The sequence below is a fragment of the Rhipicephalus sanguineus genome, chromosome 3 (assembly GCF_013339695.2).
Source record: "Rhipicephalus sanguineus isolate Rsan-2018 chromosome 3, BIME_Rsan_1.4, whole genome shotgun sequence".
Classification (NCBI taxonomy): Eukaryota; Metazoa; Arthropoda; class Arachnida; order Ixodida; family Ixodidae; genus Rhipicephalus; species Rhipicephalus sanguineus.
In genome coordinates, this window is record NC_051178.1 from 21508698 (window position 1) to 21580786 (window position 72089).

Sequence of the window (72089 nt, forward strand, 5' to 3'; positions counted from 1 at the left end):
CGTGAAATAAACTGGCACAAGGAGACGCACGGACAAGCGTCTTCCTTGTGCCAGTTTATTTCGCGCAGTTCTTTGTAGTCATGGATTACCAACTTGCCCAGCGATCAATTCTTCAATATTATCCTTTACGTGCAGCCCCCTTCCGTGGCAGTTACCACGGCACACCATCTGTCAGACATTGTGCCACATGAAGGGTATTTGCATATAGTACTAGATTTGTCCTTCACTAAATGTTGAGACCTGAAATGTATTTGTTATTTTTCTGGTACCATTTCAAAACATGACCTTTCCCTTGCAGTGTTGAGACATATATTTGCAATAAGTTAGTCAGGCATCGAGTCCAAATCCATCACTGTGCCAGCCTGGCACTTAATTATGTATGCATGGGTCCCTTATTTCCATTCTCTGCTTCAAGCCCTTCCCTTCACCCATTACTGTAGAACTGTGGCATTTAGGTGTTCCATCTGGCACCGCTAATTGTTGTTACATTTTGTGCCATTTCTTCGAGTACCCATGCCAGTATTTAGTGCACTAAGTGAATGAAGGAACATGTTATGCTGCTGCGCAGCTGCATACTGAGCAGAACAATGAGATGTAGAGCCATGAGAGAAAATATAGAGAATATTGTCACGCTACAACGCAAACACAAGAGAGTGAGAAGTTCTACAAGAGTAGGAGGACAGCTTGTTGACACAAAAAAAAAAATAGCAGGCACAAACATGTCTAGCAAGACTGAAACTTGGGCTAGTTGATTGTCCTTCATGATGAACCAGCAGCACAACCACACACAGAGGAAAGGTACACGAAACACAGCACTGTGTTATGTGCCTTCTTTCCTATGTCCGTGTGTGGTTGCACTGCCGGTTCATCATGGACAAACATGATGTCTTCGGCAAAATCCCAAAGACCCACTAGACATTGATGTTCATTGATGTCCCCATTGTCTTTCTCACGTGCAGAGCACACGCATCACTACATATACAATAGGATGCATTGAAAAGGCTCTTCACCTATATGCTCTCTTGTTGGAGTAATAGGGCATTGTGTGAACAAAATAATGAATGTAAAAATAAAATCACCCTAAAATACATGCCATATTCTTTATTGCTCAATTCTCAACCTCCACGTGTTCCACTTCAGCACCTGTGCACATAAAGGCCCCCTAAAGGATCTCGGCAGTAGTTTCTCTGAAGTGGTTTCCAAAGCTGCTATTGGATTAGATTAAGCCAATTGAATCTCATGAACTTATCCTTTCAAAACAAATAAGGGGGCAGTCCACTTGTTATTTTCTAGCAAGCTACCTTAGCAATTTGGCTTTGAACGTGTGCACTTTCCTTGCAATTGTGTCCCAAACAATATTAACTACAAGACACATCATTCTACACTCTTAAAAGAAAAGGTAGTGCTACTTACTAACTATGAGGTAGTAAATTGCTGTCACAACATTCACTACCTAAGTAGTAACTGCAGGTAGTAAACGGCAAGGTAGTAAAGTTACTACCATGTCATTTACTACCTGCAGCTATTACATACCAAAGGTAGTAACAGAAAGTTAGTAAATTTACTACCATGACAGTTACTAGTTCCTGTTACTACTTATTGGAAGGTAGTAAGCTAAGCTAGTAACATTACTACCATGACGGTTATTACTTAGTTACTAAATGCAGGAAAATAGTATTTGTAAGTTAGCAAATTTCCACCGTGAATGTTAGCTATTTGCAGCAACAATTGATGAAAATTTGCTACATCATTTGGTAACGTCAGTCAACTTCATGAACTAGAAAAATTGCATCTTACTTAATACAAGGAGCATGCATCAGCTAATCTCGCAGAAGTATATCCCTTATGAAAAAAATTAATGTATTTCAATAAAGAGACGAATGTCTTTAGACATCAGAATCATTAGACTGTCTTTTGCCAGTCTAATGCGCTTTCTCATGCACACCTAATGAGGGTCTACAAGGAATTGGCTGCTGTTAGTGTGTAGAATTCTGATGTATGAGTTTCAGCGTATTGCAGCCTTATGCCTGCAACAGCATGTTTGCTGCACACAGGTCACTAAATCTTTTTGTGGTTAACAATACGAAAGTGTGTAGGCTTTAGAGGATTGTAACAAAAATATCAGCAGAACATTTCCAGCAGTGACTATATCAACAGCATTCTTTACATGTAAGAGTATTTTGAAGCCAATAAGTAATCTTGTAGGCCTATGATGCAGGCATTTGGAAACAAGCTCTACATTGTCAATTTATTTAGTTTCAATGGGACAATAAATGGGGCTAGTTGATTCAATTCCCATGAAAGTGCAGTTTTATAATCACAAACAAACCAATAAGATGATACGAGAAGTTTCCAGGAGTAAGTGCTTTTTTTATTTAATTTCTCGACGCGGCACTGACGATAGGCTCTCCTGTGCTGCACTGTTGTGGTGGTACAGTTGCTGTACTTGAAACCTGCAAGAGAGAGTGTGAAAATGTAGTTTGGCATTGAAGCGAACAGCTTAGCGCAACACATCAACAGATGCTGCAATTTATGATTGATGACTTTCTGTTTCGAAATAGTGATATCATTTTTACCATTTTACTTGAATAATCCACGTGTATTCAATGCCCAACCCCATAGCCTTGGCTTAATGCTGCTTTGATCAAAAACATAAGAAAACAAACCGCTATACAGCACTTCTGAGGGCTGTGGTGTCATAGATAGGCCAGCTATCATATACAGGCCAATTAGCTCGGTCAGCTTCTTTGATGTAACGATGCATAACAGCATCCTTTCGCTACTCAAATGGTACTCCATGCATGACTCCTGGATGACTCCAGGAATAGGCTATTCTGCCATGAGAAACGCCCTCATCCGATCATGCCCTCAGTGGACGGAAACAAGTTTTACGATTCAAGTGGAACGCTCGAGGAGCGCGGGGTTCCCTAGTGCTCTTTTGAGCTCCCTAGCTGAAAAGATGCTCGTCACTCTTAGAACGACCAGAAATAACAGGCCAAACAAGCACACTCGCTCTCCCTTGGCTGACGTTCCCTACATTCACGGTTTCTCTAATAGGTTGAAGAAGACTGCAGGCAGAGTAGGCATAAGAGTTTTGTGCTCCATCCCAAACCATCTGGCCTCCCTATGCAGGCTAGTTAACAGGGATGAAACACTATCCTTTTGCTGTGACAAGAAGCACAGAAATCATTTCATTGAATGCGTGAAGAACGTCGTTTATGACATTCCATTATCATGCGGAAAATCATATGTAGGACAAACCGGACGATGCATAAATTACAAAATGCGTGAACATGCCAAATCTTTAAAAGCAACAACAGGCAGGAACCTGGCATTGTACATTATGCGGCTGCTCCCCATTGCTTGACAATGTGCAAGTTCTCACGAAATATCGGGAGTAATGTGCTCACAAAATTTGTGAGGCGCACATAATTCACAAAAGGGGAGCAGCTTGCGTTAGCGCGCTATCACTAGCACTATTTGACGAAGAAATTAGCTGCCATGAGCCTCAATTGTGATCACTAAGCTTGTTGTCACATGCTTTTGTTTTCTTGTTTTGTTTTCTGTTTTATTGTTAGTGGTTGCAGTTTTCTAGCCTTGCTGTCACTTGCTTAAAAACCTTTTTTTTTTTCAGACCCTGGTTCTTCGTTTTTGTTGATTTATGAATGTCAGACTTTTAGCGGTTTTAATCAGTTTGGTAATGACCACCATGTCATTGTTCTTTTTTGCCATTATTTGCTCGTGTTTATGTTTTAATGAAATCGGCTTCTGCCGCATCTTGTAAACCCTATCCAAACTGCTAGTAATGCCGGGCGGCCGAGTCACTTGATAGCATTTGTGCCATTTTTCGATTTTTGCTCGCCTGCCTACAGATTCTCAGACTTTCCAATAAGGAAAGTAGTTGATAGTCAGCTCTGTGCCCTGTATGTTCTTCGTCCCGTTGTCTGCGCTCTTTTGCCACAAAGAAGAATCCACATTCAAGTGCGTCGTTACTTGTTAAACATCTTGACAGGATAGCACAGCTACTCAAGAAAAGAGCTCATAGCAGTGCTGAACTCACGACTAACTTTTCTAGAAATCACGCAGATACTTAAGATATCACCTGAACCCAAGCGTTTTCACAGAGATAACATCATTTACAATGGTCGATTCCACGAAAGATAAAAAAAAGGTGTATACTTGATGTTTCCGATTTTCCTGATAATTTTGTATGTTGTGCACATATGACTGCACAGCACGAAATCGCAATTTGTTTTAACATAAAAATTTTTTTCAACACAGGAAAATTCGACGAGCGTCGCCGGTTGACGACGACCATCTTACGAAGAGTGCGTTTTCGTAAATTCGCAACCATGCTGGCAGCTACTGAAGCCATACATTACAAATATCTTTCTATTTAGCATAAGTAGAAGTGAAGAAGAAATAGCTCTTATAATTTCATGGACTTCTGAGCAAATTATGCATTTTTAAAAATTCACGAAAAACGCTGCGTTAGTGAAAATTAGTCAAATTTGGGACGCTATGGTTACTTCTGTGAACATCTTAGTTTGTTCATATTTGCTGTATGAATAGGCCTTTATGTGACTAATGAACCGCTGCATTTGTATTTCTCTAATAATTTTCAAAGTAGTAAATTTTCATGTATTATTTGTATGGTCGCCCATTTGATGTCGTCACCGATCACCATGCACTATGCTGGCTGTCATCATTGAAGGATCCCTCGGGCCGTCTCGCCCGCTGGGCACTTCGCCTGCAAGACTACGACATGCGCGTGCTGTACCGCAACGGACGCCAGCATGCTGACGCCGACGCCCTCTCGCGCTCCCCCTTGCCCGACGCCAATGCCTCCTGCTCAGTATCTCACATTGCTGTTTCTTCCATCGACGTTCACACCATCACTACCGAGCAGCGCAAGGATAAATGGATCACCTCGCTGATAGACTTGCTCACTGATCCGTCGGCAACACCAACCACTCGCCCGTTGCGTCGTCAAGCCCACAATTTCGCCATTCGTGACAACCTACTGCACCGACGCAATTACAACGCCAAGGGCCGCCAGTGGCTACTTGTGATACCCCGAAGTCTGCGTGCTGAAATATGCGAGTCCTTCCACTCTGATCCGCAATGCGCGCACTCTGGGGTATCCAAAACTTACCACCGCATTCGACAACGATACTTCTGGCGAGGGATGTACCGTTACGTGCAGAAGTTCGTCCGCTCCTGCCTCGATTGCCAACACCGAAAACCTTCAACGCACGTGTCACCAGTCGGTCTACAACCATTACCTTGCCCTAACCATCCGTTTGGGCGCGTGGGCATCGATTTGTATGGACCACTTCCTCTGACCTCGGCTGGTAACCGTTGGGCCATCATCGCCGTTGACCATCTAACGCGATCTGCCGAAACCGCTGCCCTCACAGCGGCTACAGCGTGCGATGTTGCCTCCTTCCTGCTACACCGATTCATGCTGCGTCACGGTCCACCCTGGAAGCTTCTCAGCGATCGAGGCCGTGTCTTCTTGTCGGAAGTCGTCGAAGCCATTCTCAAAGAGTGCCATGCTGTTCACCGCAAAACCACTGCTTACAACCCGCAGACGAATGGCCTAACCGAACACTTTAACCACACGCTCGGCGACATGCTCTCAATGTATGTCGCCGCCGATCACACAAATTGGGATGCCATTCTGCCCTTCGTCACCTACGCCTATAATACCGCCCCTCAGAGCACTACTTGTTTTTCACCCTTCTTCCTGTTGTACGGAAGGCACCCGTCGCACACCATTGACACGATACTACCCTACAAGCCGGATCCATCTGAGTGTGCGCCTATTTCTAACACAGCCAGGCTTGCTGAAGAGTGTCGCGAGCTTGCAAGAGAGAGAGAGTGAAACTTTATTCAAGGGAAAGGGGAAAGGGGGATCTTGGAGCTTCTATGGCTGGGGCCCTACGTCCAGGGCTCCACTGGCCTTAGCTGCCCGCCGGACGTGATCCAGGAGCGCTAGCTGCACTCCCGGGTCCGAGCTTGCAAAGACCTTTACAACGCACGAACAAGAGCGGCAGAAGAGCCTTCGCGGTGGCACCACCACTTCTGAATCCACGTTAGTCGCCGGAGCGCTCGTATGGCTCTCGGTCCCTACCACTGCAACTGGCCTCTCTTCAAAACTACTGCCGAAATACGAAGGCCCCTACCAGGTCATCGAGCGCACATCACCGGTCAACTACCTGATCGAACCAATCGAACCAGCTTTGGACATGCGCCGTCGAGGGCGCGACATAGTCAACGTGGAGCGCCTCAAGGCCTACTAACCCACTGATAGTGACGAGCTGTTAGGTCGCCGGACGGCTCCCTTTTAACCATTAAGTTTATTGCAGAGAGTAGTGAAGACAGGACAAGAAGGGACACAGATAGGCGCTATCTTTTAAGTGTTTTTTGGACTCAGATCACACATATTTATAATTTAAAAAGAAAAACTTCAACATGCGCAGGCACAGCTGCGTCCAGGAAAAATAGTTATTTCTTTGACAAGAAGTGTAATGACACACTAACGCAATCTCGGCCAAGATTATGAATACTTGCTGACTCAATAATCAATGTAGTATAGTTTCTTTACTGTTTGGCAAACAGGCAATCGCTGCGTTTCTTTACATTGTTGCAATGTTCCCTGAATCTTTCCATGAGATGTTGCCCCATTTGCCCTCTATAATGCTTACCCCATGATAGGAGTATCTGATAAACGGTACCTTATATGCAGGGCACGTAACGTGTCCTGTGATTCTTATTGCAGCCAAGCCTCTCCTCTGAGTATCTGGGTTGCTGCTTTTCCATAGTTTAGCATGCTTATTTGAGGCCATGAACATTATGCTGATGATCCCGAGCACCAACCGTTTTTATATTGTTGAATATTCCGTGCAGATATGGCATCGTGGCAAACATTTTTCGGCCATCAAGATTTGGCTTTTTTTTTTTGGCTTGGCAACTGGAAGGTGGTTTTCTGGGTAGGGCATATGCAAACGATACAGCAAGGTGAACAGGATATCCTGCTTGTGTCAGGGGAGTTCTTTGGAAATTAAGGCTTGTCCACAAGTAATAGGAACAGAAATTTTACTGCGTTAGCGAGCCACAGTGGCATAGGCAGAAATTCATTTCGGGGAAGAGGGCGAGTGGGGGCATGGGCCCGATCTCCTACCCCCTCGCTACGCCACTGTCCAAGCAGTGTCAGACAATGCACCTTTCTACCATTATTGAGTAGGAGAAACTAAGATGCAGCAATGGCTTGTTTCCCATCAGTTCGTATAACTAGCTCATGCACTTTTTATGCAAATGAAATTGTACATTCAGGAACCTGATATGGTACACTCCTTGCCCGGATGCTCGTGGGTAAGCACCAGTGGGTGTTAGTAATCATGTGCCAGTGTTAATATGTTAGTGGCTTCAGATTCGAAAGAACCTTTGTGGTATTTAATAAAGAAAGACACAGTCATCCTCATATCTAAAACATTTAAAAACTTATGTGTGTCATGAGTGTGCATATTCAAATGGACTTCGTTGAATAACCAAATGCCAAGTGAATTTGCGCCAAAAGAAGAAGTCGCCAGACAGTGCGAATTAGAAGCCGCCCCCGTGAGCGGGCCCCCCGTATCTTACAGCAGAACGTGAAGTTGCCCCCTGCGCGGGCCCCACGGTCCCGGCGCCGCGCAAAGTTCAATGTAAACACCGTGCGCACCGGCGCGGTAGGAGGAAAGGCTCCTCTCCCACAATTGACCCCAAGGAATCTCGGGAGAGGGATTTCGACGAAGACGACCTAGAGCTCGGGGCAGTCGAACCTTGGCTTGGGCGAAAGGAAGACGTACGCGACTCGAGCTGGACAGAACCAACATCGGCTACGCTCCGGTCCCTGGTTCTAAGTCGTTCCCTCGGCTATGCTACGAGGGCTCCAGCTAGTTTCAAGTGCAACACCGGACGCCAACTGCCACCAAAGAAGTAAATTCGGACTTTATTGTCTTTTACGTGCAGAAGCTAAATTAGTTTGTGATTTGGACTCTTACTTAGCGATGTTGAATATCGAATAAGCCATTAGCTATGTAATATTGATGACAGTACCTTCTGTGTGTATTCTATTTTTTATGTATATTCGAAAAGTAAATAGCCGAAGCGAAAAGTGTACATGTGCATCCCTCTGGTTTCCTTCACTTTACTGACGGTGACGACAATTTGGCGAGCCTGCCAGGATACAATCTAACCAGTCACTTTGTCTTTACGTGAATGTCGGTACGCTTGCGCTCGTACTGAAACCAGAGCGATGGACTTGGAAAAGTTGATCATGATGTCTGGGAATTTAGGGCTAAGCAAAGAAGAGATGCTTAAGCTATTCGCAATGCCCATAGACTGTCGCGCCGCCAAGCGGAATTCAGGAGCGTCCTCTCGAGGAGGGTTAGTAAACGACAAAATGGCTGCACTACGCAGTCGCTCCCTTGTTCGGCTGTGCTAGCCTAAGTGTTAACGCGTTGGCAAGGAAGGAACACTACGACTTGGCATGTTCCCTGCATCAATGAACAAACCGGGCCCTCCGTAACACGAGAAATCTGATTCGTTCTTGCGAGGCGCGAAGTTTTCGTGAAAATACGTGGCGACTCGCACTTTCAATGCTAGCCCACAGCGTACGCATACTATCTGTTTCGCGAGGCTTTCTGTAGCCACGTAGGTTAGTTAAATGTTATCGTCTGACATATTCAGTTGAAGCTCACCCTGTTTTACTAGTATATAGCATTGGTCAGTGTTTCTTGTAGTGCATGAATCCCATCACACTGTACGCGGGAGGTCGCGCCGGCTCGCGATGTGCTCTTGTAAAACTGAGCGATCTCAAGTTGTCGATACAATAAAATATGCCTCAATCCTTTGTCAGCAAAGCGCTGTTACTAATCGTGCGAGCGACGTTTCAATCATTCGAGGACGCGTCTGCTCCACGCCTTTCGTGGAGCGAACGCTTTCCACGCCGTCCTTCGCCAGTGTGTTGGCGTGTTGGTTTCATAGCGAGCGCTGCGCCGCTTGTTTTTGTACGTTTGTTGATAGGTGGCAGCACACTGCAAGCGATTTGCTCGTTGACCGATCTGAGAGCGAAATCGGCGAAATGTTCTCCGCGCCCAGACGTCTCTGTAATTGTAAACGTGGTGACGCGGAGTGGTCGAAGTAGTTCGGCGGAGGAAATTCTTCAGATTGCTTTCAGCAGTGATGTTGAAAGAAACCATCTTGACGACGAGGATTTTTCACTGGACGTAGAAGACTGTGAAGGCACCGAGAGTGACAGCGACGGTGAACGATCAGCTGCTAACTCACGAGGAGCGAGTTGCACTTCACGTCCTCTCGTGCGTTAATGTTCTTTCACGCTCGTAAGTCACTTTGATTGTATTTAATGTATAATATCATTGAGCGAGAGCAAAATAAAAGCATAGTTCCTCTTGTGCATTGCATGTATCAATTATTGTGGATATTATGGAGCGCCGCATGCCGCCAACACGCTCGAGCTCGACCAGAGAAGCGAAATGCTTAGAGCGTTGGAACGTGCAGTCACAGCTACAATCCACGCCTCTCGGCTAACTTCTTCGACGTTGCGAAAAGGATACGTGTGCATTCTTTTCGATATTAGTGTTTCGATCGTGCTGATCGAGCCTGCAACATGCGAGTGAATTGCACACTGCTAGAGTCTCAGCATGGCTGTGAAACCAGCGCTACTGAATGGGAAGTAAAATGCTTGTGTTCCGTTGAAGACGTAACTCCGCGTTCCCGACTGCACAAGTAATGACGACGGCGTATTAAACGTGCGGTCCCGTGCAGCAGCGATGGCGCTACTCGCTGGCGGCCTACTATTGCGGCAAATCCGTAAGGCAGGCTCGGTACAACGTATCTATAAACGTTGGCTCGGTACGTACTACCTCGGAGTGCCGTTCTGCTCATACGTCAGTTTTAGTTCATGCAGTTTTATGTAGCACGCACAGGATTTCGCAAAGCATCTTATGCACGGTAACGGAGCTGAAATATAACCTTTCACACCACAGCAAATAATTAGGTGGCGAGTACTTAGCACTTTCCATGGTTTGGGAAAGTAGTTTAGTCTCATATCCAATTCAGCACAGCTCATGACTTCGTCCGGTGAAAGCAGCACGGGCCGTACGTCCGCTCGTACTATCTGTTCCTATGCTAACAAACGGGTTGACCCTCCTCCTGGCGCCATCTTGAAAAGCACGGCGCGCCACCTATAGTTCGTGGGCATTGCGAATATGAGCAGGAATCACAGAGGCTTAGAGATGAGAAAGCAGCATCGCGCGAAGCGGCCCGAGAGGCAGAGGAGAGAGCCGTACGAATGGCGGCGTTCGAAAAAGAAAAGGCGGTTCAAGAAAAAGAATTGCTAGAGCTGCGATTGCGTGCAGTGGAGGCAGAGGCACGAGCAGGGAGCGAAGAGAGACCCTCATCGAGAGCCCGCGAAGAGGTGCCGAGAGCGACAAAAATATGTCCAAGGAAGTTGATGGCCACGTTTGACGATAAGCGCGATGATCTGGATGCGTATTTGCATCGCTTTGAAAGAATAGCCTCGGGGCAAGGATGGGCACGAAGCGAATGGGCGACAGCTCTCAGTCTTTGTTTGGTTGGCGAGGCACTGACAGTGTTTGGAAGGATGCCCGCGACTGAGTCGACGGACTATGATAAAGTGAAGGTCACCCTGCTACAGAGGTTTCGGTTAACGGCCGAGGGATTCCGAGAAAGGTTTCGAGGCAGCAAGCCGAATGATTCAGAGACAGGGAAACAGTTTGCATCCCGCTTGTCAGGTTATCTCGACCGATGGATCGAGATGTCAGGTACGGAAAAATCGTACGAAGAAATCAAAGCTCTAATGGTGAAGGAGCAGTTCTTGTCCTGCTGCCACCCGAAGTTGGCCATATTCCTAAAGGAGCGGAGGCTTAAGACAGTGGAGGAGTTGACGGACTTCTCTGACCAGTTCATGGAAGCACAGGACCTGAGAAACCTGGGAAAAGCGAAAGAAGAGGCGCCGAAATCGCTAGGCACCGATACGACGAAGCAGAGATCGCAGGAAAATAGGCACAGGCCGGCTCCTAGATGCTTTATTTGTAACAGAACAGGACACCGTATGGTAGATTGTCGGTTTGGAGGAGCAATGGGGAAGGCCCAGCTCGTTTGCCAGAATTGCAATAGAAGGGGTCACAGTACCGAAGAATGCAGGGTTAGGACCCAAGAAAAGGCTGCATGCGTCGTGAGCCCTAGGCAGGAATGGATGGCAGGCAATGACGTCACAAATGCGGATAAGACTGAAGGTGACACGATCAAAGGAACCGAAATGGCGAAGCCAGTGATCGGCTGTGGACTCAGCATGCCAGTGGTAGACGGAGATATTCGCGGGGCGCGTGTCTCAGTTTTGAGGGACAGCGGAACGAATACCGTCCTTGTAAAAAGAAATCTCGTCAAGGATAAAGAGCTCACAGGTGAGCAAACGCCGGTGACGCTGGTTGACGGTACCGTGAGGTGGCTGCCCGAAGCATAGAGTTAATATACTGACTCTAGAGGAAAAGCTGGGCCGCGAGACCTATAACCGCAAGAACGCTGACATCTTGGAACGTTGTCATTCTTGCCATCGCACATCAATCCTAAAGAAGCATCTGCACAATTAAAAACTTGCGGACATTGTTTTGTGTTTATTTTGAATACTTCTACGAAAGAATAGGACGGCTATTTATGCACTTTACTGCGCTCGGAAAGGAGCGTTTGCAGGCTCGTTAACTAGATGGCACCACCATATCAACACTCGCGAGTACGCGAGTGTGTGCTTGCGGCCGATTGCGCCGGTTTGCGCGTCGTGTTGAAGCCCCTGAAACTTCGTTCGCGTCGTGTATCTCGTAGTTGTCACAGTGTCTCGTTGCGTGCGTTTTCTGTCGCCGCATACCACTCGACTTCATGTGACAGCCCTTTTTTTTTTTTTCGAGCTGGAAACTTCAGTGCATCAGTGCAAACCAGGACGGACGGCAAAGAAGAGATGAGACAAGCCCTGAAAGTTATGTACGAACTAGTCACAACCGATTTTTTTAATACTTTTTAACGGCGATAAAGCTTCGTGGGCCGTGTAACTTTAGTTTCGATTGAAGCTTTCGGGAGGTGTCTGACTCACATTCGCCGCTGCATGCTGCAATCGACATTTTTCTGCTTTACGGCTCTCTGCGCTGAAGTACGGCAGCAATGAGCTGAAAAAGAACGTGGATACAGGTGTCTCGCCATTGCAAGTCGAATCAGCGCGCGACCACGGCCTACGGACTTTGCTTCGAGCTGCGAATCTCTCGAGTGACCTTTGTGCCAGCGAACGGAGAAACTTTGGTAGGGAGTGCCTAGTAAAAACTATGCACAAACAGGTGGAAATTTTAACTGTTATCAACCGGACCAGCTGCACAGACAACCGTACACTAACACACGGCTTCACGCATCAAAACACAGCTGATGTTCTCTGAACAGCGCGTAGCTGGCTTAGGTTGGTAGATTAAAAACTGATTACTACCGTCAAATATAGCGAGCGTCTCAGGGTCTGGCAACGCTGGCAACGATCGTTTTGTTCCATCATGGCGGAACCCATGCGGTTATAGGTTTCAATGCATGGGCCCTATGGGGAGCTTTTCCTCTAGAGTCAGTATATTAACTCTATGGCCCGAAGCCATCATAAGCGTGTCTACACCGTACTATTCAGGAGCAGTAGCGGCGAAGTGCGTGGAAGAGCCCTTGTACGACTTAATTCTTGGAAATATCCCTGGCGTAAGACAGGTAGATGACCCAGATCCGGAATGGAGGGCGACATACGAAACCGGACAAAATACGCGGAGATGCGGGCAACCGGAAGAAACGCAGGAACAGCCCCCTCAAGAAAACCCGAAGGAGGGAAAAAGTAAGGAGACAACAGAGGTTAAGGAGCTGGAAATAAGCAACCCCCTGGTTTCATCGGCGGTGCAAACTAGAGCGGCCACTGCGAACAGAGAAAAAACACCGAAGCTGAAGGTGCCGGCGGCGGAGGCGCTGAAAGTTACACCTGCGGAGCTAGCAAAACAGCAGAAAGAGGACGGATCACTCGCCGACTGTTTCAAAACGGTGGGGGAAGTTCAGAAGAGGAAGAGGGGTCGAACAACGTTTGAGTACCTCATTCGAGATAACTTGTTGTACAGAAAGTGCACTTTTTGCACAGGGAGAGAAATTCTGCAACTTGTTGTACTGGAGGGTTTGAGAGCCGCTGTGATGAGTCTCGGGCATGACGCAGTCATGGCTGGACACCAAGGTGCGAAAAGTACAACGACCAGGATAACAGAAGAATTTTTCTGGCCTGGCGTGCAGAGCGACGTAAAACGTTACGTCAAATCTTGCGACATATGTCAACGAACTATACCGAAAGGACGAGTGGGAAAAGCGCCCCTTGGAAGCATGCCCACCATCGAACTCCCATTCCAGAGAGTAGCGATCGATGTCATCGGACCCATCTCCCCGTCATCGAGGAAAGGCATTCGCTACGTACTAACTTTGGTGGATATGGCCACTAGATACCCGGATGCCGTGGCTCTGAAGACTATCAATACTGTGGAGATTGCAGAGGCACTGCTGGAGATGTTCGCTCGGTATGGAGTTCCCAAGGAGATACTCAGCGACCGAGGGTCGAACTTTACATCCGACCTAATGAGGGAAATCAACCGGCTGATGTCCATTCAGCAACTGCTAACCACGCCTTACCACCCCATGTGTAACGGTTTGGTAGAAAGATTCAATGGGACTATTAAGCATATGGTGAAGAAGATGTGTCAAGAAAGGCCCGCTGATTGGGACAGGTACCTACCTGCACTGTTATTTGCCTATCGAGAGGTCCCACAATCAAGCTTAGGATTTTCACCGTTCGAGATGTTATACGGCAGAACCGTGAGAGGGCCACTAGCTATTCTTCACATTCTTCACGAACTTTGGACCAACCAAGAGCTCGAAGCTGAACTGAGGACAACGTATGCCTATGTGCTGGAACTTCGAGAGAGATTAGAGGAGACCTGCAAGATGGCGCATGAGAATCTGGATAAAGCCCGGGAAAAGTACAAGAAATTCTACGACCGCAAGGCGGTAGACAGACAGCTTAAGCCAGGAGAAAGAGCGCTTATCTTACTCCCAAGTGACCGAAACAAGCTGACCATGCAATGGAAAGGACCATTTCCGGTGACACGGAAGAAGAATGACGTCGACTACGAGCTACAGTTAAATGGAAACAAAAAGATTTTTCACATAAACATGCTGAAGAAATACGAAGAGAGAAGCCTCCCTAACAATCAGAAAATTGCCTGTATGGTAATCAGCGAAGCGGAAGAGGTCGCAGAAATGCCCACGTGCAACCTTGCAAAGAGCATGGGATCGGAGAAACTGATTATCAGTCCCGAACTCAATGCCAACAAAACATCGCAAGTTAAAGCCCTCCTAGGAAAGTATGAAGAGGTCTTTTCTGATGTACCTGGCAAGACAACAGTTCTCAGTTGCAAAATACGGCTGACGACCGAACAGCCGGTACACGTCCGGCAGTATCCACTGCCCTTATCGGCTCAAGATCCACTCGAAACAGAAATAAAGGAGATGCTCCGAATGGGGATCATAGAGCGTACAGAGTCCGCTTACAACTCGCCATTGGTGGCGGTCAGAAAGGCTGATGGCTCATACCGGATATGTGTGGACTTCAGGCGCCTAAACGGCATTCTAATCGCAGACGCGGAACCCATTCCGAGAACGGACGTTGTTTTCGCGCGAGTTGCACACAGGAAGTTCTTCTCAAAGTTCGACCTGGCCAAGGGGTATTGGCAAATACCAATCGAGGAGGAATCCAAAGACAAAACGGCGTTCTCCTGCGCGAGCGGATTATTCCAGTTCAGATACATGCCGTTCGGACTCAAGACAGCGGCAGCGACGTTCACTAAGCTTATGAGGCGGGTTCTTGAAGGAATCGAACACGTGCAGCACTATATAGATGACCTTCTGGTGGCTACCGACACGTGAGAAGAGCACCTACAGGTCCTCGAGAAATTGTTTCAGAGACTTAGAGTGGCTAACTTGACAGTCAAGCCCACTAAATGCGAAGTCGGCTTCGAGTCAGTCTCGTTTCTCGGCCACAAGATCGGCATGGGTCACATTGCAACAAAAGACGATATCCTAGAAAGGATCCAAGCAGCAGGAATACCTAAAACAAAGAAGCAAGTGCAATCGTTTTTGGGTTTAACCGGATATTACCGGGAGTTCATCCCGCGATACGCAGAGGTAGCTCACCCGCTGGTGGAGCTAACCAAGAAAGGAGCCCCGAACACCGTTAAGTGGACAGCAAAGGAGGAGGCGGCATTTCGACAGCTAAAGAAGCGAATGGAAGAGCCGCCCGTCTTACTTGCACCGAACGTGAGCAAGGAGTTTGTCCTGCGTACGGGACGCCTCAGACAACGCTCTAGGAGCTGTATTTATGCAGGAAGAGAAGGGAGTGCTGCATCCAGTTTTCTATGCAAGCAAAAAACTGAACGCATGCGAGAGGAACTACTCCACCATAGAGAAAGAATGCTTGGCTCTCGTGTGGGCGATTAAAAGATTTCACATATACCTGTACGGCACGCACTTCACCGTGCAAACCGATCATCAGCCGCTACAGTATTTAGCCAAGAGCAAATTGGCGAACAGCCGCCTGATGAGATGGAGCTTGGTACTCCAGGAGTACGAATTCCACATCCAGTATATCAAAGGCAGGGAAAACGTAGGAGCTGACTTCATGAGCAGGCTAGCCTAAACTGCTCAGCGTCTTTCTTTTTGTCATTTTTGTGTTTTGTGAGTGAATATCTATACTTATGGGAGCAATGTGTAATTTGAGTGATGTTCCATGTTTGAAGTGTTGCTGCATATGCATTGTATTGGTTGTATTGGCAGTGAGCAGTTTTTCCTCACGGTAAAACTCTTAAGAGGGGGGGATATTGTCATGAGTGTGCATATTCAAATGGACTTCGTTGAATAACCAAATGCCAAGTGAATTTGCGCCAAAAGAAGACGTCGCCAGACAGTGCGAATTAGAAGCCGCCCCCGTGAGCGGGCCCCCCGTATCTTACAGCAGAACGTGAAGTTGCCCCCTGCGCGGGCCCCACGGTCACGGCGCCGCGCAAAGTTCAATGTAAACACCGTGCGCACCGGCGCGGTAGGAGGAAAGGCTCCTCTCCCACAATTGACCCCAAGGAATCTCGGGAGAGGGATTTCGACGAAGACGACCTAGAGCTCGGGGCAGTCGAACCTTGGCTTGGGCGAAAGGAAGACGTACGCGACTCGAGCTGGACAGAACCAACATCGGCTACGCTCCGGTCCCTGGTTCTAAGTCGTTCCCCCGGCTATGCTACGAGGGCTCCAGCAAGTGTCAAGTGCAACACCGGACGCCAACTGCCACCAAAGAAGTAAATTCGGACTTTATTGTCTTTTACGTGCAGAAGCGAAATTAGTTTGTGATTTGGACTCTTACTTAGCGATGTTGAATATCGAATAAGCCATTAGCTATGTAATATTGATGACAGTACCTTCTGTGTGTATTCTATTTTTTATGTATATTCGAAAAGTAAATAGCCGAAGCGAAAAGTGTACATGTGCATCCCTCTGGTTTCCTTCACTTTACTGACGGTGACGACAATGTGCTTGCATATTGTACTAACTAATCATGTTCCTATTTCTTGTGGACGAGGCTTGATTTCAAGAACTTGCTGGATGCAAGCAGGATATCCTGCTCCCCTTGCTGTATTGGCTGCAGAAGCCCTACTAAACAAACACCTTCCAGCTGCCAGGCCAAAGAAATGGCTAATCGTGATGGCCAAAATATGTTTGCCACTATGTCATACCTGCACGGGATATCCGACAATATAAGAACGGTTGGTGCTCGGGCAATCATCAGCATAGTGTTCACGGCCTCAAATAAGCGTGCTAAACTATGAAAAGGTTGCAACCCAGACACTCACTTGGCTGCAATAGGAATCACAGGACACATTATGTGCTCTGTAAAGAAGGCATCGTTTATCAGATGATGGGATAAGCATTATGTGGGGCAAATGGGGCAGTGTATCAAAGAAAGGCTCAGGGAAGGCTGAAGCATAAAGAAAGGCAGTGATGACTGGTTAGCTGAACACTGCAGCATGTGTGGTTGCTTCCCACTTTTTGATGAGAGTTTCATCGTGCGTATGCACAGTAACGAAACTACTACATTAAAATTGAGTCGGCAACTATTAATAATCTTGGCTGAGATTGCATTAGTGTGCCTTCACTATCTTTAACAAAGAAATAATTATTTTTCTTCGATGGAGCTGTGCCTGCGCACGCCCAATTTTTTTTTTCATGGCAGCACCACACAGTTTCACCACAGTTTCATGGCAGCACAAACAACACAGATGTTCGATGGAAGATGGAGGAGGCTTGAAGAGACGAAAAAAATCTTCAAACGGTATGTCACTGCAGCCAACTCTTGTACGAGTAGACTTGCCTTCATCAAGATGGCAACATCAAGAATTAACAGTTGCTGCCTTTATGAAGACAACTCCAAGTTTCAAAACGTTGGCTCTGGCGACATCCCATGTTCAAAGATTACAAGCTCAACAATACAAACTATTCGACGTTCCATGTTCAAGGAATGCAAACTAAATAATATGCATTGCACTGAAGTGCAGAAGGTAAGTTTCTCACTCCTAAGCTAAAGGCCAGTATATGCTGTATATCAATAGACCTTATGCAAAATTGCTGCCATCTGTTGGAGGTTTGACGAAGCTAACGATTCGGCGCCATGTTGGAGGCTTGTGCCCGAATTCCATTGCTGTCGCCGCTATCACTTCTTGCTTGTATCCGCTTTGGTAGTCGGTAATCAGGGCATAAAAATGTCAGGCGGGCCTGTACACGTTACCGGCATTTCCTAGTTTTTACGTTGACGGTTATTATGTGTAAAGAACCGCCTCACAGCGAGAAGAAAGTACAAGTTTGACACTGCGAGTCACGTGCAGGCCTGTCGTCGTTGATAATGAAGCTCTGCGCTAGGTTACAAATTGGCCTGTCTGTTTTCAGTGTAGCGAATAAAGCGTTGTTAGCTATCTGAATATCATGCTTGTATAATGTAGGATGGTTGGGAAGAGGCTTTATTTAGCGCGGCTAGGCGCAGCGATGACGGTAAGAAAGTGCAGTTGACCCAATTCAAAGCATATTTCATGAGGGACAGCCTATGTCGAGCCGACGTAGTGTCCATTTAATTTTAAATAAAACGTCCTCTTTTTATCTTTGAAATAATATTATTTCGCTGTTGTAGTCATCCGACCTATGTTATGTACAGAATTACCGTGCGATTAAAATGCAGAAAATTGCGCATCTCATGCACGTGGAAAGTGAACATGAAAAGTGTAGTGTCTCCTAGAAGTAGATGCCGATCAGCTGGTATTTTATTGAATATCCTTCCGATATGTGATCCTATATAACAGGAAACGCCAAGAATATTCGTGTTCACATTGTCGCTTTAGGGGCCTACTGGTGCTTTACAATTTAAACCTGTTGTGGCAAGGCAGTTTTGCTTCGCCGACTGAAACCGCCTCAGCGAGTAACCAGCGGTAGCGCAGCCACGGTAGAATGTAGCACATTTCCCGGAACAGCATTTTATTTAGTTTCATAAGAAAAGTACCACGCACTTGAAGCACCTGTTAACATTTCATAGCAAATTGGAGTGTACAGAGGATTTTTCCGAAGGGGGGATCAGCTTTTGGGAGAACCCGATTTGCTCTTCCTGGGGTATAAGTTAAACAAAAAAAAGTAAGGGGTGGGGGCGGTCAGGACATCCGGGCAACCCGTCTGAACCTGGCAGTGATACCACATGAAATGCTTGAAAAATACGCATAGTGAAGAAATACGCACGCAAAGCATCCCACCAGACGCTACCTTGTTAAACTCCACCATCGAAAACAAACTACAAACAACACGCTCCAGCACAATCCGTCCGTCCGCTGCAAATCAATGACGCGCACGAGCTATCTGTCTAACATGTAATTGTTATCGCAATTTAATAAACAAGCTAATATCAACAGCAGCGCAGGCATGCGCGAGTAGCCGCGATGCAGCTTTGAAGCTCGTACACGAAGCGGGTTTGTGCCTGCAGCAAGCACACGGTGCGCAAACTTTCTTGTTCTGGCATGACATGAAAGAGTGTTCTCTGATGAGTGCCGATGCTGTCACATACCGCATATATTAACGGCGAACGGAAACACGGTGTTAGTCGTAAGCAGTAACCGAAGCAACGGAACGATCTGCTGATTCTCGTCGGCCACGAGCAAATGTACTAACATGGAGGCTTGTTTCCTGCAAACCTTCTTTCAGCACCCCAATTTCCTCAATCTCAGCAACACAGCACTCGAAGATATGTTGGCATTTTCGTTCTTATCAGCCGCCACACGTTGATATGTACGCTCCTTGTCTACATGCGGAGCGCGCTTAGCCTTCAACATGGCGGAAATGCACACAGCGGCCGCTAGATGGCAGCAGATTTTGCATAAGGTCTATAGGTGCTATGTGTCCAAACTGTCGCAATCTATTGATGAAAAGAAATGCCTACCACTCATTGTGGCTTGCCCGGGCTTGCAGGAAGTATGCTCCTATCTTGTACTGCATTCTGTCCTCTGTGTCGGTGCCATGAACAGGTCTCATTGCTGATACATGCATAATAGATACCACAAGGAAATGTTGATTTTCACTCAAGACAAACCCAACCACACACAGATAGTGAGTACCAAACATGTCTTCAGGCAAGTCTATATTCATATATTAAAGAGATCGATCCTTGAATGAAGGATCAGGGTGCAATAAGAACAGGTATTAGTGGACCAGCCACTTGCAGGCTATTGAAAGAGTGCCATTGCGTGTTCAACATTCACACATGTACACAGTAAGCTATCAGTCATGGGCACGTTACCAGTAAAATGTAACAGTGTTACAGTTACCTAAGCCAAAAAAGTGGGATAGGTTACAAACAGGAGAAAGTGCCTCAGACAGGCTGGCCGACGTTTCCATAGGGGGACCTATCTTTATCGAAGGCACCTTGTCATCCTTGGCGTGTTAGTTTTAAAGGGTTAGTGTTGACGTCATGTCTAGCGGTGGTGCTTGTCGCTGTTGGTAATTGCTGCCTGGAAAGAGAAAACTAGAGAGAGGAGTGTAGCCCTTGCCACATCATTTCAAGAAAGTTTGCAACGGCGCTCAGGCCTCTCATTTCAGAAGTAAGGGGAGCTGCAAAGAAGGAAAAAAAAAGCAAGAAAAAGGAGAGAAAAAAAGAAAAAAAATGGAAAAAGGGGGGGGGGGGTCTACTGAGCGAGAGCCGTCAAAGGCAAAAAAAAGAGTGGAGTATGAAAGCCACTTGGAAAGGCTGCAGAAGGGCGGCACGTCTAGCCCTCACAAAGGGCTGCAGAAGATGGTGGGTAAGGCAACTACAGGCGGGGAAAGCGGGCGGCGTACTTTTAAAAGCCCACATGTGGAATTTAAAGGGACCGACAACTGCTCAGAACATGAAATGAGATGACTGCACTGATGGAAAGATTGTCCGCCGCATTGACTCAAACAAACCCTGTTTATCTCGTGAGAGGTGGATTTATATTTTTATTTCTTCATTGAAAGTCGCGAAAAATGACCTTTGGCGCCTCTGGCGGCAATATCATAAACGGTCCGATGAAGGCGGTCACGTGACCATTGGTTGCTGTATGCGTTCGATGACTTTTCTGTTAGTACTGAAATATTGTTCATTTCTTTATATTAAAAGATATTACTCCATAAAAATGTACATATAGGCCTGCGTTAGTTGTATGCAACAAAGTGGCGCTGCCTTCGCTTGGCCTAATGATCCCATGCCGGGACAAACCACCCATGTCACAGGCGCCGGCAACCTTGGAAGCAGGCTCACACAACGCTGTACAAATACCGAGAAGGTGTATAAAGCCACATCATCTCATTGTAACAGCTTGTTATTTTCAAAAATGGTTTGCAAGCTCAAAATAAAGGTGGTTAAGCATAGCTACAGTAACTCCTGCGAAAGCAGAACAGCGACAGGTTTCACAAGGACTAGCGGCATCGCTATCAATTCTCAGCGTTGCTGGAGCAAGCCTTCAAGCGTGTTTGGAGCCTTTCAGATCGAAAAATACTGCTTATAAAATAAGTACGTGCTTTTAGGATAAACCACTGCAGCTACAAAGGCTACGAAGGGTAAGCTTCCTGTCGCACCGTAAAAAACTGGGTCGAGAAAAATCAGTTGTCGGTCCCTTTAAGTGATATTGAGAGGGGTGTCTGAAAAACACGTGCTTGATGGGTGAAGTCATTGGCTCTGTTAAAGTAACTGTTACAGTTACAGTTACAGAGTTTCCAAAAGTAACCTGTTACAGTTACAGTTACTGTGACAAGTAACGTCGTTACTTTGTCGCAGTTACTGTGACGAAGTAACGTCGCTACTTTTCCGTTACTGTATAAAATAAATAATAGATTACAAACCAAACGATAGAATTCATTTATTAAATATGTACGAAGGCATGCGGGCAGTCAAAATTGCACGTGGTAAAACCCTAGACGAAGTAAACCTAATAGGGGGCCAAACACAAGCATTTGTTGTGTACACCTCATTTTGTTGCATCAATTTTTTTTTCATGCACCGTTGGTGAAAAAGGGAATTTATTTGCAAATAATAATAACAAATGTCCTCTGATACTCAAATTGGAAAATGTGGTTGATGCACAAGAACGAGAGCAGTATCATAGGATGCTTATTAACGACACCCAGAAGCGCATGCGAATAGCAACGGAGAGTGTGTGACGAATGAAGACGACGTCCATTGTGTCTGTTCCATATATATGTTCAAGGTGTATCAGACCCTGTTCGGTTAGCTTTGCGTCCGCTGGGCATACAAACCGTTTCTAAGTCCCGTTATACTCTGGGGCATGTGTTCGCGAAACCCAAAGATTGCACACCTGCAGACGATCAGAGTAGGGTGATATACAAGCCCGATGCGGGCATTGCGACGCGACTTGCATCGGCGAAACGGGAAGGAAAGAATCAACGAGGCTTAAAGAAGGCAAACGGGATGGTGTTAAAGCAACTCATGCAAGGCATTCTAAGACGGAGCTTGTTTAACACTTCCGGAGAACAGGGCATAGCTTTGACGTAAACACTGTGACGACGCTGGCTCGTGAACGAAGGTGAGGGGAAGAAACTCCTGGAATCGCGGTTCATTCGCCGCGACGCGTCGGCTTGCAATATAGTTACTGTATATGGCACCTTTAGGAGCCATGTCGTAGCATATACAGTAACTATAGTCAGATACAACTTAAGAAGTCAGGAGAGACTAAAGAAAAGAAATAGTCCCGCTCATGCACGCGCCGATGTTCTCCAAAGGCGAAGCCACCGCCATCCCGCTCATGATGTCCGTCCCGAGTGCGCGCCCATTGGTGCAGGCTTGTGCTCATCTGCCTTTGAGGAGAAAATGCCGCTGACTTCTAAAGTTGTATCCGACTACAACTTGCAACAACCACATTCCCCTACTGGTTTACACGGACGTATGGGACACTGGTCGATCTCCGCAAATTTTTTTCTTTCTTTCCTTTTCTTTTTCTTGTTGCCAGTGTATACTGAGGATGTCACATGCATAGGAGGCGAAACGTCCATGTGATTTTGTTAATAATTGTTGTATTAAGTTGGAGTAAACCTTTTACAATTAGTTTCCAAGAGGTTTTAAAAAATTACTTAGTTCACGGTATTTGTGCCTCTCAACCGTTTCGCGCTCTGCTGCTTTCTAGCCGTCAGTCAAACATGATTATTGCGCAGCCTCGGACGAAGGAGAATATAAACTTGGCGTCGTGATGTTCCACCGGTACACCAAGAACCGAGCTAGAAGCTCAAGTGACAAAAAGGATATATATACGCCGGAAAAAAAAAACTACTTGAATTTAGCAAGTTGTTCAGTTCCAACATGATTGACTTACGACATGTAGTTTACAAGTAAACTTAAGTTGTGTTAAAGACTGACTGCTGACCTCAGTCTTCTGCAGGGTAGGTAATTCTCTAAGCGACCTCCACCCCTAAATTGGTAGGGGAGCCGTGCTGTGGAAAGATGAAAGGTGGAGAGGATATGGGAAAGTAACTGTAACGGTATTTCCCATTACAGTTACTCCGTAAAAAAGCAACAGTGTTACCGCTACAAGTTCCTATAAATTAAAAGTAACTAGTTACAGTTACAAGTTACCGAAAAAAGTAACTAGTTACTGGTAACGCGTTACTAGTAACTAGTTATTGCCCAAGACTGTAAGCAATACCCGAAATATGCACATAGCCCTATGGGCGATCCACATGAAAATAACGATATGCACACTTTTATCGAAATATAAAAAAAATGAAAGAGTGTGCGTGGTCCATGTGCACTTGGTGTGAGGTGGGAATGAGCCATGCATATTGTATTGCATCATGAATGTAAGCCATTCAGGGAACAAACTTTTGGTTCTCTAGCAGGGGAGTAGCCAAGGGGGGGGTTGGGGGGGTTCAAACCCCCCCCGAAATTTTTCAGTTTTGCTTGCGTATATAGGCACGCACACATACAAACGCACGCACGAACGTACATGAAGTATGGTTGAACCCCCCCCGAAAAAAATTTCTGGCTACGCCCCTGTTCTCTAGAGCGAATCCCCGTGTAGTTTGTCTTGTAGAGTTGAGCTGTCAATTTGATTTCATTTTAAGTTATGTAAGGCCTTCACAAAACCGATAATATTTTCCAACTTTCTGTGAACTTCTGGAAACATATATGAGAATTGAGATCTTTTTCTTTTAATTTATGACCTTACAAAGCTCAATAAACCCGAAATCACTGCATACTAAACCTTGGTTATGCATTTAAGTAAGAGAGCAATATTGGTACTATGCTGAGTAAAAAAAAAGCGTGAAAATACAATAACTTAAAGCACCACACAATAAAGCAACATTCTCGCAACATGAGCACAATCTAAGTTATTTATGATAGAGAACCTTGTGTGCTTAAAGATGCTAAGAAGAAATATATAATGGCAGAACACGAGCTCACGCATATTTTCTCAAACACACAATAGTGAAACAAAGAGTAGCATGTGTTAGCTTAATTAACCTAATTGAATTGACATATTCGTCTACTAACACTATTTGATATAAACATGTGCTTCTTCACATTAAGTACGCATTTGTTGGAGTGTGCACTTAGTACCAGTACGTAACGTAATTCACTCAAATACATTACGTCGAGTGAGCTCCTTTAAAACATTTATGAGGCAGCTAGGTTAAAATCCTGACCACAAAACAACTGCATGGATTTCTGGCGAAAAGCTCGGGGACGCAACCACGAAAACATATCCATCATCGTGTGCGCGTGTCAGGGCTGTGTGTTTTGCTATCACGTCAGGGGCGTAGTCAGAAATTTTTTTCGGGGGGGGGGGGGGGGTTCAACCATACTTTATGTATGTTCGTGCGTGCGTTTGTATGTGTGCGTGCCTATATACGCAAGCAAAACTGAAAAATTTCGGGGGGGGGGGGGGGTTGAACCCCCCAACCCCCCCTTGGCTACGCCCCTGTATCACGTCCCCAGTCTTGTGATAATTTTGCGCGTTATTGCCGAGTTTGGTGAACTCTCGCATCACCACAGTGAAAACATTATGGGACGACCCCATGTGTTTAAAAGCACACACTTTCTAACGGCGACAGGGGATTCTAGAAACACTCTCAAGCGATGATCTCGTACAGTAAACAGTCAAGGAATAACAGCACAACGACACGAGGCCTGCATGATCGAAGCATAAGATTGCGTAGCGCAATGCGCATTCTTCAAACATGTCATTTATGGTGGTGTATATAAGTGCACCCAAAGCACAAAACATACCTGCCTATCGGGTCAGCGACCTTCTTCAACTTACCCAAGTTTGGCATTGGCACTCTTCACAGTCGCTCGTCAAAAGGCTCAAGCTTCCGCTCCTGTGGAACCGCGGTCGCCGCTTGTCAAAACACTCGGACGCGGATTGTCTTCGGAAGTACACTCGATCACTCGATCAACGTGAGTAATCGATGAACGAAGCAAGAAAGCACTTTTGAGCGCGGACACAAAGCTGCGCGTCCCGTGAGGCTGTGTTGAGTGGCAACGAACAACGACCATCATCCGCCACTGGATCAAGGCAGGAGAACGCCCCAACACGCGGAAAATGCCCAGTCGACGAATGTCGCGTACGATAAGCACGCAATAAACGCACACAATACACGATAAACATGTAAGCGCGGCACACATGTGAAGCTGGCGGCGGCGCTCCGGCAGTACAACGAGACCTGCTGCAACTGTTAGCTTACAGTCTAAACCAAAAAGAATGTAGGTGGCAGCAGTGTCGTCATATGCTACAGGTCATATTTTTTATTAAAAATTTGTGGCTTTTCACACAGGCCAAAGTCAGGGAGGCGCGGCTGTATCTTGAATTCACCGGCCGCATTCGGCGCCAGCACAGGAAACACTACGCGACGTCAACGTGGACTTTGAGCTTTGAGCACGCTCGCTCGGCGCTGTTGCTAGAAGTTTCTCTCTCGCTTCTCGCCGCGGCGCCGATTTCAATTCCTGCATAAAACAACGGACTCTGTATATATAAACGTTGCGTTCGCTCGAGCCATTTTCGCGTCGGGCTCCATATAAGCGTTGCGTCCGCTCGAGCCATTTTCGCGTCGGGCTCCATATAAGCGTTGCGTCGGCTCGCGGCCGCATATAGCGGGCCCAATCCGTCACCGCAGAATTTGTCACGCTTAATGGCGATTGAAGGGCCGCTTATATGCAGTACCTTGTGGTGGAATAAAAATGGGCCGTTTATGTGCCGGACGTTATACGGTACTTGAATAAGAGTGTAGAGAGAGAGAGAAATTTATATGAAGGCAGTTCAGAAAGCATATACAGTAACTCTACACTGCGTGAGATATGGACGCCATGTGGCAATACGTCGGGAAACATGACCTTGTGCCGATGGTTTCCTTCCCCCGCGGCAGAAAGCGTTCGTCGGCCCGCATAGGCATTTTCAGCGCAGTCGCATTTTCAGCACAGCTTAAGAAACTAAGGTCTTTAGAATTACGTATCTATGTGTTTTCTATTAAAAGAACACACCACCTAATACTTACCTAGTGATGTTGCGCCTCAGATATGCGTAATATTTACTTTTTCATCGACAACGTTCACAAGTATGAACAGCCGTACCAGCTCAAGATGGGTGGGCGGTAAGCAAATGGTTCAACTTTGGCCGGGTCGCTGAATCGGGTGACAGACAGACAGACAGACAGACCAAAATTTCTGCGTTTAGGTTCCCCAACAAAGACTATCGCCTTTAAAATGCTGTGGCTGTCAGACGCCACTCCCCTTCGTCCACAATCTTGATGACAAGGCGCAAATACTTTGCTACACATGAAGTTGCGTATAAACGATCAATAAAAGTATAATTTTTTAGAGCGCTGCTCTTAGGCGCCCGTTCCTGTGTTGAGCGGCGCCGCCGTCGCCGTTAGTGGCGTAAGCGATGGACCTGTAAAAATAAAATGAGAGAAAAAATACCAAGTATCGAATGCGACTTGAACCCGGGGCCTCTGCATGGTAGTCGAGAATGCTACCATGGACCCACGCTGGCGCTTGAAACTCATTTGCAGAAAGACTCTATAAAGGCGTCATATCGGGCAAGGAATCGCGCTCCCCTATGTATGATAGTGTGGCGGTAGAGTAAAATAAGAACCAGTCATCACACGATGGTAATTGTGCAAAGAGTTCGCACCCAATTAAGTGCTAAGCCATAATTCTTCATCGTCATCAGTTACATACTGCATCACCAAAGTGCACATGATACCTTACAGATGCGTAGCGGTTACCACGCCTATCCGCATGAAAACGAATGATGGCGTAGTGGGTGCTGTCCTACGCCAAAAAAAAATAATATTTATGGCGTAGTCAATACCTTGTGATAGCTTGAAACGCAGTTGACCTTGCCCCAACACGAAGCTGCGCTCAGAATTCTTATTAGGCAGTATCGTAATCGCCGGTGAAATTTTTTGGAGTAAATGTAAAATTTCGAGGATGTCACAATGTAGAGTATGCCATTTTGTATAAATCAGAAAATGCGCGTAATTTCACATGTTAGTCACCGAATTTGGAGGCGTTGATCCAGGCGATACCTAAACAGAGCGCGCCGTGCGTGCAGGCAATGCGGCCGCTGCGTCAGAGTACACGAACTTCCCGTGATGAAGTGACGAACATTGAATGAAGGCGTTTCGCGGCATTATGTCGTCGTCGAAAGCGGTATGTTTATCAATAAATTTTTATTACATTTTTCTTTCAAAGTAAATGCTAGCTCCTTCCTATAAACAAAGGTGCCGATGCTTGCTACAGTGGCTGCATGCACCTCTATTTTGCCATTATCATCCTCGCTGCGTAACAGCTTACCGTTTTGGACGCTAACGTGATTTTCTAGCAAACTGAAGGAACAGGTTTAGCTATAGTTCATCGCAACGTTGGTGGTACGACAAAATGTTCGAAACCTTCCTCGTGACACCTTACCGCAATAAATATTGATCTTCCTTTGTAAGAGAATTGAGTGATCGACGGGTAGAAAACAACGACGGGAGCATCGCTGTGTGTGGTTCTCTTCTTTGTCTTCGTGTTTTTGTGCGCCGCTTTTCTTTAAGTATGAATATGCACCAACTCGCCCAACTTTCTATTTTGAGAAAAAACAGTATACAAGTTGTTCTAGGTTGTAGTCAGTTTGTCCGAAGAATAGAGGTCAGAACAAATTTTTCGGACTGGTGTCCTGGTGGTTCTTGTACGTTGAACTCTGATTGGTTTAGTGCTCAATTGTAAACAGCGGTCTAGTGTTACATCGGAGTACATGGCAGCCGCTCGGCGCCATCGCCAGCCGGCCGGCTGCAACTACTTACGTGCTCATTCGTAGCATAAACGGTTGTCTTTGCGACGATTGGAAGCGCGACACCAGACGGTAGCAGACGACGAAAGAGCACCACTCACAGTGAGCACTGCGCCTGCGCGAAACTCGTTACAGCCGCGTGCTGACGGTGGCGCCGAGTGGCCTCCACGTACTCCGATGTTCGCTTTAACAGTTGACCGCCGTGTACATTACTTGTCTTGCATGCAAGGCGACAACACAAAATACTTTATTTACATCGATTACAGGCAATCTTAGACGCCTTTCGGGGAAAGCTTTCAGGCGCTTCCATGACTTTCGCCCTCTGCGTACCGTCTACATGCACCGAAGACGATGTCAGCGCTATCGCAAATTTCGGTAAGAGTCATTTACCTTTATTCATGCAGTGATCTGCGGCTGCCTTTCGTAGATCAAGGCTTGAAGCATAATAAACCTCACGCGCGTCGCTAACTTTCTCGCAGTGTGTCAACCGAGGAATAATTCTTAAGGGTTTAAAAACATTCTGGTTTATACTACTTTTGTCAGATGCTGCGCAGTCGCGTTAGACATGAAAGTGTTCTGTCAACGGTTTTAATCAAACTGTTATAACTTCCGGCTTGATGAGCGTTCACTTCGTATATAATACTTGACAATGAAATGGTTTATGCATACCTATATGATCAAAATAGTTCAAGCAAAACAGCTGATTGTGGCATCGGTCAAACTCAGTAAGCAGCGTTTCAGGTGTAGCAGCCCAATATCACCGTTTGACCGCAGGGGCGTAGCCAGAAATTGTTTTCGGGGGGGGGGGGGTTCAACCATACTTTATGTATGTTCGTGCGTGCGTTTGTATGTGTGCGTGCCTATATACGCAAGCAAAACTGAAAAATTTCGGGGGGGGTTTGAACCCCCCCAACCCCCCCCTTGGCTACGCCCCTGTTTGACCGGTAATTGTACTCCATTGGTCGAGCCAAATTATATGCGTAAAGTTTTGAACGACACACTGTGAGCCTGAGTTCTGAAAAAAGTATATAGGAAGTACTGTCACGCTCTTGCGCCTGTAATGTATTATGTGTAATGACACATTTGTAATATACACTGGCGGTGTTACGCATTTTTATGCAATGCTTGTTGTCATGATATGACCTTCTCGCTGATTTTTCCTTATCTGTTAATTTATTTTGCATTGTTATTTTCTTGTTTATACCATCTGCATCAGTCTGTAACATAAACATTTCTTTCTTCTGTGGCAATTTGAACCCTTGTATGCATCTAATATATTGTTACGGTAAAATGAGGTTAACTGTGTGTATTTACAGATGAGGTCAGGCATGGATAGGCGATGATGGTGTCCATATAGGCCGAACCGACGAACCTCTTCTTTTTTCTTTCTTGGTTCATATCATGAACCTCACTCATACTGTAGCATTCATACCATAGCATACTGTAGCAGATTTGGGGGAAGAACTATGAAATACCGCGCACCATTTCCCGAACAATCTATCTTGTATGAGAGTCTGTCGCGAAGGCAAAAGTGACTACTCCCCTTGGGACTGCAGGCATTGATGAACAAGGGATCCAAAGTTAAGTCACTGTGCCGTTCCCGCTGGAAGATGGTGGTGTCAGGAAATGTTAGCAAAGCAGTAGCGTAGCAGACGTCGAAGGTGTCCGTATTATCTTCCCTTGTGGAATATGGAAGGCGAGAAAGGCAATGAGCGTCGGTATGACGTCTTCCAATTTTGTCATATGCAGCTTTTCTGGACACCAGCGGCCTAGTTCGCGTGAACGACACCACGTGGCGTATCGACCCTAAAGAATTCAAAAGTCCCGCCATGACGTATGCAGTGACGCGGCACTAAATAAAAGAGAATCAAAAGAAACAGTACACACGCCCCGAGACTGTCGCTTCACCTCGGTGCGCAGAAAAGAGAGCGCTGTTTGTCGGCGTTATCTCGACGGCGACGACTGGCAATGAATTGGCAGTTTTTCTAGACGTGCCATGCCAAATGTCTGGCCGTTATAGACGCGCCCACGATGCATGAAGAGCATCGTGTTTTTATTTTTTTGTTTGTTTGTTTGTTTGTTTAGTTTCTTGCGCTGCCGTACCGGTGGGATTTCGGAGAAGCATGCTACTTTCCGAGTTTCTTTTTTCAGCTAGCGGGAACCATTATGTTTGGGCACGAACAGGATATTGTGGTCGCATAATAAACCGAATTTCCTTTGGCGTACGACTTGGGTGACGCTCGTTTGCTCCTTGCGTTACATCAAGTTAGAACTGGATAAGTTTGAGAACGCTAGGAATGAGAGTAAAAAAAAGGAAGTTAAAGATAGTTTTTATTTGTTTTCATTTAGGTCTTATTTAAATGTGGCTGCCACCGCAAGCTTGGCGCCGTCTAACGTATAGTAGAACATATACGACTGACGTGTTGTGTAATAATCTCTAGATCTGCCGTCTATCCCGCTGAAAAAGGCACTTATCTATCCTAGTTGCATTTCTTCTTTTTCTTTCTTTTTTTTTCCTTTTTTTGCTGGAGGTGATTGTCTTGAATCCTGTTGGCGCATATAGACCAATAGGTTACTCTAATGGGCTGGAAGTTCTCCTGAAGCTCTCCTTTCATGTTCTGTAGGCGCAGTCTCTTTCAACCTTGCACTACAGCAAGTGCAAAGTCGATCATGAATCACCTACTGGCCCAATCGTCCACTTTGATCAGCACAAAGAAATTCAGAAGAGCGAATTTTGGCGTTTTTGCGCTGACAACAACGATTGTTAATGCAACATAATATAGTAACTATTCCTACAATCTCTCAAAATCACTTCTTTATTCTGTATCACTCCTGATGTAGAATACAAAATGCATTTGACTTGCTCAACAACGGGTCACAAGACACATCAGAGAAAAGCGAACCCTTTAATTCCCCCTTCTTTCGTTCACTCAGCATATGAAAATTTCTTCAGTTGTGAGTGGAGCTCCTTCTGTTGACACGAAGATGTGCAGCCGTTCCAAAGGAAATCTTAAGCCTTTCTTTCGAGGAGGTTCCCTTAAGAGAATGATGGTGTTTATGCGCACAGGAATTTTGATTAGTAGTTTTTCGCTCGCAGCAATGACTGAAAAATACCAGTCTTCAGCCAGAAAAAGCCTACCGAAATCTGCTTTCCCCTTAATCTCTACTGCTTTTCAAGCAGTAGTCTTCTTCCTCTGAAAGCCCAACGGAAAATGACCCATGTCGAATAGAATGATTACAGCTCCGCTCGAGGGTCTTCAAAACCGCAGCTTTTTTTTGCACTTCATGATGCAAAATATCAGCCGCGTATTCAATCCTGGAATCTTCTGGCTTGATAGGAATGTCAAAGCTGCGAAGACATTCCTGGTTGGGATCCTTTTTTGGCTCAAACGTGTAGGCCCACCTTGAAAGTCCCTTCCACTGTATCGGGTAGTTTTGTCTCTATTGTAGATAAGGAAATCATAGTAAAATAGATAGTAAGAAATATATAATTCAATATTAAATTGTACTGCAACATAAAACTTGCAATAGAAATACGCGTGAAAGCGACTAATAAAAATTAATAATATTTCAGAAGACACGATAGCTGGCATGTAGCCTCGACTTTAATAATAGGGATACCTGCACACAGGTGTGAAGTCTGGTTAATGCGCATCGATAGCACAGTGCTACCATAGATGCACGCGTTTTAGAAAACACCCTCTAGACATGGGATTCCCTCTCAGCTTTGTCTGAGTGGAAATAGCTCAAAAGAAATTGAATTCCTGTCAATCTGATAACATATTATTTTTTTTCTTAGATTAGGCCCTAAATCTGCCCTAAATGGTGGCTCTGCGCTGTACAGCACACGTGTGTGCTGTACAGCGCAGAGCCATCATTTAGGGCAGATTTTGTAGTGACGCGGAAATTACCTCCTTGATAGTGAGAAAGTTCAAATATGTATACACAATAACCTTCTCAATATTTACTTATGGAAAAATATTTGGGATCGTGGAACATGAGGTGAGCATGAGTGATGTCACGCCTTTTTAGAGTAAATACTTACTCTGTCACTATATATATTCGCGATGTGTTTTCTTAAAGGGACTGGCAACCGACCGAAATGTGTCACAAGACCCTGGCTGGGAATTACAGTGATATAAACGAGCTTTTTCACCATATGATTAGGATTTGTATTGTTGAATTGCGCTTTGAAAGCCACAACGGCATGCCGCGTTGGCTGACGGGCAAGCCTTCATAGTGCACGAATGAGATGTGCAGAATTCTTTACGCAGTCCGCTGCTATTTACTAAAGAAAAAAAATGCGTTTAAGATTAATCCGCACGTTATTAGGCATTCTCGATTTATTCTGTGCTTATAAAAGAGTAAAAGGAGTTGACGTTGAGAGGTGGCGTTGCCTTCGCGACTACTAGTGAACGCATGTCGAGCAACGGCGCATGCGCGCGGCGCTTTCTACATTGAATGAACTTCCAGGTAGCACATATAGAAAACCGGAAAAAAATGCATTCCATAACGTTTGGGCTGTGGCATGGGCTTCGCAAGACACTGAACTACGTAGGCGGTGTCACGGCTGAAACGTTAGTAAAAGCATCTTTTCTTTTGTTAGTGAGTGCTACACACACACACACACACACACACACACACACACACACACACACACACACACACACACACACACACACACACACACACACACACACACACACACATATATATATATATATATATATATATAGTGCATTACCGACACGTTAGTCATAAACCTGAGGCGAACAAGCAAGGCGAGCTTGATCTGTTCATCAGTTGGATCAACCGTAATTAGGCTTGGCTCGGGAACACAGTGCGGAGGGCAATCTAGTGAGCGTCGAATACTTGGCTCATTGAATCGGTAAGCAGAACTGTAAAGCGAAAAGCGCTTGTTAGTTTTGAAGTCTTCTTCCTCGCTGTTTTCATCCATTCTGTTGTACATTGCTGCTAACATGGGTACCTGCTCCGGGAAATTCAGCAGTAAAGACAACATGCCTGTGTCCTTGCCTGGACTTCCCTCTTAGTTACTCCCTCTTATTACTCTTTCAACGGCGTGAAGTGGCGTTGCGGCAACAAAGGCAGTGTGTAATCGGCTAATATTCCCTATGAAATTACCTATGCTTTTCAGGAAAGCAGCGTACACTAAAGAACGTGTTGAAAGGGTGTCGTTTCGCCTCACAAAAACAGTCCTGATGTCGTGCATGCCTCTCGATTGCATTATCGCCGCGCGCCCGGCACTTCCAGGTCACAAATGGCATGCACGTTATGAGCGTGAGACAGCATTCTTCATAGGAAAGTGGCGAGTGGCAAGAATTCAAGAAAGGAAGCGCAAGCCAGCAGCAAAGCAGCTGGTTGAAGATTTCTCCGTCAACGGCGCGCGCGGCCGCGCTCGCTTCCGAGTCTGCTTGCCTACGGTTCCCGCCGCCGGCCTGCGCCAGTCAGCGGGGGGGGGGTTAAAGGGAGGGGGCACTTGCTGAAGGCCTTGACAGTTTGAGAGAAACACCTATTTTCATTATTCTTGTCGGTAAAACACCGCCTCCGTCAAACTTTTGGGAGGGGAGGCGGGCCTTTGGGGCATACCCCCTAGTTACGGGCCTGGCCTCTAAACTCCTAGGTGGCCCCGGTCGGTCTACGAAACTTCTTCCGAAGTACCACGGCCCGTACCGTGTGGTTTAGCAAGCCTCGTACTTCATATACGCCGTCAAGTCGCTTGAGACTAATTGTAATCAAACAATGTCGAGGCATGAGATTGTGCATATGGACCTGCAAAAGCCTCACTGTCACTGTGCAGCTGTCCGTAATTAGTCAGGATGGCTCTTTTTCAAAGGGGACGTAAATGTAATGCAAAAGAGCAGTACTATTGCAGAAGCAGAGAACGCTGCTCCCGTAGAAAAAAGACAACGAGTCAACAATACAAGCTTTGCGTGGTTCTACTATTACTGGTTACGTTTCTGCGTCGTCTCTAATAGTAGAGTACTTCTTTAAAACGCTTCATTATATTACAAATGGCTGCCCTCATGCTTGCCTTGGTTTCGTTTTGTATTGCCTTCTTATGGTTGAGGTTAACTAAAATCTGGGTTCCTTTTCTTCGTTATTAAGTAATGGGTTGTGTGGTAATAAAAAATAAAACATTAGACATTTACTTGCTCCATTTCCAAAAGGGAAACCGAAACTGCAACAAATATCTTGGTTGCAATGCTCCAGTGAAAAAACAAGCAACTAAATCTTCAGCAGCGTTGTACTAGTAATAATAATTGCTGGAGTTCTACGTGCCCAAACCATAATATGTTTATGAGGCGGGCCGTAGAGGAGGGCTGCGGAAATTCCGACCACTTCAGGTTCGTAACGTGCATCTAAAACCAAGTACACGAGCCTCTAGCATTTTCGCCTTGTTCAAAAATGCTGGAGCCGCCGTCAAACCTGTGCCCTTTGGGTCAGCAGCCGAGCACCGTAACCGCTGTACCGCCGCGGCAAACATAAGCAATTCTGAGAGAGACAAAAAGGAAGAAAAAACCGCATTGGGATTTGAATCAAGGCCCCAGCGATTGCGCGCAAACAGCCAGCACGGATGATCAAACCATTCAGCCACAGCGCGCGACGTCTAGCCCGTGATACGATAGCTATTATAAAGATACTACGGTCAAACTCTCCTTGCAACGCTCCTTGCAAGTGTCCCCACCTTCCAAAGAGCAGGAACGGAATGCAAAAGTTAAAATAGCTGCTTTCTGTTTGCAAAAATGCGCTGTAGACCATAATTCCATGTTTCACAGCGCAAGAAACGAGGACGACATTGGAAAACACACACAGCGCTGATCTTACAACTGACTATATTTTCAAACTTACAGCAATATATATGCGCTCTTCACGAGGAAAGAAAAAAGAATAGAGCAAATGAAGCATACAAAGAATTTCAGAAAAAAGCCCAAACAATTTTGAAACGTGATAAAAAGTGCACGAGTGCAGCTTCGCTTGCTCTTTCGATCAACGAAAGTGAATTTCTCGTGATCGTAAAATACATGTGATATCGATGATGGGTTGTTGTTTACTGCAACTGCAATTTTTTGTACACCAGGCCTGCAATTGTCGCGTGACCAAAACCACGTAACATCGCACATCTACTTATGTGACTACAATCACGTAACAACTAGCCACGTGACTAAAAATCACGTAAAATCAAGTAATTAGTCTCGCCACTAAAATCCCGTAACGTCACGTAACTATTGACGTGACGTGTTGGCGCCAAAAACTTCGGAACAACCGGGTGGCGCGGGGCAACCTCAGCGTCCGCACTGGACTCTTAATAAACATGTACTTTCTCTCTCACGTGACTAAAATCCCGTCACGTAACTACTAGAGACGCGATATTCCCCCTTCAAAACCACGCAACAAGTGCGTAGTCTGGGGAACCGACCGAAACCAGAGAATAGATTATCCAAGCCCAGCCATATCCTATAATACTATACTAGCAAAAACTTTGCACCTCTAGCAATCGCTTGGTATTACTAGCAAAACTTTAGAAGAAGCTAGGTCGAACGCTAGCTCCGATTTCGGTTCCAGCCTTGCGCAACCAGCACATGCTGCGCACATTTTCATTTACAGATGTTTAAAATGGCACCTTATTGCGGTACGTTGAAGTGGGCTGCGAGTGCGTGCGAAAAGCTGCTGAATCACAGGATTTTCGTTTTGTAACTGGGAGCACCACTCCTGGACTTCCCGAAAGCTTTGATCCACACACGTCATATCACACGGACCTATCCGTTGCAGCGCACAGTGCTATGTGATGTTAAAGGAGAAGGCATGCTGGTTTTTTTCTGTTCAACGTAGGGCGACAGATATGACAAGAGATGAATAAAAATCCCAGTTTCACCGCAAGGACGATGCAATGAGTGCGATAGCAACAAATGAAGTAAAGCTGGCAGCTCACTCTTCTAGATCCAGCCTCGCGTAACTCTACAAAATGGTGCAGTAAGAGAACACAGCCACTCCAGGTAGGAAAGGGGTTCTCGCACAGTCTGTTCGAGTTGAGAGCGCAGCATATAGAAGGGCATATGAGCCGTCCGCTGATGTTTGTCGAGATAGCGATTTTGATTTCCTTTGAGTTAGGGCGAAATAATTGCACTGCTGTTTGAAAAAGAACAAATAATATTTCCTATTTTTTGATTGGCTTAATTATCTGTTGGTTTCATTAGTAGTGTCTAACAAAAAAAAAGAACCCCTCGAAAAATTCCCCTTCGTTCGTTAAGATTACGACAGACACTTGCGTTAGCCCTAAAGTAAAAACAACTGCAAAAACGTCTAACTTCAACTGCAAAAACGTCATTTAATTACTATGCCTCGCTTGTTTAAGCTTAGTTCGCTTCCTTTACGTTGCTGAATTGTAGGTGCCTGAGAAGATCGTAACGAAATCATGAGAAGGGAGAAATAAGTTTCCACCACAATACGCGCACAAAAGTTCGAAAGAGCTTTGTTCACCATTACTTGATCGGGCGTTCTGTTCCTTAGGACGTTTATAAAAGAATAAAGTAAGAATTACAAATGCAGATCTGAACGATGTGATACGCGTGGAGTGTTTAAACATACACTAAAAAAGTCATGTAATAAAGAGAAAAAGAAACGGCAGCTCAAGATTACAGTCAAGAATCGAAACCGAAACGAAAGCTCTTTTTTGTTTCGGCGGCGACATCCTGTGCGAAGCTGTGGAACTAAGTCACGGGCTGAAACAAAATGCTGATCTGTCGCCAGGAATCGAACTGATGACGGCGCGGTCATGCCGTGCTCTGAACTTGAGCGATTAGCTCACTCGGCCACGGTGGACGCCTTGTCGCCTGTGGGAAGCAAGGGTTTATCAATTTACCACAAACATTTGAACGACCGCGCTTCAAAAACGCGTTAGGGAACAATGTTATGCCAATTGCGGCAAGTTGAGAATGGCTTCAAACGAAAGCTGAGTGTCAGGACTACATGTGATTTCCTGACCATTAACATAACTTTAAGAGAGTTGACTGTTGGGCTAGTTGGTGTTCAGACATGGGAACCATCGTTAAAGGCGCAACACCACACAACACAAGAGAAGACCAGACGAGCACAGGCGCAAACTAACAACTGATTTATTGAAGGCAGATCTCCAGGCATATATACCAACAGGCTGCGCAGGCGCAACGTCACAACAATCCTCGGAAAACATCAAAAATATCGCGAAAGAAAATCAATTTCAGCTTTGTAAAGCGCAATGGATGTGTCGCTGACACACGCCTCACCTGCTTTCCTGATTAGAAACGCTTCTAACGTTTCACGAGCCGTTTTTTGTCTGCTTCTACCTACAATTTTTGCGCATCGGAAACGTGGTTCACAATTCGGGCATGTCATGCAATGGTCGACAAGATGGCTTCGCTCTTTGTTAATTAGATTTCTTGCGTGTTCCCTGAGCCGGTCATTGAGGCAGCGCCCCGTCTGGCCGATATATACTTTGCCGCAGGTCAGGGGAATCTCGTACACGACGTTGCTGGCACACTGAACGAAACGTCGTTCATGGTTCTTTTTGCAGCCTCCCTTTTCCTCCGCACAGGTGGTGCGACGGCTCAGCTGAGCGAGCTTCTGGGGGGCCGAGAAAGCCAACGGCACGTTGAACCGGCTAGCCACTTTTTTCAGGCTATGTGTGACCTTATGCATGTACGGCACCACTTCTGGCCTCAGGGCGCCCACCAGGGGCTTCGCGGCATCTGAGTAGCAACGGTGCTTCAACTTCTTAAGCAGCGTCTCAGCAACAGACAAGACGACCGACCCAGGGAAGCCGGCTGAAAAGAGCCTCCCCAATTGAAGGTTAAAACTATCCTGCCCCTTGTGAATGCATGACTTCCGAAGTGCTGAATCTAAACAGAGAGTAGCGATGCCTCTCTTTACCGTTTTTGAGTGAGCTGAATTGTACGGAAGGAGCTCTTTTTGTGCACGCGGAGAGTACGCCCAGCAAACATGACTTTCGTTGAACGTCAATTGCAAATCTAAAAACTGAAGCCTACTTTCTTCCGGACGTTCAAAAGTGAAGGTTAGCCCTTTCCCATGATGTTTAAAATCTTCTAGCACACACTTCTGCGCATGCTCATATGAGGATGAGCACTTGTTAAAAAGAACTAAGAAGTCGTCCACATAACGAAAAACTTTAAGGACCTTGTCATTGTTAGAAGAATTAAAACGATCGTGTAAAGAGCGATCGATGGATGATAAAAAGATATGACACAACACAGGCGCGATGCATGAACCAATACAGATGCCTTTCTTTTGAAGGTAAATCTGGTCGTCAAATTTGATAAAAGTGGTCTGGAGGTAAAATTCTAAAAGGGCTAAAAGGTTTCCTACTGACATGCCTGCGGCATTTTGGAAAGCAACCGCACCATTTTCATCAATGCAGTCTTTAACTGCGAGAAACAGTTCATCATGGGGCACCGCGTAAAAGAGCTCTTCCACGTCGACAGAAAACGCAAAACCAATGTCATTGTTGCCTTCAAGAAAGTTCACTACATCAACGGAACTTTTTGTGAGGAACGGATCAGTTATATCGAGGTAATTCAGGGTTTTAAGCAGATACTTACTGACGCAATGCTGCCACATGCCTCGTTCGTTCACAATGGTACGAAATGGGGCATCGGGTTTATGCGTGTTAACGCTAAAGAAAACGCTCAGCGCAGCACTATCACTGTTTGTGATATCTCGGGCGAGCTTAAGAAGATCTAAGCGCTTGCAAAGTTCTACTGCTTTACATTTAACTCTTGCCTTGCCTTTCTTCACGCAAAAGAAATTCTTGTTGATAGCCACAGCAGCTTTTACATGGTACAGTGTTTTGGGCAAGACAACGAAACCGCCTACCTTGTCTGCCTGCAAGACGCACAACTCATTGTCTTTAAAGAACTTCACCACACATTTCAAACTGTCTTTAGCACCCCTTGGATCCGTACTTTCTACATTCTTGGCGAGACAGTCAATTCCTTCCAAAAGACAGCGTTCACGATCTTCCTGAGGTGCTCTCTCTGAAATTCTTCGGTTCAAGGCTGCAAGTTCGTGGGGAGGCACACACGGTTCTAGTCCAAACTTAGGACCCTTCTCTAGAATGTTTCTAATATTGGAAGGAACTGAAGCTCCTCCCATGACTGTCAGGCTGCCGGTACGACGTTCCGGGTCCTTAGGCTTCGCCACAGCGCCAAGGATCCACCTAAGGTTGTAGCTCCACCAGAATTCCGTAATTCGCATGGCTTCCCGTTTAAGAGTGTGGAACTGCCTTTCCGCCACACCTCCAGGGTACCGAGTAAAGGTAGCCACCCTAAGCCAGTCGAAGTATAAACGCACTTGCCGCCAAAGTTCGGATCGTAAAATTTTAACCAGTCTTTTCACATGTCCCCACGAAGGCGCAACAGGTCCAAACAGGGCACTTACTTCCGGAGGGGTGATGCTCTTCCTAATGCAGAATCCAAGGTACCTTGAACGGCAGATCGCTGCGACGATGTTGGCCAGGAGCCAGTTGACATCATGAAGATCAGTACGACACACATAGAAGCCTGTTGGTATATATGCCTGGAGATCTGCCTTCAATAAATCAGTTGTTAGTTTGCGCCTGTGCTCGTCTGGTCTTCTCTTGTGTTGTGTGGTGTTGCGCCTTTAACGATGGTTCCCATGTCTGAACACCAACTAGCCCAACAGTCAACTCTCTTAAAGTATATTTCTTATACATCGGGCTCCTCTTTCTATGTGTGTCGTACTGATCTTCATGATGTCAACTGGCTCCTGGCCAACATCGTCGCAGCGATCTGCCGTTCAAGGTACCTTGGATTCTGCATTAGGAAGAGCATCACCCCTCCGGAAGTAAGTGCCCTGTTTGGACCTGTTGCGCCTTCGTGGGGACATGTGAAAAGACTGGTTAAAATTTTACGATCCGAACTTTGGCGGCAAGTGCGTTTATACTTCGACTGGCTTAGGGTGGCTACCTTTACTCGGTACCCTGGAGGTGTGGCGGAAAGGCAGTTCCACACTCTTAAACGGGAAGCCATGCGAATTACGGAATTCTGGTGGAGCTACAACCTTAGGTGGATCCTTGGCGCTGTGGCGAAGCCTAAGGACCCGGAACGTCGTACCGGCAGCCTGACAGTCATGGGAGGAGCTTCAGTTCCTTCCAATATTAGAAACATTCTAGAGAAGGGTCCTAAGTTTGGACTAGAACCGTGTGTGCCTCCCCACGAACTTGCAGCCTTGAACCGAAGAATTTCAGAGAGAGCACCTCAGGAAGATCGTGAACGCTGTCTTTTGGAAGGAATTGACTGTCTCGCCAAGAATGTAGAAAGTACGGATCCAAGGGGTGCTAAAGACAGTTTGAAATGTGTGGTGAAGTTCTTTAAAGACAATGAGTTGTGCGTCTTGCAGGCAGACAAGGTAGGCGGTTTCGTTGTCTTGCCCAAAACACTGTACCATGTAAAAGCTGCTGTGGCTATCAACAAGAATTTCTTTTGCGTGAAGAAAGGCAAGGAAAGAGTTAAATGTAAAGCAGTAGAACTTTGCAAGCGCTTAGATCTTCTTAAGCTCGCCCGAGATATCACAAACAGTGATAGTGCTGCGCTGAGCGTTTTCTTTAGCGTTAAGACGCATAAACCCGATGCCCCATTTCGTACCATTGTGAACGAACGAGGCACGTGGCAGCATTGCGTCAGTAAGTATTTGCTTAAAACCCTGAATTACCTCGATATAACTGATCCGTTCCTCACAAAAAGTTCCGTTGATGTAGTGAACTTTCTTGAAGGCAACAATGACATTGGTTTTGCGTTTTCTGTCGACGTGGAAGAGCTCTTTTACGCGGTGCCCCATGATGAACTGTTTCTCGCAGTTAAAGACTGCATTGATGAAAATGGTGCGGTTGCTTTCCAAAATGCCGCAGGCATGTCAGTAGGAAACCTTTTAGCCCTTTTAGAATTTTACCTCCAGACCACTTTTATCAAATTTGACGACCAGATTTACCTTCAAAAGAAAGGCATCTGTATTGGTTCATGCATCGCGCCTGTGTTGTGTCATATCTTTTTATCATCCATCGATCGCTCTTTACACGATCGTTTTAATTCTTCTAACAATGACAAGGTCCTTAAAGTTTTTCGTTATGTGGACGACTTCTTAGTTCTTTTTAACAAGTGCTCATCCTCATATGAGCATGCGCAGAAGTGTGTGCTAGAAGATTTTAAACATCATGGGAAAGGGCTAACCTTCACTTTTGAACGTCCGGAAGAAAGTAGGCTTCAGTTTTTAGATTTGCAATTGACGTTCAACGAAAGTCATGTTTGCTGGGCGTACTCTCCGCGTGCACAAAAAGAGCTCCTTCCGTACAATTCAGCTCACTCAAAAACGGTAAAGAGAGGCATCGCTACTCTCTGTTTAGATTCAGCACTTCGGAAGTCGTGCATTCACAAGGTGCAGGATAGTTTTAACCTTCAATTGGGGAGGCTCTTTTCAGCCGGCTTCCCTGGGTCGGTCGTCTTGTCTGTTGCTGAGACGCTGCTTAAGAAGTTGAAGCACCGTTGCTACTCAGATGCCGCGAAGCCCCTGGTGGGCGCCCTGAGGCCAGAAGTGGTGCCGTACATGCATAAGGTCACACATAGCCTGAAAAAAGTGGCTAGCCGGTTCAACGTGCCGTTGGCTTTCTCAGCCCCCCAGAAGCTCGCTCAGCTGAGCCGTCGCACCACCTGTGCGGAGGAAAAGGGAGGCTGCAAAAAGAACCATGAACGACGTTTCGTTCAGTGTGCCAGCAACGTCGTGTACGAGATTCCCCTGACCTGCGGCAAAGTATATATCGGCCAGACGGGGCGCTGCCTCAATGACCGGCTCAGGGAACACGCAAGAAATCTAATTAACAAAGAGCGAAGCCATCTTGTCGACCATTGCATGACATGCCCGAATTGTGAACCACGTTTCCGATGCGCAAAAATTGTAGGTAGAAGCAGACAAAAAACGGCTCGTGAAACGTTAGAAGCGTTTCTAATCAGGAAAGCAGGTGAGGCGTGTGTCAGCGACACTTCCATTGCGCTTTACAAAGCTGAAATTGATTTTCTTTCGCGATATTTTTGATGTTTTCCGAGGATTGTTGTGACGTTGCGCCTGCGCAGCCTGTTGGTATATATGCCTGGAGATCTGCCTTCAATAAATCAGTTGTTAGTTTGCGCCTGTGCTCGTCTGGTCTTCTCTTGTGTTGTGTGGTGTTGCGCCTTTAACGATGGTTCCCATAACATAACTTGCTTAGTTTTACGACAGTGACCGTTTTTGTCTCGAAAAACAGGCCACATTTTTCGCCGTTTCCATAGACTCCCATTGTACAATCTTTAACTGCTCTGGGAACAAAATTGATGCTTACTGCAACATGATCGCTGCAGTCCTCTCGTGCGTTTAGGTTCCCAGAAGCGCTCTGTGGTCTGCGTTTTTCAACATTCACCCTCTACACTTAATTATTCGGGAAAAACTCGCCAGATCCATTGAAAACGCGCTAGCTTCGCGCCGTGGCCGCCAGTGGCGCTGGCTGTGATGTGTCCGGAAGTACCAGTGAGAAATATAAACTTGCAAAGAGCGGTTCTCGACGCAAACAAAGAGATATGGCGAATTAGTCGAGAGAAGGGCTTCCAGGTAGTGGATATAAACAGGGAGGTGCACAGGTGGGGCGGCTTCCAAAGAGACAGAATTCACTTCGATAAGAGGCTTGGTCATAAGGTGGGCTGGCGACTGGCAGGACGCGCAGTAGCTTTTTTGGGGGGCACGCGGGCCCTTCGGTGCCCACGGTAGCTTGTAATGAGGAAAACAAGCAGGGGGACTCTTTGACAGGCAGTATAGCGAAAAACCAGAGAAAAGGTAAAAGAAGGGAGAAGGCGCGTGTTGCAATTAGTTACATAAACATGCAGGGTGGCAGAAAAAAGGCAAAATGGTTAGAGATTGAGGAGCAGTTAAGCAAGGAACAGATAGGTGTTTATGCGGTTACAGAAACACACCTTAGAGACTTGGAAGAGCCACCACATATTGAAAATTATGTTTGGGAAGGATGTAACAGGATCACCTCAGAAAGGAGAGGTGGGGGTGTTGGAATGCTAATTCATAGCAGAACAAAATTGGATAGAGTGAAACAAACGTGTTCAGAGCACATGTGGGTTTCGGGCACAGTAGGTGGAAAGAAAACGTGGCTAGGTGTAGCTTACTTGTGGACAGGGAATAACTGCAGAGAAAAGAATCTGGAGATAGTGAAATGCATAAGCACCGATATTAAAGAATTTGGTCATGATGCCGAAATAATCCTTCTAGGGGACATGAACGCTCACATTCATGACCTTGGCGGATATTCAGACACCAATCGCAAGTTATTGCTAGATCTCTGCGAGCAACGTAGTCTTGAGATAGTTAACGTGGGGCCTAAGTGTGAGGGGCAGATCACGTGGGAAGTCGGACACCGGCAATCGAGCATTGATTATTGTCTCATGACAGAAGGAATATATGATAAACTTAGAGATATGAGAATAGACGAGGAAGGCATTAACAGCTTGGGTAGTGATCATGAACGCATAATATTACAAATGGGATATAAAACTGAAAATAAGAAAATAGAATCAAAGTTTGGCAGCTTGTATCTAAATGACAAACAAATAACAAATATAGCCGCAAGAGTCGAGGAAAAAGTAGACGAACTACCAGGCAAAGACTGGAAGTATAGTGAGCTGCTACATGTAATCACGAAAGAAATGGAAAAAGAGAAGAAAACTATTTGTTGGAAAGGAAAGAGAAAGCCAAAAAGTTGGTGGAACAAAGAAATCCGGGAGGCGATCGAGAAGCGACGTGAGGCATCACGGGAGCACAGACAAGCAAAAAAGGAGAAGCGGCCACAGGACGAAGTCAACCAAATATGGGAAATATATTTAGAGCAAAAATCCATTGTGCAGAAATTAGTCGAGGCAAAAATTAAAGGTGAAAGTGAACGCTGGATGACAGAGATTCGCGAAAAGAAGAAGGCCGCGCCTAGGATATTTTGGAGCCACCTAAAAGCGCTGGGTAGGAAGTCTGTCACAATGCAACAACATATGGTAGATGAAGGAGGAAATCAATTGGAAAGGTATGAAGCGCTAGGTTACATCCGAAAGATAACAGCTGATTCGTTTAAAAAGGTCGCCCAGGGGATTCCTCCAGTGAGTAAAAGTACGCAAAGGAGTGCAACCGACGAAGATGTAGTACTAGAGAATTTCAATTGGAAGAAGGCCGAAGGAAAAATTCCTAAGCGCACTACTCCGGGCTTAGATGGGGTTCCCGTCAGCCTCATTAACGAACTCGGGCATAAAACTAAAGAAGCACTGCTGAAAGCCGTAGAAAAGTGCTTACAGGGGCGGGAAATACCAGACAGTTGGCGAAAAAGTAGAATGAACTTAATCTATAAAGGCAAGGGAGAAAAGGATAACATTCGATCGTATAGACCGCTAACCATTACATCGGTGCTATACAGGTTGGCGATGCAGGCAGTAAAATTAAAAATAGAAGCATGGGTAGAACAAAATGATATTTTGGGAGAACTTCAGAATGGATTTCGAATTGACAGGCGGTTAGACGATAATCTGTTTGTTCTTACCCAGTGTATAGAAATATCGAAAATAGAAAACAGGCCCTTATACGTAGCTTATCTAGATATTACCGGGGCGTATGACAACGTTAATCAGGAAATTTTGTGGGATATACTGAAAGAAGTGGGCATAGGTGACGATTGTATACAGCTTTTGAGGGAAATATACCGAGAAAATACAGTTTGTATAGAATGGGAAGGAATAAGTAGCAAGGACAGCGTTGAAATTAGCAAGGGGCTGACACAGGGATGTCCTTTGTCCCCGCTGTTATTCATGCTGTACATGGTGAGGATGGAAAAAGCGCTAGAAAGTAGCAACATTGGATTTAATATGTCACACAAGCAGGTCGGCACGATGGTTGAGCAGAAGCTTCCAGGTCTATTTTATGCTGATGATATTGTCTTATTTGCGGACAGTCAAGATGATATACAGCGACTGGCAGATATATGCGGAAGGGAATGTGATGCTCTAGGACTAGGATTTAGTGCAACAAAATGTGGATTGATGGTATTCAATGATCACGAAGACCATGAGGTCTTTATACAGGGCCAAAAAATACCGAGGGTAAGCGAGTACAAGTACCTCGGAGTATGGGTAAATGAGGGGGATAGATATATGGAGGTACAAGAGAAAGCATCGGTAGCAAAGGGAAAGAGGAATGCTGCAATTATGAAGCACAGAGCTTTATGGGGATACAATAGGTACGAGGTGCTTCGAGGGCTGTGGAAGGGTGTGATGGTCCCGGGGCTTACATTTGGGAACTCAGTAGTGTGCATGAAGTCAGAGGTACAATCAGGAATGGATGTAAATCAAAGGACGGTGGGCCGCCTCGCGTTGGGCGCTCACGGGAAGACGACAAATGAGGCTGTAAAGGGTGATATGGGATGGACAGGCTTTGAAGTGAGGGAAGCTCAGAGCAAAATGAGATTCGAAGAGAGGCTGAGGAAAATGAAGAAGGGTAGATGGGCAGAGAAGGTTTTCAGGTATTTGTATAGAAAAAGCGTTGACACGCAGTGGAGAAAAAGAACTAGGAGGCTCACCAGTAAATATACGGCTAGCAGTGCGGGCGATATGGCAATAAGGAGCATTAAGCGGAAGGTCAGAGAGGCGGAGAGGACTTATTGGATGGCAGCGATGGAAAAGAAGCCGGCTCTGAGTAACTACCGAAAGGGAAAAAACGAAATAAGGAGGGAAAGGTTTTATGATAATTCAAGGGGAAGCGCTTTACTGTTTGAAGCAAGGTCGGGCTGCCTAAGAACGCGTAGTTATAAAGCGAGATTCAGTAACGAAGAAGAACAATGTACATGCTGCGGGGGAACTAAGGAAACGATGGAACATGTACTTATTGAATGTGGCGATATTCAACCAGGTATACGTGTGGGCACGAGTCTACATGAAGCCTTGGGTTTTAGGGACAACAATGGAAAGCTGCACACGTCCGCGATAGAAATAAGTAAGAGACGGTTAGAGTATTGGTGGCAGAAAAGTAGAGATAAAGAACAAAAATAAATAATGGGGGAAAAATAAGGTCATTCTGCCTTAAGAGGCAGAGAGATGGACCGTGAATTTATATTTTTTTTTTCGGTATAATAACATAGATTTAATCAATGTAGATAAGGTATTAGGCCAACATGAAACAATTAAGGAAGCTTTTTTTTTCTTTTTCTTTTTTTTTCTTCGAGCCTGGTGGCAGACATGTCACCGCCCCGTTTTAAAGGGGACGCTCATAGCATCCATCCATCCATCCACAAAAGCTGGATATGTATGAGACATTAAAGTCAAATTCCGGGAGCAGTAGAACCCAGCGCGCAAGGCGACCAGACGGGTCTCGCAGGGTAACGAGCCACCATAGGGAATGATGGTCTGTTACACTCGTGAACGGACGCCCATACAGGTCACAGGGAAACTTCTTAGCCGCAAATCGAGGCGCCAGGCATTCTTGCTCTGTTACAGTGCAATTTTTTTAGCCTTGCTGAGAGAACGACCCGTATAGGCAACGACATGCTCTCCACTATTATGACGCTGAACATGCCCGCGTTCGATGCCAATTCCCCTTGCGTCACCGTGCACTTCTGTAGGAGAAGATAGATTAAAATGACGCGGAAGAGATTCTGGCGTCTGCATAACTTTGAGTTGAGAGAACGCAGCGTCAGATTGAGATGTCCACGCGAATGGGCTGTCTTTTCGCGAGAGGCTGGTCAATGGGTACACGGTGTCCGCAAATCTGGGCACAAAACGCCGAAAGTAAGATCATAACCCGAGAAAGCTGCGGAATACCTTTCGAGATTGTGGTGGCCTAAAGGAGCTGACTCATTCAATTTTTCGGGGGTCGGGCCTGACCTCATCTTTGTCGACAAAATGCCCCAAGACCAAGGCCTGTAGTTCACCAAACCGACACTTCTTAGTGTTCAAAACCAAGCCAGCCTTTTCGACACAGTCTAGAACGAGGCTTGACCAGGCGTTATGCTCTTCCTAGGTGCGTTCATGATGGTGCTATTGGGTGATTCCACGTAAGATCGAACAAACGATGGCTGGTCGACCTCTCAAATTTATTTGAAAATTTTATATATTATTGCCTGATGAGTGGAAAGAAGAGATCCGCAATTTGTTTTGCCGCCAAAAATTTTTTCGAACCACAGGAAATCAATAATGACGAAGAGGTGGAGTGGAGCGCTCATCCGCTCTGCTGTTTTGGCCAACTTTCGTTATGAACTGCACAAAATATATTAAAGTTAGGTAGCTGAAATTTATTTACCTAAATATATGCATGTTTTTGCTTCTGCTCAGGTATTTTTAGTTTTTATGCGTAGTGTAGACGTTTTTATAAAAAACCTCAAAAATGGCCCAATCGGCAAAATTTTCTTTACTTTGAAGGTCTTTATCTCAAAAAATCCTTGTACCAGAGCGACAAAAATTCTGCATTACGTTCTTCGCGTGCTTATCTACCAAACTGCCAAATCTTGTATTTATATAACTTTTCAGTAAAGAGATATGATCGGGCTAACTTCAAGAAAACACCGAACAGTGAAAATTTCTGACGACAATTAAAAAAAAAACCCATTTTTTAAATTTCTTAAACTTTGTCCACTTATTCTCCTCCACATCAGCTTTCACAATCATTAAAAACATGTTGCATAATGTCGTTGCACTAATAGTTACGGCCCCTCCAATGAGACCCTTTGGCAAGGATGGGCAATTCCGACTTCTTGCCCAGCAAGTGTATAAAATGCAGGCAGGATTGAATTTCTTTTTATTAAAAGGTCAGCAGGTACCTAAAAAGGTGTCGCCGGCACTGACGACGTAAATTTTGAAATTATTTGGTCACTGCAGCGGCCACGAGCTCGGAGCTACCGAGTAGGCGCGCGCGCACCCGAGATGCTCGTTGTAAGAGACGGCGCAGTGAGAGCTCGTTCTCGCGCCCTCAGACCGATTGAGTTCGAAACAGCAACACCTCTCGGGTGACTTGAACGCACGTGCACTGGAGCTTCGCTATTCTATCCGCCCTCTGTTCGCATCTCAGCTAGGCGCTGATAACGCGGCGGAGATGGAAGCAAGATGAAAACTCTGTAAGGGAGCTATATGAGCGCTCGCTTCACGCACGCTGCTGCCACAGAAACTGCGCTGCGCCAGTTGCGATCAGTGGAAAGCATGAACGTGGCGCTCCAGTGGCAAAGCAAAATATGAATTGTCAAAGGAAAGAAAAGCAAAACTATTGGTAACCGGATGCGCTTGTCTATAGTAGATGTCGGCAGCAGACGGCGTGAACTGGCCGCGCGTTCGGTGCGCTGTTCACACTTCATTCAGCGCGGATAGTTCTTGTGCTTTGCTCTTACTCTACTCCTCCTGTGCGTCTCATGACGAGAAAGTATAGCTCTGAAGAGTCTATTGTGGTGACTACCTTTCGAAGCACAAGAAGCTTAAAGGAGTACTGACACGAATTTAAAAAAAAATCGGATTGTTGCTCTAAATAAAAATACTGGTGTCGAGAAACCTAAAACGACTATTGTCGTGCCTGGGGATGCATCCTATATATTTTAATTAGCGCCACCTTAAAAAGACACTTTCGGTTTCGATATCGAGGGGGTGGCTTCTCAGTGTCGTTTCATAGCAGTGTGACGTCACGGAGATACAGAAATTCGCGACGTACTAGCGGGAAATCCGTCATCTGCTCGTGGTGCAATAGACAACGATGAGTGAATTGTCGTCCAGTGACCCTGACAGTGATTTCTACGATTTAGGCTGCATGCAGGACGCAGAACTCGCGAACTCGGAGGAACTGTCTTGACTTGTCGGGATAATGTCCTTGCAGTGTGGCTGGCTTGCATATGCTCAGCGACGAAAACTTCAAAGTCAAATTAAAATATTTTATACGTGTTCTCCGACTCCAGTGTGTGGACAGCGTGGACACTGCATACAAACGAAGAAAAAAATGTCCCTTTTGCGATGTCTCAAAATCGTGTCAGTACTCCTTTAATTATTGCAAAGAAGCCAAAATTTCGCAGAGTTACCGACCTAGACATAAATGCTTTGAAGGAACGTTTAACGCCCGAAAGATCAGTGACTGTCAGTGAGACGGACTACTTGTGCTACGCGTGCTTTTGCTACCACTGCAATGAAAGGTCTTCACGGAACGCACAGCTTAACGATGACATTCTTATGCGCCCTGAAAATGAAATCGACGCAATTAACCAGATCACTGCGACTACCGGTGCGCGTGCGTCCAAGTCACCCGAGAGGTGTTGCTGTTTCGAACTCAATCGGTCTGAGGACGCAAAAACGAGCTCTCACTGCGCCGTCTCTTACAACGAGCATCTCGGGTGCGCGCGCGCCTGGTCGATAGCCCCGCGCTCGTGGCCGCTGCAGTGACCAAATATTTTCAAAATTAACGTATTCAGTGCCGGCGACACCTTTTTAGGTACCTGCTGGCCTTTTAATAAAAAGAAATTTAATCCTTTTTCAAAATTAGTTAGCGCGAAAATCGACAAGGACTGAGAAGGAACACTGATGTACAGGACAGGCGCTAGTGTTCATCAGTGTTCCTTCTTAGTCCTTGTCGATTTTCGCGCTAGCCAATTTTGAAGATTATGAACCAAGTAGCCCAACAACGTGTACTATTAAAAATTCAATCCTGCCTGCATTTTACACACTTTCTGGGCAAGAAGTCGGAATTGCCCATCCTTGCCAAAGGGTCTCATTGGAGGGGCCGTAACTATTAGTGCAACGACATTATGCAACATGTTTTTAATGATTGTGAAAACTGATGTGGAGGAGAATAAGTGGACAAAGTTTAAGAAATTTAAAAAATGGGTTTTTTTTTAATTGTCGTCAGAAGTTTTCATTGTTCGGTGTTTTCTTGAAGTTAGCCCCTATCATATCTCTTCACTGAAAAGTTATATAAATACAAGATTTGGCAGTTTGGTAGATAAGCATGCGAAGAACGTAATGCAGAATTTTTGTCGCTCTGGTACAAGGCTTTTTTTGAGATAAAGACCTTCAAAGTAAAGAAAATTTTGCCGATTGGGCCATTTTTGAGGTTTTTTATAAAAACGTCTACACTACACATAAAAACTAAAAATACCTGAGCAGAAGCAAAAACATGCATATATTTAGGTAAATAAATTTCAGCTACCTAACTTTAATATATTTTGTGCAGTTCATAACGAAAGTTGGCCAAAACAGCAGAGCGGATGAGCGCTCCACTCCACCTCTTCGTCATTATTGATTTCCTGTGGTTCGAAAAAATTTTTGGCGGCAAAACAAATTGCGGATCTCTTCTTTCCACTCATCAGGCAATAATATATAAAATTTTGAAATAAATTTGAGAGGTCGACCAGCCATCGTTTGTTCGATCTTACGTGGAATCACCCTATTACTGGTTTTGTGAGTGGGGGCGTATTGTTGGTGGTGACATGTGACACTATAAAAGAAAGCACTTTCATCAAATAAATCTTAGTTGGTAGTCAGCACCCGTCCTGTGATTTTTGTGTCTTCAGTCCCGTCCTTCGTGCTGTTATATTTTGCAAATATCGCACCAAGTTGCTCAGACAAAGTCGCTGCTTTTTAGCCAGGGCGTTCAATCCTCTCTACCAAGAGCCGTCTTTCTTCTTAACCAACGTGACAGGTGCTGCCCACGGGCTGCACCACTCTTCGATAACGTGCATCTGCAACCTATCTTGAACTTCTTCAGCAATAAATTTCCGTTCCGATGACGACACCCCGTAAGGTTTTTGCCGAACCGGGTGGGCAGCGCCGGTCTCAGTGCTATACTGTGCTCGAGAACATGGTAAATACAGTCGCTTCTCCTTTTTGCCCAACTCAAACACAGGCGCATGTCACTGTAATAGCTGAAGCAATACATGTTGCCCATGTGACCATAGCGTCTTGCTGATCATGCTCAAAATGTGCGACTCATGGGAGGTACTGCGTTTGGAGATGCTCAAGCGTTTTTCACTTGTTTCGTCGTTGATGGCAGCAACATAATTTTCCGTGGCATCATCCAAAACTGCGAACTTCATTCCTCGAGGAAGGGTAACCGGCGCTTACGAACAGTTAAGCGCCCACAGAAACATGCATTCGTTATTAATCGAAGCAATCGAATAATTCTTTCTTAGCACACAAAACGGTGACAGGTTGAACGACGGCATCAAAGGCTGACACGGCACGACTGGAGCAGATACAGCAACTCACATCACAGACTATGTTGGTAATGTGAGCTCTTCGAAACAATCAGTGAGTCTTCCGCAGGTGACGGCTTATGAACGAGGGCAGGAACAATGTCACCGCCAAAAAAAAATTCACCTGTGCCACAGTCGACAAAAGCGCCACACTCTTGGAGGAAATCACTGCCGAGAATAACATCTTGTGTACACCACCGCAGAACCAGGAACTCAGTTGGGAACACCGCCCCGCCAACAATATGTTAACGGCACAGACTCCTACAGGTTGAAGTAGTTCCGCGCCGAGGCTACGAAATCTAGTAGATTCCTGGCAGGAAAACATAGCTTTGCGGTCGATGCGATGTTTGAAAGAATTACTCATAATAGAAACTGCCGCACCAGTTTCCACTACAGGTGTTGCACATAGTCCCTCTATTAACACGTGTATCCTGAGCTTGTACATGATAACTGGTGGAGGTATGAGGCGTATCCCTTTGTGCGACCTCACCTCCATCGCTCGCCCCGGCTAGTTTGCCGGCGTTGGCGGTGGCTACCGCCACCGTCAATGTGAACGCGAGTGACGCGTTCGGGCAGGCGGAGGTATCAAGCTATGGTCACAAGCGAAGGAGGTACCACGCCGTTTCTCCTGTCGTGAGGTGCTACTGCGATAGGTAGACCAGGGATCGTTGGAACCGTTGCCACCGCGAAGAAATGTTCACGATGGCCTATATCGCGATGTCATCGCCCTTCGCCGGCGACACACCCGCGCAATGTGTCCGGCAGCAGCACAAGTGTAGCACACAGGATGTTGGCGATATACATGATACTGCTGAAAAGCATCGCCCGGCGCGGTGGCACAAGTGCATATTCGTTCGGGTCCTGATAGGCGGCGGCCGGTAGACGAGGATAACTGAAGCGGCGCTCGTACCTCGACTTATGGTAGTGATTGCGTGGCGGCCTCTGTGGTGCGCCAGAGCGGCAGTTGTACTCCTCGACGCCTGCTGCTTCAATGGAAACATGACGCTGAGCAGGAACCGGCATAGGTGCAGCTTCACAAGGCGTCGCGCGAACGTGTCGACTGAGTTCTTGTCGTGCGATCTCGCATATTGTAGACGCAATATCAAAAGGCGTGTAGTCGTCAACACTCGCTACCGTGGTGACAGTCGGTAGTCGACCGAATGTACGAGTGATACGCAGAAACATCAATGTCACAAGTGTACGACAGTGCCGTATGACGTCGGCTACTTTACCAATGATGTGCTTGCCGATGAGGAAGTGATAAACGTCCTTTGCTATTCCTTTTGACACGTAGCCAAATTTGTACTCCTCAGACATGCAAATGTTGACGGTCTTGCATAGCTTTTTTGTCGCTTCAATATACATCTTGCAAGTTTCGCCTAGGACATGGCCTATTAGCAGCATAGTTTGTTCAGCCTCTTGCCTCTTTGCGACGAAGTCCCCGAAACACTCCTGTATTTTTGACACGAAGCGATCCCAAATCGTGAGGGTGTGCTCATTGTTTTCATACCATATGAGCTCCGTGTCCGTCAAGAGAAACACCATGTTGGTGAGCTGAGTTGCCACGTCCAAATAATAGTAATTGCTCACCGGTTTGCAGTGTGTGAGCCACTCGTCCACGTCCTCGAGAGATTTGCCCGTGAATGTGCGGGCTCGATCAAGTACCGAAGCAGGTTGTAAAGGTGCCGCTGGAACTGGTGGTGCAGGGACTTATGGTGCGGGGCTCCAGGATCCGTCTCCACCGTGAGACATATCGGCCACCAGTGTTAACGGCGGCAGCCCAGCAGTGCGGCGGTTTTGGCGTAGATCAGGCGGTTGCAGAACCGTGTCGCTTGGTTGAATAAACACCTCCACCACATAACTGTTACGGTTAAATTGAGGTTAACAATGTTTACTTACAGGTGAGGCACAGGTAATGATAAGCGATCATGGCGTCCATAGGCCGAAGCAACCAACCTCTCCTTCTTATTCTTCCTTGGTTCATACGGTATGGCCCGGCTCATAGCGTAAAAATATTATGTATTGAGTTCAACCATATGCCCCCCTTGCCCTATCTCTCATCGGAGGGTCTGTGAAGTATTCCTAAATAAATAAATAAATAAATAAATAAATAAATAAATAAATAAATAAATAAATAAATAAATAAATATTCTCATAAGCATCGCAAACATATATGACATTTTTCTAATTATTAAACTAGTGATAATGCGGAAATACTACATTTAGGTGTGGGTATGCTTACAAAGATAAATCTCATCAATATCAATAAATTTTGTCCAGCCTGTGTAGCAAATATATGTAGCTCGTTTGCGACTGGTCACCTAATAATAGCAGTAATCTGCGGTGTTATTTGCCTGCCCAAAACACGGCATATGAGGTAAGTGGTGGTAGGGACTCCGGATAAACTTTGATGACATATGGCTCGTTAAGTGCTCCAGATTACAAGTACACGGGTGTTGCCGTATATAACTCCATCTTATTGCGGCCGCCGTGGCCGGGAACCGATCGATCTCAACACCGCAACACCTTACCTGCCAAGCTACTAAGGACGGTGATGATTCAATTAGGATTGTTTCTTGAGGACGCCGCCCGACCTCAATGATCTCTATAGCAAACGTATGTAAACTTCTTTGACGTAAGAGGGGGTCACATTTGATGAGTGACAGTAGTAGTGTTAGTGAAAAAGTAGTATAAAGCGACGAGAAAACCTACAACTGCCTGGCGGTCCTCGCTCTGATTCTTAAGAAATGTGGGAATATCAATGCTCAACGTAATTTATTGAAATCGTGTAGCACTTTGAGGCACTTTGAGCCGCTTCAGTACGACTAAAAATTGATCTGGCCTCGAGTGACTGCAGAGCACCACACCGAAGCACTGCGTACGTTTCACAAGACTGTCTAAGCGCGAGTGATGTCGCATATGTACTACACAAGCTTGCGTACATGCACACATGCATACACGCACACACCGCCAATGTAAGCGCAGCGCGGCCTATACGTCAGATGAATATGAACATGTCCCAAACACTGGAATTGATCCCACTGTGTTTACAACAGGAGGCCAGCGCTGCAAACACTACGCCATAGGATAATGCCTCATCACGCGAAATAGAATTATCATCGAGAATACCCCGCGTGCAAGCACGCAAGTATAGCTTATTTAATCGCCTTGTCCGACCATGCAGCCATGAAAAGAGCGTTAGACATTATATAGCTTAGTGTGTGTCCCTTCTGTCATCACAAAGCCGAAGCGGACAGCATTGGCAGATTAACGGCCCAAATTATGCCTTCTCAATGCAACTGAAATAGTTACTCCGATGAAGATTCAATAATCCGTACAATCGCCACTGCTACCATGCGGCACGCGAGCGCGCCAAACAGCGCGCCGCATGTTCACTGTGCCACGTATGAATATATTCGAGGCGGTGCACACGGAGAAGCTCTGCATGAAAGGCGATTCACTAATGACAGGAACGGCGCCACAGTGTCTTCATCGTACGAAGTGGAATCACTTGCGTGTAACTTGCCAGGCGAGGTAGCAAAGCGCTGCCAGAGTCGCCAGTTTAATGCCGAAAGATTACGGGAGGATCGCAACGCAGCGTAACCTTCGAAGCGAGCTGCTGTAATGAAACAACATTGACCGCCAGAGTCCCCGAGAAAGCGAAGGACAGAGTGAGCGGCTGCGGAGAGAGCAGTGCAAGCTGTACCTGCTATCACGCTCCAATTTCGGGCTCAAGCTATAGATGATCTGACATCTGAACATCATAAGAATTTGTTAGGTGCACCTATAGGTTTTACAGCGAAGCTGCCTTAGGCTAGCCTGTGCAGTAGTAGTAGTAGTAGTAGTAGTAGTAGTAGTAGTAGTAGTAGTAGTAGTAGTAGTAGTAGTAGTAGTAGTAGTAGTAGTAGTAGTCGCAGCAGTAGTCGCAATAGCAGTGGCGTTAGTATAGTAGTAGTAGTAGTAGTGGCGATGGTAATAGTACTAGTAATACTAGTAGTAGTACTAGTATAACAGTAGTAGTAGTAGTAACAGCAATAGTAGTGGTAATAGTATAGTAGTAGTAATACTATTAGTAGCACTAGTATAACAGTAGTAGTAGTAGTAGTAGTAGTAGTAGTAGTAGTAGTAGTAGTAGTAGTAGTAGTAGTTGGAGGAGGACGAAGAGAAGTAATCGGCGTCCGCAGAAAACCCACTGGCTGAGCCGGCACGTCAGGTTATCTCGCCTCGCTTTAACCAATCACGTGTAAGCGCCCGTTTTCAATCTTGCGGTGGACTGATGACATCACGAGGCGTCCGATCAATCGCTATTGCCTGAGCCGGCAGCTCACGTGTTCTCGCTTTGACCAATCAGGTGCAGCGCGCATTTCAAACTGAACGGCGGAATCACGCCGTCAGGAGGCGTCCGGTGAAACGCCATTGGCTGAAGGGTTAGGTCTCATGATCTGGCGTGTACCAATCAGGTGTAAGTGCGCAGTTCAAATGCAGTGGTGGATTCACAACATCACGTGATCTCGCTAGCCACTCGTATAGACTCGCGCATATAGACGTCGCCATACCGTCGAGCTCGCGAAGCGGAGGCGAAGAGTTAACGGAGAGACGAAGACTATGAAATGCGAACTCGCGAAGGCGTAGCAACACGGCGACGAAGGGTTGCCCCCCTACTGACGGCAGGAAGAACAACTGCAAGGAATGCCGCAAGGGGGATCATCGCGCACAGACAGCTTCGCTGCACGGCCATGTATGTTCAGGGAATGGATGGACCGTATATTTTTTATGTTATTCTTTCTTTTTTGTTTTATCATTGTGGCATGAGCCCTGTCAATGCTTCTTGTGTAGCACTTCCAATTCAACTAGCGACTTCAGGTTTATGTAAAGACACCGGCGAAAAATAGAACAATATAAAAAGGGTGGTTGTGCTTAAAATTCACGACAGATGTAATAGCAGAGCATAAATTTTGGTCGAAACGGTTTGAAAACACCTCAGGCTGCCAGTTTATTAGCTGAGTCCCTGCACGGAAACAGTCAGAACAACTTAAACTAAATGCCTTACCCCCGCAGTTGGCAAAGGTTCGTAATCTGAGGTGAAGCATCACGGCTTTCGCAGGGGCAAATGACTGATAAGTGCTCGATAGTTGCGTCACGACTAACAATGCGGCTATACGGCTATGAGCCAGAGATATGCCGGTTTGAGCGACACGAAGACGCAAAGGAAAACGTAAACGAAAGCTGAAAAAGGAACACTAATAAAAATGAGAAAATAGCACAAGTAAAACAGCATTTAGGAAATTTAAAAAAATGAAGAGAAATAAATATTAAAGAAATGAAAGTGTCTTGCGCAACTCGCGCTGCACGGGCACTTAAGTGAAACATGAAGGTGGCTCCTAAGTTTCAACTTATTTATTTTCTCGCTTGTTTCTCGCATACTACGCAACAGCGAACTCCGATTTCACGCAGCAAGCCGTCTATCTTGTTCTTATTCACCTTTAACTGTGGCTCACACCGATTTGGGGGATTGGCCAAGAATCTCAATCTCCAGTGGCCCCCTCCTCCATTTCTTTTCCTTTCTCCTCTATGTGCACGTGCTTTCTCTTCTTCTCCTCTACTTTTGATATTGGAGGAATCAACAGAGCATACTTTCCAACGAATTTGTAGCAACTTTTCATTACTCTAGTTGGGTAATCGTAGAGTGCTGGTCGTAGTTAAACGAATCCAATCGGACTGCTTTATTCCAACATGGTTCCAACATGCCGACTCTCTTCGTTTTTGGGTGACCAGGCGGACGAAGCAGGTTCGTGTTGCTGAAGGACATATGACCGAGATGCTAATTTTCTCACAACAGAGAGTGCTGCAAACGAATACTTTATATATATATATATATATATATATATATATATATATATATATATATATATATATATATATATATATATATATATATATATATATATATATATATATATATATATATATATATATATGACCCATATATATATATATATATATATATATATATATATGGGTCATTCTATGGCAAGTGTCCCAGACGTGGCGCTCGCACATCACAGATTTCGCTGATAAAATTTGTGCCTTTTTTCTGTGCCACATGGAGTATTGTCACAAAACATTTTTGCTCGAAAAAAATTTTGACGATCATGGCGCCCTCTCTAATATCGCTTGTATTTGTTAAACTGTGCCTAATAGAAAAATGTGTATAATTTTTTTGTGTGTTGATCTTCTAAACCGCGCTTGCGTTATCGCAGAGGTTCTGTTTCGACCACTCAAGACTTTCGACCACTCGCGAGCCATTGACATACATCTCGCATCTTCCCGCTGCATGTGACGAGTGTCAGCTGTAAGGGCGGCGAAGTGGCAACAAAATGAAATGCCGGGCGCATTCGGAGGGCAAAATTCAAAAATTATTTTCTTTCTTAAAACAAAATATCATTTGATTAAACTTTCTGCATTACTTAACGATGAAGTCTTCTATCAAACACCGCATGACGAGGATTTTTACTTGGACCGCATCAGTATGAAAAATACGGTCAAACGTGCGACAAATCGCGCATTTTCTCTAATTTCACAATTTTTTTCGGGAATATTTGAAGTCTATTTTGCCCCTAAACATTTTTGTATTGAAATACACTTTTCTGAAAATCATACTATTATTAAGATTGGTTAGGGCGAGTTCCAGATAGCTCAGAAAAAAATCACGAACATTGAAGATTTTTGTAGTTTTTGAAGATGCCTAACTTGTAGTGAAACATAAAAATTTCGGAATTAATGAATAGGACAACTAAACAGAACCTCTGCGATAGAGCAAGCGCGGTTTAGAAGCTGAACACATAAAAATAGATTTTATACACATTTTTCTATCAGCCACAGTTTAACAAATACAAGCGAACTTCGAGGGGGCGCCATGATCGTCAAAATTTTTTTCGAGCAAAAATGTCTTGCGACAATACTCCATGTGGCACAGGAAAAAGGCACAAATTTTATCAGCGAAATCTGTGATGTGCGAGCGCCACGTCTGGGGCACTTGGCATGGAATGACCCATATATATATATATATATATATATTAGGGGTGTGGGAATATTCGAATGTTTCGAATATTCGTCGAATATAACATTCGAAATATTCGTATTCGATTCGAAAATCCCGTATTCGAACAGTTTCGAATATTCGATAACTTGGAATATTCGAAAAATTCGAATATGCGATTTGATTATCATACATAAAATAACTCATCTTCCACATTTCTGCTGCGTTCGTATCGCTAAAAACGTTGCCGAGAGGAGCGATAAACATCGTAAGTACACGGAGGCACGATATCTGCCTGCGGCGAGCGCCCCAATACGTGTGATTTATGGCTGGTGCATCTCCGACGTGCAGCGCTGTTGGCGATCATGTAACCGTACCTTTGCAATATTATGCGGCCGTAACGTGCCGCACTACCACTCGTTCACTATGCGGGACCACTTCTGAAGAAAGACAGGGACCCATGTGACTGGTGGCGGACTGTAGGCACCTTCAGATACCCCAGTCTGGCAAAGCTTTGCCCCTTGTACCTCCCTATACCAGCCACTTCTGTTCCAAGCGAGCGTGCCCTTTCAGTGGCAGGGGGGGGGGGGTGCCTATGTTAGAAGGCAGCGCCTGCTGCCTGATCATGTGGAGCAGTTCATATTTCTTCATGATAACATCTAGTCATTACTTTCATTGTGCCGTGATATTTGCTTGTGTTGTGATGTGCATTGTGCTAGCCTTGACATTGTGTTCTGGAGATAGCAGTGTATGTTATGTTGCCAGTCAGGCTGTTAATGTTTGTTTTTCAAATAGATAGATGTTAAATAAAATATTGTTACTGTGGAGGCGTTTTTCCTTTGATATTCTATTGGATATTCCAAGGTGCATAGTCCTATTCGATTCATATATATATATATATATATATATATATATATATATATATATATATATATATATATATATATATATATATATATATATATATATATATATATATATATATATACTCTGTCAGAAACTGGAATTGTGCATGTAGCAATTATACACGACGTCTGTCATTTCTGCAGCATTGTACCAACCAGGATGTGACATAAATGTCATGTCTACCCGCTGTCCAAAACAGGAGACGCCTTTCAGCAAAGATGTTCCCGCCTTGTCTACAGCGTAAGTCGTCCCTTTTTTAATGAATCTATATGTTGTCACCTATTCAGGGAGTCCACGCGGCCTTGCCGCTCTTCTGAGGCTTCAGGAGTTTGTTTGCCCAATGTCTGAGCTTCACTCGTGACAAAATGACACTGTAGCAGACGCTCATAATGAAGAAATAATCGCGGACACCATTGCACATAAGCTTTCGCTAAATACTGCTGCTCAAACTAAAGTGATTTTGCCGCGTTCGGTTGGGCGAAGAATAAAAACTTGGAGGACGCTTGAGCTACGCCTTCAAGAGTTGAACACGATAGCCTAATCTGGCCCCTTCCCCTTCGGGCCCCCTGCCGAAACTGCACTCACTTAGCTGCTGGAAGTCTACTTTCAAAAAGGTTATTTCATAGACGTATGGCACGTGGAACCGCCGACGCGGTAAAGAAGTCAGTATATCACCCTAAATGAGCGTGAAGCTTAAGTTATTGTGTAATTTGCTGCCGTGTGCAGTTATGTTTCTATGTATTTGCTGCTAACTGACGGCTGTCCGGGCCATATATGAAACCAAATACCTGATATCCCCTTCAGCGACTGTGTTTAAAATTGCGCAGATCAACTATCGAGGCGCGTGACGCACCGCGTGTTCCCTAAAATGGCTTGAAACGCACTGTGCATATTCGTGCAGGCTTCCTGAGTGGACAACTAGTGGTTATTTAACTTCATTGTGCTGCGTATTGCTGCAGAAGATCACTTTGCTGGACACAATGCCATGTTCGACGATCGTTTGACGTGCAGCGTTCCAGACAACGTCAAGAGTGTAATTTTCCTTTCCTCGAAACGAATACGATAGAACCAATAAACAAACTGTGCACGCATTTTCGGCCTAATATGATGATTTATAGCTAGGGCTCCGTGTTCCGGAGTTCATTTCTTTTGAAATTCGGAGGGTATTTTTCGGTAGAAATTCGGTGTTTATCCGAGGTTATTTTTCGTAAAGCTCAAATTCTCCGAAATTCGGAGTATAATTTTGCACTCTCCTTAATACTCCACTATCTTACATGAAATTATATCAGAACAAGAATACATCAAAACACACGAAGCGTATTTTAGATGTCTGAACGCTTTCAACGCATAAACAGATATACACACAAACATAAATACTTTAATACGAAACATGTACGTTTGCGCGTATTACAACCTCAGAACTTATCCGTAATAGACGCAAGCATACTTAACGGGGTCCTTATATTCGATGTCGTCTAGCGCGCCGTGGCCACTGCCGCCAGTGCACCGCATATCAAGATGTCTCGCGCTGCCGGGGCCCTTACGCACGTTGACATCTCTCGCCCCGTGCGCGACAAGCCATTTGTTAAATGGGCGATGGATCCGGTCTAGTAGATAACGTTTACGTGAGGTAAAGTTAACATCGGCCAAACCGGCCGATGTAGCAATCGCCGCTGAGAACAAGGCCTTTAGATAAAGAACGGAACAGGGTTGCAAACTGGTTCTGTGCAATCCCACAAGGTGGCGGAAGGACTAAGAAAGGGACATTGACAACCACCCGTTTGAAGCACAAAGCCATAGGCAAATACTTGCGATTTAAACGGTCATATTGGGCGTTAAAATCGGTGTTTATCGGGTAAATCCGAATTGTCAATCATTTTACCGGCGAGTGTTTATCGGCATTCTTCGAATTTACCCGAAAACACGGGGCCCTATATATAACGTAGTGGGCACCTCGCAAATGTACCTGTGTTAGATGACAAGAAGGCCCATAAGGCCCCCATGAAATATTTCCCCAAGGTCTGAAGAAATTTCTATGCCCCCCCCCCCGTTCTCTCTTTCTCGGGTTAACATATGTAATATGGCGGGGTAGAATAGTAAAATAACGACGTACCGGGCGTCACACAATGCGAATTGCATAACTACTGGGTCGTTTAAAGCATCCAACCTACTTCAAAGGGTGCAGTCATAATTCTTCATTATCTTCAGCCACTACATCAAGAAATTGCACATATTATCTTATAGATCTGTAACTAGTACCTCGCTTCTCCGCCGAATGAAGAGCAACGGCGTAGTGGGTGCTTCTCAACTTCACAAAAATGATGATTTATGGCGTAGTGGGTATCTTGCAAGTATACTTGTATTAGTAGTCCCAAGAGAGTGTACAACGGGCTCTAGACATGACACTCTTCCAGCTTTCGCTGTGAGTGTGCTGTGCTTTTCGCGCCGGCCTGGCGTTTTTTTATCGTCACATTGAATATTTGAGCCCTGTGATGGTTTTCTGCGCAATAGGCTATGATGTCGTACAATAGTTTAAAAAAATCACACCATCTCCCGCTAAAGGGGACCATGAGGCGATGCGAAGCCAGAGCACTTGCACGATCGCGTTCCGTTGGCGTTCGTTGGGCATGCTACCGACCTCGCGTCGTGGAACGCGAAGAGGGACGCTACGCGCCGTATCTTCCATCTATCCTGGCCGTTAATTCTCACAGGGCAGGCAGGCGAGAGGGGGGCAGCGTAGGAGAGGAGAGAGAAGGGGAGGGGACGCGCATGCGCTCGAGCACATCGCGGCGTTGCGGAGGAGAGAATTTCGGCATGTCTAGCCAAAGCCACCTAGCTTTGGTCTAGACCGCGTTTCAGAGGAAGAGTGGAAAGGGGGAGGGGAGAGGAGTATGGGAGAGGGGAGGGGAGAGGGAGAGTGGAGAGGGAATGTGGAGAGGGGGATGGGAGAGGGAAAGTGGGGAGGGGAGGGGAGAGGGAAAGTGGAGAGGGGAAGGGGAGATGGTGAGTGGAGAGGAGGTGTGTGGAGAGGGTATGCGCATGCGCAGTAAGGGTGGTCACGCCGCACACCACCACCACCACCACCACCACCACCACCACCGGATTGAGCTCCGCCTTAAGATACTTCGCATCTAAAAGTAGAAAAATATAACTCTCGCAACATAGAATTCTCAGTTCATTCACGTTAGCTCATTAATGTTAGCTCACTTTCGTGACGTCATGTACGTTAACGTGATTGGCATCACTTGACATCTAATACTATAATACATCATAGCTGATTCAACCATGCGATACACGTTTGTGCCATTCGTATAAGGTCACATCTCGAACCACCTTTTAATTTTGTCAGAGATTCTGACATCGTTACTTAGCGAAAGACAAATATAATCTACAGACACGACAGATGTACATTTGCTAGTATGCCTAGTATTAAGGTCTATAAAGAGACAATACTTGCGCTTCAAACCAAAACCAGGCGGCAATGATAGTAGTGCAGCTGAAGGGCCGGTGCGATGCTGTTCTGTCAGTGGAGCTTGTTTCAGAAATGGCGCGTTTTGTGGAAACACGGAGAAAGCCGCATCAGCTGTTTATATTAAGAAGAGTGACGTTCCACGTGAGGAGCAAGCTATTCGGTGGCTCTTAGTTGCAAATCAAATAACACAAATAGGTCATATTCTTTATGTTTGCATTGTAAAGCTAGAGACAGACAGAGGCGCAGAAGTTTGATGGACATAGCTTCACAGAGCGGCGGCTTCATTTCGCTTGGCAACGGCTTCAAAAGGTATTGCACAGTGTGAGAAATAATATGCACTTATGAACAACTTATGAGAAAAAAAAAGAGGATTTTCTTGTCAACATACATACGATACGTAGCACGAACTGAAGAGGTGAAAATTATTATATACATACGCATTTAAGAGACAAGAAATAGTGAAACACAGGCGCTATCTACTTGAATTTATTCAAAGGGTCGGCACTACTCGAGCACGCGCATACCTTGACATACCGGGCATGGAATTCAGTAACACAACGCTTGCTATTTACCTTTATGCATGTTTCAACTTTGAACGGGACACAGGTGATATTTTAGGAAGTTGGTGATACTTAGCACACTACCTTGCACAAAGAGATCCGCGATCGGTGAACCCCAGGGAACCTTCTGAACATGGCCAGGGAACTTCTGTAATCTATTGAGACTCTGAGCACAGCTACCTGTGGCAGTGTCGAGCATTAAGTGGCAACTGTTAAAAGGGGAGTAGAATTGGGTGTAATTACCCTTACAAAAATGGATGTAGACAGTCTATAGACTGTCTAAAAATGCGTTTATGAAGTCTAAAGACTGTCTATATCCATTTCTGTAACGGTATACAGGAGTAATTTTACTGGCCTTAGAAGAACGTATCGGAGACGACTTACGAGCACAGTTTCGGTTATTCTAGCAATTTCGTTCTTATAGCCAATTTCGTTGCGATGTGGCCCTCTCGGTGTCCCCAAGACACACCAGATAAAAATGTTAGTCCAAGGTATTGAAATTGCTCAGCTGCAACAATACGTCATGAGTTTGGTTTATTCACAAAATTCTAAGGAATTGGATTATTTTTCGCGTGCAATATGACAGCTTCTGTTTTCTTCTCATTTATACGCATGCACATAAATTCTTGCCATTTTTCAACTCGCTTATTGTGCCACTGCCATTCCGAATACGGAGATCACATTTTTTTCGAGTAAGAAGGAGTTTGGTGTCGTCAGCGTAGCTCATAAATTTCGATGTGAAGTTAATGCTGGTAATATCAGAAGCGTATATGTAAAAAACTAATATTCCGAATATACTACCCTGTAAAACACAAGAAGAACCACATTTTACTTCATAATTGACATTGCCAGAAAAAACAGCCTGTTTTCTGTGCGATTGATATGCCTCGGGAACCTTTGGAACCGATCCACGAAAACATAGCACTCCAAGTTTTTAGAGCGACATTAGTGCAAATGGAACTTGAAACTGGACAAGCAATCGCGCGTAATTTCTTATGTAAAAGCGTGACAAGAACAGTCGCTAATGAAGGTGATGCAGAATTGGTTTCGACGTATTCGTATTGGCTATAAATGCCTTTTAAAATTTGACCCATAGCTTGCAGTCAGCACGAAATGGGGTAGCACCCGCAGCAGTGCTGTTAAGCTTAAAAGGAATAAAATTTGTATTTTCGCTTTTATTATGGCACAGGTAATTTTTTTTCTATTGCTGGTGTTGGTTGCTGGCGCGGCCACGGTATACGACTACGCTCTTCGGTTACAGAAAAAGGCTCAGCTTCGGCGTACTTCACTTGACAAGACGCATCTAAACGGCGAAGAAGGTTCGTACTTTGTCTATTTTTACTATGACGGTAGTTTCTTCTGTGATAAAGGAAAATGTTGTCCCCTGGAAAGTGCCATAGCATATTCAACAGATTATATTGAAGTTGTGATAACCTATAACGGGAGAATATTGTGGCCATAGCGATCGGTATAGCCGCGATAACATATTTATTTGCTGGAAGGTGTAGAGGTACTGGGTTGACTAGTACGTAAGGCCACTTTTTTCTGTAGGTAGGTGACCTCCATAATGTTTCTTTCGTATGTTCATTTTGTAGACGGCTTTCAATAACTTGCAAAAAAAAATCTTTAGGGCGGATAGCGGCCGCTTCACACACGCATTTTGATGGACTCCCTATAAATGCTTGAAATTTACATTATTTGTTGCTAATATTTTCGTCACTCTATTTAAAACGAGTGAAAATGTTAGAATATATTACCCAGTATTGTTGTACAAAAAGTCATCCCATATTTTGCAATAAAACTATTTGCACCACCTACTCAATTTACATGCAGTAGTTATATGTTGACGAGAAGGATTCCTAAAAACACAAAAAAATCACATTTTGCCGCAAGGGCGGAGCAATGAATTGGAATGGTATACGAATTAAGGCTAGCAGCTAACTACTTTAAAGGGACCCTAAACTGCTCCGAGTTCAAAGACGAGAGGTGGTTACTTTCTCACCTTCACTGCCCTTCCTACGGGCGCTATCTCCTCCTCGCCACTTCATAAAACACGCGGACAATGTCGCCACTAAGGGTTCAGCCTATCAGGATTTCGCGCTTTCCAGCAACACGCTGTTATCTTCTTTTGCACAGTTGAAAACGCATAAAACACAGTGAAATCAGTTGATCGCGCGCGTTATAAAAATAATTTGTTGTGTACCCTCTAATCGTACCCTTGTACTTATTTTGCAATGAAGGGTTTTCGTGAATTTTGTGGTATCGCGTGACGAACAAGCGCGTTGGACACAGCTCAGAAAATTTCGTTCAAACGTTGAGAGCTACTCAGGAATACGCAATATTTCTCCTTTATTGTGCCCATATTGCATATGTTTTAATTGGCAATATGCAGTGCGTCATCGCTCGCGTTTCAGATGCATTTTTATATATCGCAATCCAGTTTGGCTGTGTGATTCGGCATAAACAGACAGAACAACACGGCTACGCATCCACGTAGAGGCACAGCAATAAAACTTGCACTGTTTGAGACACGCTGGGCGACGGCGATAGTACTCGAAAAACACGACAATCCCTCTTATGAAAGGTGTGCTGTGTACTCCCTCTATATGGCCGCCGCAGAGCGGCGTGGTCAAACTACGAAAAAAATTCGGCAGGTGCCACGCCCTGTGAGAATCGGTTGCATGCGAAGCAGTCAGCAAGTAGTTCTATGCTGCATTTTTTGCTCTGAGCCAAACGTTACGAGGCGGAAAGACGGGTTTTTTAAATGGAGGAGTTGTGTGCACATATTAGACTTACCAGGCATGCCGACTATGCTGACGTTTTAAGGGTAACTTATGACCTCACGTAGTATCAGTACTCACGTTCGTGTGCAGAAGTCTGCGTTATCGAAACAAATTGCACGCTACGATGCGATGATGTGAATATCATACTCAACTTTCGTTCCCGTGTTCCACAGGGCTCAAGCAACGCTTGAATATAGAGTGCTGAATCGTACGAATGAAACTGTAACGCTCATTAAACTGCTATACAAGCGCAGCCAACACTGGACCAAGATTTTGGCGTTAACCCGACATGACGCCTGTATCACAGGAGTATTTAAGAAGTCTTTATGGCTTTCATATAAAATTAGATAGCCAGAACCACAAACGCAATTGACGTTTCACTGACAGAACGCCACCATATGGTATTTTTCCAAAGCAGTTTCTAGACCTGGCGTGGTTCTGTGCTAGGATAGCTGACTGCCACATAGAATGCTTGGGTTCGATTCCTGCTGGGATCCTGGTTTTTATCCTTCGCTATCTTCGGGTCTACGCTGCCGCTGTCGGCTTTAGGGGCGAAGAACCTTAGGGTCTGGGCTTGTCCGTTGTGTGGTGTCTGTGCTCACGACACACCACCGTGCAAAATCCCCCCAAAAGTTCAACAACTGACTAATATCAATTATAATTGCGATAGAACAATATAAATCATCTAGAAGCACGAACCTTTTATACTTGTCGGCCATTTCAACGTACACATTATCAGGCTTAGGACCGAAATTTGTGGTCGACTCTTTATGTGACTTTGTCACTCGATTTAAATTATATGGGGCAACGTTCGGGTAAGGTATTTGAGAAACAAGAAAGGTTGAACCGTACACTAGTATCAGTCATAATTGTGACAGAAGAATATAAAACTCCTACAAGCACAAACCCTTCATACTAGTCGGCGACTACAACGGGGATGTTACGGACCTTACGACCTAGCTTCGCCCACTCCTCATCATTCACTTCGTGGAGATGTGTTCCATTTTAAATGCGAAGCATTTCTTAGCGAACCTTTGACACTTTGAGTGTTTCTATCTATCTATCTATCTATCTATCTATCTATCTATCTATCTATCTATCTATCTATCTATCTATCTATCTATCTATCTATCTATCTATCTATCTATCTATCTATCTATCTATCTATCTATCTATCTATCTATCTATCTATCTATCTATCTATCTATCTATCTATCTATCTATCTATCTATCTATCTATCTATCTATCTATCTATCTATCTATCTATCTATCTATCTATCTATCTATCTATCTATCTGTCACGAGGCGTTCTGGGTGACCAAGCCCTCAGATGGTAGAGCCGAGCAGCGAGAGATGACAATCGGGACAACACCGAAACGTAGCTTTTATGAATAATCTCGTCGTCGTCTTCTCCTTCCAAGCCAGATCCCCACTACCCATTATTTCCAGTACAGTTATCTCCCCCGGGGAAAAGAAGCCGTCCCGGCTACCTAGGGGTACGATAGCACAGGGGGATCATAGTAACGCTTTAAACGTTCTACATGCACAATTTCGCGGTTGCGACGACGCTTATCCGAAGGTGGTTCAAGAGGCTCCACGATATAGTTCACGGGAGATGTTTGGTTCACTACACGGTAGGGACCCTGGTAGTTTGACATGAGTTTCGGGGACAACCCAGGGGTCGAGGCAGGCACCCAAAGCCACACAAGCGAGCCAGGAGAATAGGATGCAGGCGCGACCGCGGCATCACGGTGGTGTTTCTGGCGCTGCTGGTCCTCTGACGTCAACATACGGGAGAGCTTTCGACACTCTTCTGCGTGTGCAGCAGCCTGGGACAGGGTGGTAGATTCCGAGGCATCAGGGCGATACGGAAGAATTGTATCCATGGTGGAGGATGGTTCGTGCCCATAAAGCAGGAAGAAGGGGGAAAATCCTGTGGTGGCCTGCGTGGCGGTATTATAAGCATATGTGACAAATGGGAGAACATGGTCCCAATTGCTATGGTCAGATGCGACGTACATGGCCATCATGTCACCAAGAGTGCGATTGAAGCGCTCAGCCATCCCATTAGTCTGCGGGTGATACGCAGTTGTTGTACGGTGAATGATACGGCATTCTTTGAGAAGAGCTTCTATGACGTCGGATAGAAATACACGCCCTCTATCACTGAGTAATTCTCTTGGGGCTCCATGGCGAAGTATGATGTGGCGCAGAAGAAACGAGGCAACATCACGCGCAGAGGCGCTGGGCAAAGGTGAAGTTTCCGCATAACGCGTAAGATGGTCGATGGCCACGATAACCCAGCGGTTGCCGTCTGAAGTGCTTGGTAGAGGGCCATAGAGATCGACGCCTACGCGATCAAATGCACGTCCTGGGCAAGGCAGAGGTTGCAGCGGGGCAGCTGAACGACGAGGAGGATCTTTGCGGCGTTGGCACGCGAGGCATGAGAGTACATAATGACGGACGAATCTGTACATCCCACGCCAATAATAACGAAGGCGGAGGCGTGTGTAAGTTTTGAGTACCCCTGCATGCGCGCACTGTGGATCATCGTGAAACGCCGCACAGAGATCCGAACGGAGATGCCGAGGGACCACAAGTAACCATTTGCGACCGTCCTGGAGGTAGTTACGGCGGTATAACAGCCCATCGCGAACGGAAAAGTGGTGTGCTTGGCGACGTAATGCACGGCTGACGGGGTGTGCCGATTGGTGTTGCAGGAAGTTTAGCAGAGAAACAATCCATGGGTCCTTCTTCTGCTCCAAAGGCATGTTCGTTGCAGATATGGACGACGCCGATAACGGCACGTTAGGTGAATTAGTCTCGCTATGTAGAGGAGAGCGAGACAAGGCATCTGCGTCGGAGTGTTTTCGGCCGGAACGGTAGAGTACTCGAATGTTGTACTCTTGGAGTCGAAGCGCCCATCGAGCTAGACGACCGGAAGGTTCCTTTAAAGAAGAAAGCCAGCACAGGGAATGGTGGTCGGTTATCACGTCGAATGGGCGGCGGTAGAGATAAGGTCGGAATTTAGTTATGGCCCAAATTATAGCCAAGCATTCTTTTTCTGTTACAGAATAGTTGGATTCAGCCTTCGTGAGTGCGCGACTGGCGAAAGCAACGACACACTCATCGAAGCCAGCCTTTCGTTGGGCAAGAACGGCGCCAAGGCCGACACCGCTGGCGTCCGTGTGAACTTCTGTCGGAGCGCTGGGGTCGAAATGCCGTAGGATCGGAGGAGAGGTCAGGAGATGACGCAGCGTATTAAACGCGGCCTCGCAACTTGGTGACCAGGTTGAAAGGTTGTGGTCCGCACGAAGAAGCTTTGTCAAAGGGTCTATGATGGTCGCGAAATTGCGGATGAAGCGGCGAAAGTACGAGCTTAACCCGATGAAGCTGCGAAGTTCTTTCAAGGTCTTTGGCCGCGGGAACTCAGCGACAGCTTGAAGTTTGGATGGATCAGGGAGCACCCCATCTTTTGACACGACATGGCCGAGAATGACTAGCTGCCGAGCTGCAAAGCGACACTTCTTCAAATTGAGCTGGAGGCCCGCGTTGGCGATGCATGTCAGGACGCGTTCAAGTCGAAGTAGATGGGATTGAAAGTCCGGTGAAAATATGACAATGTCGTCGAGATAACAAAGGCAGACCTGCCACTTAAGTCCGCGTAGAATGTTATCCATCATTCTTTCAAACGTTGCAGGCGCATTGCACAGACCGAAGGGCATGACGGTAAACTCATATAAACCGTCAGGAGTGACGAACGCAGTCTTCGGGCGGTCTGTCTCAGCCACCGGGACCTGCCAGTATCCGGACCGTAAGTCGATGGACGAGAAGAATTCGGAGCCTTGGAGGCAGTCTAGCGCGTCGTCAATACGTGGTAGAGGATAAACATCCTTACGGGTTATCTTGTTGAGTCGACGGTAGTCTACACAAAACCGAATGGTGCCATCCTTCTTCCTGACCAGCACTACAGGAGAGGCCCAGGGACTGTTCGAAGGTTGTATGACGCCGCGTTTGAGCATGTCGCCTACGTGCTCGTCGATGACGCGGCGCTCCGTTGCTGACACACGATACGGCCGTTGGCGCAATGGCGCATGGTCTCCGGTGTCGATGTGGTGGACAACTGTGGAAGTGCGGCCTAAACGAGCTTGTTGTAGGTCGAATGATGTCCGAAAGCGGTTAAGGAGGGCCACAATCTGGGCGTGCTGACTCGTAGTGAGGTTGGGGTCAATGCACCGAGAAAACGTGACTTCACGAGACGGCTCCGCAGGAGTAGCGTCAACGCCGACGGCGTCAACCTCGACAGAAGCCGGGTTGTCAGGCACAGTATAAACAAAGCTTTGGTCAAGTTCGTCAGCATGACCGAGACACTCAGCGTGGTGCAAGGTAGCAGGACAAGAAAACATGTTCACAACATAAAGAGCGCTGACACCCTGTCGAACGGTAAGAAGGGCAAAAGGGAGCAAGAAAGGATGACGGTGAGTAGCAAGCTTCGACGGTGTGAAAAGAACTGTGGAGTCCGAAAATGCAGCGCAGGATACGGGTACAAGGGTGGAAGAGAAAGGAGGAACGTCGGTGTCGCTGGCGACTAACACCCGAGAAGAGGCGCCGGAGGAATCTTCGAAAATGTTGCCGCTGAATGGAGACAGCGAAAGTTCAGCACGGGCGCAATCGATAACGGCATCATGAGATGACAGGAAGTTCCAGCCTAAAATCATGGCATGAGAGCAGCGAGGCAGAACGACAAACTCGATGTGGTACAGGGCATCGTCTATAGAAACCCGGACGGTGCACGCTCCCAATGGGTCAATCGGCTCGGCGCTTGCTGTACGTAGCGAAATCGCAGAAAACGGCGTCGTGACTTTTCTGAGCTTAAGACGAAGCTGGTCAGAAATAACTGACACCGCTGCTCCCGTATCGACAAGCGCATGAACGGCAATACCTTCGGCAAAAACGACAATTACATTGGTCGGGAATAAATGAGGACTTGCGCAGTTCGCTGATATCGCAGTTCTTGCCTCCGGAACTGCGTCATTCAGTTTTCCTCGTGGACAGCTTCAGGTCGGCGGATGAGGGGAGACAGAGAACGTCGACGAGGGGATGGAGACCGACGAGCACTGTAGCCTCGGGAAGAAGGCGCGGCGTCGAAGTGTGGACCGGCAGGAGCCGAACGGTAAGTGTAGTCCGGACCATTGCTTTGTGGTCGTGCAGAGTCGGAATACCAAGCACGGCGGCGGCAGAATCGTGCTACATGGCCAGCACATCCGCATGAGAAACAGATGGGCCGGTTGTCTTGGGTGCGCCACGGATTGAAAACAGGGGCCGCAGATTCAGCGAGGTATTGCCGAGCCGGGTGAAGGGGCTGCGGTGGTGGACCGTAGTTTCTTGTCGGCGTATAGTTTGCGGTCGCGGGTAAAGGTGAAGAGAAGGTGGGCGTAGGTGCGTATTGCACAGCCGCAGACGGCGGCCTCGGCTTGGCGGCGGCTGCAGCGTACGTGAGCGGAGCTGTCACTGGAGCCGGCTGATGAGCAAGTGGTACGATGCCTGCGACTTGTTCGTGTATGACCTGACGGATCTCGGGAGTCAGGAGCGATTCAGACGCTTGGGCGGCTGGCAGAAGAGACAGCTGGCGCGCGACTTCTTCCCGAACAAATTGCTTGACCTGGTCGAGGAACGACGAGTCGGAAGCAACAGCACATGAACTGTTTGTTAAAGCCGAAAGCGTGCCGTCTGGTATTAGAGCTCGTCGTGTGGAAAGCCGTTGTTTGCGCAGTTCTTCGTAGCTCTGGCATAGTGTGATCACTTCGTTGACCGTCTGTGGGTTTTTCGCCAAGAGCATTTGGAAGGCGTCGTCCTCTATGCCTTTCAGGATATTCCTTATCTTCTCGTCTTCGGTCATGGACGGGTTAATGCGCCGGCAAATGTCAACTACATCTTCTATGTAGCTGGTGAAGTTTTCACCTTTTTGTTGAGCACGACTGCGCAGCTGTTGCTCAGCCCGAAGCTTGCGGACGGC